Below are 60948 nucleotides of genomic sequence, written 5' to 3'. Positions count from 1 at the left end.
AGTGGAGAATTTGTTGCTCTCGTCCGGCTGATGATGACGCATGCACCTTCACAAGAGATTCGAGTCCAAACATATTACATTTATAAATATCGTCGAGTTCTAATTCCACAAGCCTTTAAAAACCTTTTTAATTCATTTGTCAAATGATAAATAGGAATTATACATGGGACACCAAAAATTAAAATGATAAGGAAATCAGTAAATTATTAAATATTTAGAAAATATGCATTTTATTATCATACAAACATTCTACGATATGCAATAATCATTTGTCTTTATTGCATATTTGCCACTGCATGATCTTCCCGCAATTTTGTTCACTTCTCCGAATCTTTGGCGGGTGTTAAGTTATACACGTTTAAGCATGTTCCTGTACATTAATTTCACCATCCCGTCCAGAATGGTGGAATTGCGAATCGTGCCCCTCCTACGTTGTATTTTCCAAAAACAGCCTGATGGCATTTGGCACTGCCCAAATCACAGGAAACAAGGCCCTTCTCACAGTTCGTATTCCCCTCGCAGCCATCGAGATAGTCCTTACATCGAGGGTTAGTCCGACACCATTCCAGACTTTCTGGAACTTGTCGGAAGCCGAAGTTCAAAGGCCCACCCCAGCCGCCTCCTTTACCTGGAGCAACAGGCGAGCTGAAAAAAATTTGCAAAAACACGTCTCAAAAATTTCGCTTACAATGAAACCTATTCCAAGCTACGCCAGGATTTTTAAGCGAGTTAAACTCCGTTTCACGAAAGATGATTTTACCGCGAAACGAAAAGAACACGGTATTCTCATGCTTCTTACGGTGGCAGTGAAATCATCCATCGAGTTTATATCCAACCAAAAAATCAATCACATGGTGCTTCCGTGTGCTTTGCATGGCCCCAAGAAAGAAAATACTTGGGACATAAATAGTTCCATTTTTTAGTAAATTTTCTGCTCCACCATTTGTGACCTTTGGCCAAAATTTTTTTTCCACAAATGCATAAGTGCCGTGTGATTCATAATTTTCATCCAGGTTTTTTTTATATAATTCACTAAAAATCCAGGTGTAGCTTGGAGTCTCCAAATTATTTGGAGTGGACGTTCATTAGAAAATCAGTTGGCAGTGAAATGCCATAACTTTTTTATTAGTAAAACGTACGGGGCAGCATATGAATTTAGGTCAGAAACATGTTATGTTTCTGACCACCAAAAATTCAACCACAAAAAATTACCCTGGTGAAAACTAGGTTTCATGCGTTTTACCGTACTTTAGCTTTAATATGTCACGTGACCGCGAGGGGGGGTAATGCATTAATCATCATTGGTCACCAAGTGGGGGAGGCGGTAAAAATTGTCCAAAAATCGATCACGTGATTTATAGACGCTCCCTAATCCGTCGCCTTATTGCGTCCGATTTGATCGGATCGGGTATATTGTCAAATAAAAAAACCGATCGGATAATTTTTTTTCAATTCTTAAAAACGCTTTTGGGTATTATAATAATAATAGGAAACTTACCATCCGCCGTATATGATGAAAGGCATCTGCCTAGATTTCCGGTTACTTTGAACATTTGCATTTTCGGATTTTAGCCCGATTGCTAAGGATTTATTTTAACGTTGCTAAGATAATTTTTTAACGTTCCTAAGAAAGTTTTTTAACGTTGCTAAAGAATTTTTTAACGTTGCTAACAAAATTTTTTAACGTTACGAAGGAAATTTTTTAACGTTACGTCATAACAGAAATCATAACAGAAATCATAACCGAAATCATAACCGTAATCATAACCGAAACGATAACCGAAATCATAACCGAAATGATAACCGAAACGATAACCGAAATCATAACCGAAATGATAACCAAAATCATAACCGAAATCATAACCGAAATCATAACCGAAATCATAACCGAAATCATAACCGAAATCATAACAGAAATCATAACCGTAATCATAACCGAAATGATAACCAAAATCATAACCGAAATCATAACCGAAATCATAACCTAAATCATAACAGAAATCATAACCGAAATCATAACAGAAATCATAACCGAAATCATAACCGTAACCATAACCTAAATCATAACCTAAATCATAACCTAAATCATAACCGAAATCATAACCTAAATCATAACCTAAATCATAACCGAAATCATAACCAAAATCATAACCAAAATCATAACCTAAATCATAACCTAAATCATAACCGTAATCATAACCGAAATCATAACCGTAACCATAACCGAAATCATAACCGAAATCACAACCGTAACCATAACCGAAATCATAACCGAAATCAGAAATCTTATCTGTGCTGTGATTGGTGGAGCCAGGAAGCCGACAACCAATCAGAATGCAGGAATGTCACGGAAAATTTCACGGGACGGACTTTTCGAAATTATAATATAGATTACAATTATTTCTAATATCAACTTAACCAATTTAACAAACAGAAATCAAGTTTAAATGCCGATAAGAAATTATTATCCACTTTTTACATATGGTTCCCGCGCTGTTACATATATATTATTCATTTTTATATTTATGTACAAGGCACATAAATATGTATATGCAGGATAATTCGATGCATTTACATATGCCACCTTATGGATTAAATGAATAAAAAAAATTTGAAAGTTATAGCATCTACGCTACTTTTTTGTAGCAGGTTTGCTTTTTCTCCTCATCAGATGCAAATAGCTCTCCACACCCTTAGCATGGGCAGATTGTGTCTATGTAAATGTCAGACCCATTAATTTTGTCGTAAGTTATTGGCACGAGTGTTCACACGCAAAAATGGGTATTTTAATCTGGTCGCACTAAAATAATGGTGGGACTTACGCACAAAATAATATAAATATAGATATGGATAGACAGTAATGTTAGTATTAGATAGGTATGTAGATATTACGCTTTAATTGAATCATGTTCAAGGTTCCATTTAATTAAAAAAATAAAATGTAGAACAACTCCCCTAGAAATTAATTCAGAAGGTTGACTAACAATGCGATGGCGTGAAGTGTAACCCTCCGAATTGACTGAAATTTCGAAATTACGTTGTGCATGTCAATACAACCAACGTTTCTTCAGGCAGATTGTGCGATGGTCAGAATTTGGCAAATTATTTTAGGGCAAAGTTGAAAAATATGCGAATTTTTTCACAGAAAGAGAATGGAAGTTGAGTTCGCTTTCTCCGCCTGGTAAAATTCGCCCGTTTTTCAACTTTGAACTCAAATATTTTGGCAAATTCTGACAATCGCAAAAACCGCCTCAAGAAACGTTGGTTGTATTGACATGGACCACGTAATTTCAAAATTTTAACCAAATCTAGGGGTTACACTTCACACCATCGCATTGTAAGTAGGTTTTACTAACTTTAAGGTCAATAAAATTTAATTATAGGCTTCATCCTGGGTAATATTTTACACATGCATGATCCTAACTGTCCCGATTGTCATCTATATTATAAGCTGGAAATGTTTGTCTGCAACGGAAGTGAAAGTAAATGTTCCGCAACGGAAGTGAAAGTGGAGAAAGTCAAGTTTCGAATGGCGCGAAAATTCAAAATAAATTCAAAATTTAAAAATTAAAAGTCAGATTTTGGGGGTTTTCTGATGGTGGTTATCTGGGAATGGTTGTCTGATGGTTATCTGGGAGTCGTTGTCTGATGGTTATCTGGGAGTGGTTGTCTGATGGTTATCTGGGAGTGGTTGTCTGATGGTTATCTGGGAGTGGTTGTCTGATGGTTATCTGGAGTGGTTGTCTGATGGTTATCTGGGAGTGGTTATCGTGGGAGTGGTTTCCTGATGGTGGTTATGTTGGTGGTTATGTAAAAATCAAGGGTGCTTATCTTATAGTTGACATATTTGTTGTCGTGACCACATTACTTTAAAGTAAAATAAAGTAAAGTAAAAGTGAAGTGGAAGTCAGTTACGAGTATGCTGAGTTGGCCACTTTACTTTAAACTAAAGTAAAGTAAAAGTGAGGTGGAAGTCAGTTACGAGTATGCTGGGTTGGCCACTTTACTTTAAACTAAAGTAAAGTAAAGTTAAAGTGTGGTGGAAGTCAGTTACGAGTATGCTGGGTTGGCCACTTTACTTTAAACTAAAGTAAAGTAAAGTGAAAGTGAAGTGGAAGTCAGTCACGGGTATGCTGGGTTGGCCACTTTACTTTAAACTAAAGTAAAGTAAAGTGAAAGTGAAGTGGAAGTCAGTTACGAGTATGCTGGGTTGGCCACTTTACTTTAAACTAAAGTAAAGTAAAGTGAAAGTGAAGTGGAAGTCAGTCACGGGTATGCTGGGTTGGCCACTTTACTTTAAACTAAAGTAAAGTAAAGTTAAAGTGAGGTGGAAGTCAGTTACGAGTATGCTGGGTTGGCCACTTTACTTTAAACTAAAGTAAAGTAAAGTGAAAGTGAAGTGGAAGTCAGTCACGGGTATGCTGGGTTGGCCACTTTAATTTAAAGTAAAGTAAAGTTAAAGTGAAGTGGAAGGTGGTAACGGGTTGGTCACTTTAAAGTAAAGTAAAGAGTGAAGTGTAACAGTTATGTATACCCGTGGCTGACTTCTAATTCACTTCCAGGGCACTTCGCAGTGAAGTAGCCAAGACAACCAGCTCAAGATACCTACCATGACACATTTAATTTTGTTTAATTCACTAATTTCCAGAGACATTTCATTTAGCTTATTTTGAATTTACGCGTCATTCGAAAGTATCTTTACTATCACTTTCGCTGAGGAACATTTACTTTTACTTCGTTGCCGGCAGACATTTGCAGCTAATAATTCTCGCTGGCCCGGCGGGAGACGGGCTTATTCGCTAGTACATACATATTACATTATTGAATTAATAGTTAATTAGCAAGTCGGTTACTCATTTATGCACAACACACTTTGCATAAATGAAATTCCTGCATAAATTAAACATGCATAAAAAAATCCCTCTCTCCACAAACTTCGATTGCCCTTCTAATAAGCTTGACGTTACTTGACAAGTATGAATACGTCTTCTTGACCCGTAAAAGGCGGGGATAAGCTTTACACAAGCGGAAAAATGAGACATATTTCTTTAAACTGGGTACACCAACGCTTGTAACTTTAAGACCGGCTAAGTAATCAGGCCATTTGATATTAAGTCTTCGTGTCCTCTTTTCCATGTTGAAATTTGCCTGCAGCCCGTCTAAAATTTCGCCAAAATTGTGCGCCAGGACGACCTGTTCGTAGTACCGGTTCACCGTCTGTTCCGAAACATATGTAGCTGCACTACGAACTGCGATTTCGTACGATTCAAGCGTGTCTGTGGGCTGAAATGGAATTTTGTTCGGTTTGTGCTGCATTTCTTGGGGTGAAAGGGTGCTGAAAGGGGACTTGAAATCCCGGATAAGTTCCTGAATGTAATAAAAAAACAAGGTATGTACAACCGGAGTTATCAACAGTGAGGAAATATATGTAAACGGTGTTGATTTAATTCGTCCCGCTGGTTTTATGGTAACCAAACACACACAAACAAACATTCATTCCGAGCACCCGGAGGAAGAGCATCTCTCCTCGCTCTTCTCTCCGGTCTTGTAAATTGCTTGAAGAAGGTTCCTGGCTACCTTTGAAAAGTCACGTTGTGTAACAACCAACTGTAGACTTTGTCGTGATTCCCCGACATTGTTACCCCCTAGGACCCCACTGTCCCCTGACCTCAACTAACCTAGGCCTTCCAAGTTGTGTCAAACATCATCTCACCTCATCATCGTCATCTACTTTGGATTCAGGACCAGCACCAGGTTAAGTTTTTAAGGTTTTAAGTTTCTAAATTAGACTTAAGTTAGCATTAATTTTTATTACTTTTAAATGGCTCCAACGTCATTAAAAAAAGTCAGTAGAAACTCTAAAGCTATATGTAAAAAATCAGTTAGTAACAAAAAATCCAAAAGCTCATGTGTTGTTTGCTTAAAGTCAGACCGCAGAAAATTAGGCTTATTCTGTAGCTCATGCGGATTATATTATCATAAGGTCTGTATTAATATTAATCATAGTGAATATTCATTCCTTATCGACTCGGATGAATTTAAATGTAGCTCATGTAAATTTTTAGATTTTACGCATTCATCTCGTGGTTTTCATATCTCAAACGACTGTAATGCATGTCTGAAAACTCATAAAACTAAGATAATAATCACGTGCATATTTTGTGGAAAGCAATACCACCGTGCTTGTATTATAAATCATACGACTACTGTTAAAAGAAATTAAAAGGGGAAGCTGGCAGTGTATGTCTTGCATTTTTCCGATTAGTCAAATTGAAGACAATGACCCGGACGACTTTTACACTGGAAATAGTTTGTCTGACCATATTAGTTTATCCATTCCCTATAATATTCCCAGCTTACCAAAAGGTCTTAAAATTATTCACTTAAATGTAAATGGTCTTTACAGTAAAATTGACCAACTTCAATATTTGCTTAATTACTTAGGAGCTGATATTTGTTTAATAGCAGAGACACATTTAAATTTGGACGAAGATTACCCTGGTCTTGATATTCCTGGATATCGGTTTGTAAGACAAGACAGGGAAAGATTTTGGGGAGGATTGCTTGTATTCTATAAAGAACAGCTCTCCATAACCGTACTTGACACTCCACCATTTACATACGAAACAGAATCTCTAGCCCTAGTTCTAAAACTCCCTTTCTCAAGTCCATTTCTTATCTCATGTATATATAGACGACCAGACAGTAAAAATCTGGCATGCTTTTTCCCAGAATTGAATCTCTTTTTGTCCAAAATCTCTGACTACTCGTCAATATATAAGGAATCGTACATATTTGAGGGTTTTAACATTGATCTCTTAGTTAAATCTTCAATTGGACAAAAATTGATTGGGGGATTACAAGAGTATGGGTATTGTCAACTAATAACTGAACCTACCCATCACACTAAAAATTCACATACACTCATTGATCACATTTACTCTAACTCAGTTGAATTCTCTTTAAAATCAGGAGTTTTCACTTCTGGTATCTCTAATCATGATATTATTTATTTAGTTAGAAAAAGGCAACGACAATTCTACCATGTAAAAACAATTCGTAGCCGAAATTTTAAACAATTCGATGGGGAAGCATTCTCCAAGGACATCCGAACTTTTCCTTGGCATAACTTTTTTCCCCTAAAGACAATTGACGATCAAGTAAACTTTGTTGAATCCTCACTTTCTTCCATTTTAAATTGTCATGCACCTTCGGTTACAAAAACTATTCGAGCCAAACGCTCGGCTTGGTTAAGTGAGGACGTTAAAAAGCAAATGCGTGCTCGTGATAATTTAAAGAGACAATTTAACCAATCTAAATGCCCAGTACTTTTCAAAAAGTACCAGGCACTGAGAAATGCAATAAACATTGCGTGTAGGAAAAATAAACAACGACATTTTCACGACCTTTTCAACAAATCTAACGAATCCAAAGACTTATGGTTTGCATACAAGCAACTCACAAGTACAAACTATAAGTCCACAAAAATTGACCAATTACAAGTGGACGACGAACTAACTAATTGTCCTAAAAAAATCTGTAAAGCCATTGCCGAATCTGTAATTATTAAACCGGAGACTTTGGACAACCTTGACATCCCTCAGTTACCTTCGTCTGAGGAAATTACTCCCATTTTTCCACTTGAAGTAAACAAAACCATTCGTAAAATGAAACCAAAAAAGTCCCCTGGCATATCTGACATCCCCACCCGCATTATAAAAAAATTCCCTGATGAACTTTCTCCCATACTTTCAGCTCTATTTAATAATAGTTTACACATGGGGAGGTTTCCATCTCAATGGAAAACAGCTTTAGTCACTCCACTCTTTAAAGTTGGGGGCACAAAAACGGATCCGAACCGTCCGATATCAGTTCTACCGTTTTTCAGTAAGGTTTATGAACACATATTAACATTTAGAATCACAACAATATGCACGAAAAAAAAACTTATTTCAGAATCACAATTTGGGTTCAGAAGTAAGCACTCTACGTTCCATGCACTAACTCATTTGACTCAAAAAATTTATGACACACTTGAAAAACGCAATTACACACTAGTTTTATATTTTGACTTGGTTCGTGCTTTTGATTCGATATCCCACAAGCTTTTAATTGATAAATTGCGTCACATTTATCATTTCCCAGAATACCTTATAGTCATAATTTCGGATTACCTGAAAAACAGACACATTAAAATTAAACTAGGGAACTTTATATCTGACTCTTTCCCTATATATGCATCTGTCCCCCAAGGGTCAAAAATTGGACCAATTCTATTTAATTTATATGTAAACGACGGCGTTGACCAACTTGAAGGTCACAAGGATGTATTTGCTGATGATATTTCGTCATTAGTGTCCCATAAAAACTTTGACACACTTCAAAAAATAGCAATTGAAAGGATTGAAATCCTGCATGCATGGTGTAACTTAAACTGCATGAAAATAAACTGGACTAAGTCCCATTTTATGATTTTTAGAAATAGTCGCACGAAAAAATACCCCATTTGGATTCAATAAAAACGGTAAATTTTGAAATAACCAGGGTCTCTGAATTTAAATATTTAGGGGTCTGGTTAGATGAGGAGTTAAGGTTCGACGTGCATGCAGATAAAATTATTAACAAAATTACACCTCGTATTCATTATCTGCTGAAACTCAAAAGGAAAATTCCTACCGATAAGTTTCATCTAATCTTCAACGCAATTGTAATGTCTTGTCTTGAATATGGTATTCAAATATGGGCTGGATCTTCCAGTACCACTTTAACACGCGTCCAAAAAGTCGTAAATAACTGTCTCAGATCTTGGGTTTCTCCACGTATTATTAACATAAATGTATTATATGAAATGTTAAATTTACTTAAGTTAGATGAGTACCCAAACTACTATCTTTCCCTTTTTGCTAAAAGTTTTACAAATGATTATAAAATATATATTCCTAAATTACTTCAAAATTTTGTTACTATTCATGGATCGGTTCATGAAACAAGGTCCACAAATTGTTTCGTTATTCCACCACACAAAACTGTGCTCTTTGAAAAAAGTGTTAAATATAGGTTAATAAAATTTTGGAATGAACTACCAAATGAAATTAAAGATGAAAAAAATCTTGATGTCTTCAAACTCAAGTTGACGGCGTATATTTTAAAAAGGAGATGTTAATCTTAAGCTTGAAATTAAATATACTACTAATTAAGTATTTAGTTAAATGTCAATGGTTGGAAATCAGCATGTTATCACGTTGTTACCTTTTGACAATAAAGACTTATTATTATTATAAACATATACGCAGACACAAACTTGCGAAAACGACAAAAGAACAGAGTTAAGGGCATGATTTGTATACATTGTGGAAAGACTATATTTTATAAAAAAAAATGATCTCAAAGTTCTCATCATTTTTGAGGGTCAAATATTTAAAGAGAAATTGGAACGAATTAAATCAAAACCCTTTATATTGATGTTAATTAGACAGTTTAAGTCAAAGTTATTGGGAGCAATGGGCCCACATTTGAGAAATTTGATATGGGGAAAATAAAAATAGTACATCGGAAAACAACAATTTTTAGACCACCCACTGGCCAACCCGTTCATAATTTTACTCGTGCCAAGCTGAAGACGGGTAAGGTACATACATGCGGCGCAAAACCGCCATCTCAAATTTTTGATTACGTAATGTATGCATGATCCCTCACAAGGCTTGTAGACTAATAGTCGACGACTATCGTATAGTGTTAGGTAAATAAGTACAAAACCATATTTTTCAAAACCGAATTTTAAAACAAGAAATATCTTTTCGACCAACTATGAACTTCAGAATAAACAGACAGACAAAATGACAATGATGGTCGATACGCCCACTTTTAATGAACTTAGGGTAAAATGCATACCTTCATCTTCTCACGAGTAACGTGACGATTTTCGACAATAGCAGGAGCTACCTGTGCACATTATCATGACGTAATCGTAAATTATCAATGTCGTAAGTTCTTATTTAACATTAAATCCATTTACCTTTGGGATTTCGTCTTTTTCTTTATCGTCATCTTCATCTTCACTACGATAGTCGTTAGCATCAGGCTAGAATTTAATATAAAGCACAAATAGGTACGTGGTGTGCATAAAATTTCTAAAGCATGAAAAATTAGCTAAAATTGAAGTAGAAAACTAATACGAAATTATTTGCTATCAAATTTACCTCAGTATCTTCAACTTTTAACCTTTTATGGTTTGGGACGAACGTGTCATCGGTGTCATCGTTTCCGTCATCAGTTGGCTCCACTTTTACGGAAAATTCTTCTTCGTCAATGCCTCGTTCGGTTAAAAATGCGTTCTCAAGGTGACCGATGTCATCTCGAAAGGTGGACAATTCTAGAATATGGGCAACATTCAGTAACAACGCAGAATGGAGGTCTCCCAGCGTATGTTGACTGGTTTTGACTATTAAATAAATAGTGTCAATCAGTCCCAAATCTAAATAATATAAAACTTGAAGAAGACTCAAATTCCTAATGGGAACGTTTGGTAGAGATATTTGCATCCGAAGAGGAGAAAAGGTCGACAAGTTTTACACTGTCCAAATTCCCTATGTGTTTTTTCCTCTTCAGATGCAAATAAGTATCCCTACCAAAAATTTGATTTTGATTTGAACAAATTTCATATTCAACAAATTACGATGGAATCACTGGCGGAAATAGGGGTACGCAGGGTACGTCCCACGTATCGGCCCCCGCCAGACGACGGCCCCCGGCCTTCGAAGGGTCGGGGCCGTACATATATTACAAAGTCGGAGGCCCGCCAGCCGACGTTGTAATATACGTACTACTCAAATTCTTTTAAAAATAAATACAATAATTTCCAGAGAAACTCAACTGTGTGATAACCACTGTGGGATGATAATAGAGCTGTGCATGGGCCCGATTTTTAAAAACCTACTCCGAGCAAATTTGCGGGGCCTTTTAAGATGGAATCTTGGTAGTTAATGGCAACACATTTGGGTGGAAAACACCCCCACCGGCCAGCCACTTGATCGATCATGCCCATCTACGAACTCATCCTTCATTTTTACCCGAAGATGAAGCATGCAAAATTTCAATTCGATAGCTTTTGTTTAACGGGAGTTATCCTGCCTAAAGACGGACGGACAGACGGACGGACATCTTGACAAATCTATAAGGCCATCTTAAAAGGCCTAAAACCCAGCCCGCCCAAAACCCTACTGGAAAAATCCCTAACCGCCCGGCCCGACTGGATTTTTCTGGGCAAAAAAACCCGGCCCGTCCAAAACCTTATAGGGTAGGGTCGGTTAGGGGTTTTTAGGGTAAAACCGACCCTATACACAGCTGTAGATAATAATGCTATAATATTATTAATGCTTCAGAAATATGGGACACGAGAATTGTTTTTTCTAAAATGCACCAAATAATTATTTTTCCATAAAATTGGCATGAAATAATTTCCACTAATCCCCAATTTTTATAACAACTATTCTCCCAAATTGTTTTTATAAAATGCTATAAAACAAACGAAATATTTTTAATTTTTACAATTTTCTGAAATTATGTATATATTTCTAATTTGTACAAACTTTTTATAATATGCAAATTGTTTAAATTACTGTGTTCAATTATTTTTAATTGTGCACATCCTGTTTCTAGATTCTCTGATTTTTGAAAATTTGTAATTTGTGTCAAAATTTGTTTTTAGAAATTATGAAAATTTCCCTTGGCATGGAGTAACGATTTTTTTTAATTACTTGTAAAAAATTTGAAATTGTGCAAATTATTTGAAATTTCAACATTTGGAAAATTATCTAAAATCCGACAATCGAATTTACATTAAGATCAGTTTTATACACTCGAATTCCGGTTTTGCGAAACAAATGGTTTTAGGCTTATCGCAAACACTTTTTTTTGCAAAACCTGGATTTAATAATTTATTAAATTAGTAAATTTTTAATTTTTTTAAAATTAAATGTTATATTAATGAAATGTTAATTGCTATATTAATATTAAATGTGCTACGACCACACACTATGTCGGAGCTAATAATTAATATTTCTCACTGTTGGGATAAGACTTTGTGGTTCTGAATTATCTTAGATATTGCTAACTTTGGAATCCCAAATTTATACACTTAACTGGCCCTGGCACACCCGCGACCCAGATGGAAGGAGATCCAGATGCAGAGCGAGAGAGAGATACGTGTTGCACTGGAGAATGCCAAGGAGGACCGTGGAGGAAAGTAAATCTTGCAAAATTTGTCCTGTCCCGGTTTTGGCGTGTTTGGAAAGTAATTGCTCTTCAGACATATCTAAGTATTTTATGGAAATATGAAATTCAAGCTTCAGAATTATTTCTTATGGGGAATGAAAATTACTGCGTCATATATGGAAATTTCCTTATTGTAAACTAGCGTATTAGCCCGTCTCTCGCCGGGCGCGAGGCAGAATTAAAAGCTGTGAATGTCTGTCGGCAAAGGACGTGAAAGTAAAGAAAGTCACGTGGCACGTAAATGATACGTAAATTCAACATAAATTAAATTCAGAAAATTAAATGTCTCATGGTAGTTGTCTTGGGTGGTTAACATTTAATTATTTAATCAGACTTTTAATTATTTTGTAGTTAGTTTTTTTTTAATTTTTGTGCCACTCGAAACTTAACTTTCTCCACTTTCACTTCCGTTTCGGAAAATTACTTTCACTTCCGTTGCAGACAAACATTTCCAGCTTATAATATAGATGACTTGGAATAATATCCTTACCTTGCAATCGTACTTATAATTTGACGTTATTGAAATTCCAACTAAATTAATAATACTACACACTCACAAAAAGGAAACTGCAAACTTTGCAACTGTAGAAAAAATCAAATTTGTTGTGGTTATTGAAATTCTTAAAATATTGAAACTTTCTAGCGTAAAACTAAATATACAAATACTTTGTAGGGTTAACGAAGGGTTCGTGGATTTCATTATTTTCCACGCATCGCTATTACAAAGGATTGTTGTCTTGTTAAATTTAGCCGGAATGGAATGCGACCCTTTCTCATGGCTGATTATTTTACCCATGCGGGGCCATGCATAAATTACGTAGCGCAAGAGGGGGGGGGGTGGGTGGCCTAAGGCTACAAAAATTATATAGTGCTTATGTTACGTAGGGGGGTAGGGGGAGTCTAGAAAATCTGGACTTTTGCCTTACCTATTTAATTTATGGATCGCCCCTTCTTAGACAAGGATATCGTCGTCACTTGTTTGACTATTGTTGAAATATGCATTATTTACAACTCTTCCCGCATCAATAGTTATATCCAGCCCGGGTAAAAATAAAACATGCTTCTTGTAGATAATAGCACACCCGTTCATATTTGCTGCTCGATTTATGTGTGATTTTAAACGTGGCTATTGAAAATCTGAATGAATCCGAAGGACAAGTAAATAATTGATTTACAGGAACTTTGCCTGTATCTATCAGACGAGCTAAATATTTACCTCCGCTGAAAAAACTGAACACGGTAAACCAATTTTTGTGTAAAAGTTATGAAACACGTATTGAATTTACATTTTGTGTAAAATTCTAAAGAAACTTGTCGTGTTAAGTAAATGCTGGATTATAATTTCATGTGAAGAACTGAAATCTCTCACTGCAGGTTACATTACATAAAAAAGTTAGTGCTGAAAACTTAATCGCAAGAACAGCAAGAACTAAGAACCTGTTTCAATAGGATCGGCTAAAATCGGTGGAAAAATTACAAATAAAGGTTTTCTTAAGCAAGAATTAAATTTGTGCCAATCTGAATGAAAATTTTCACGTATGGAGGTCAATTTTTCTTATTCGAGGCACAATCCTAATCAGACCTTCGGTACTTTGTACTAATCATCCCCTAAATTTAAATTCTTCCTTTTAATTTTTTTCTAATTTTCCTAAATTTGTGCCATGCTCCCAAACAAATAATCATTTCCAATTAAGTCACCACCATTTATAAACAAGCTCTCTATTTCACATATTTGCTAACTAAATATTAAACTTACATAGATGGATCACCACAAAAGGGAGGAATGTCCCAAATGTTGGAAAACGTTCAAGGATAAGATAATATTGACCCGGCACATGATAACACACGATTCCAACATTTCTGTGAAATGCAAGGTAAGCGTTTAGAATTTAATTAAGAAGTTTTAAAATTTCAAATAACCACAAACTCAAATATTTCTCGGCCCAGATTTGCGGGATTCGCAAAGATTCGCACGACCGCAACATTTGAAACGGCACATGGTAAGAAACCTGAGTGTGGGAAAATATCTATTTATGTATATCTAAAAGCATCGATACTCAGAATAGAGTAAACGTGTCAATCGACCAAAAATTACATGCAAACTCATAAAATCCTTTCCACGTTACTTGACTCCACCACATGGAGTACATTAGCCGAATGATTTTATTATTTGACACGAATTTATTTTATTTTGGCATTTACATTATTCATTTTCGTATGATTATTACGACGCCAAAATAAAAATAACTGGTAGCAAACAAACGTACCTGTCAGACTTAGGAAATTCGTGGTTTCTGTAAATTTCGTATTAGTGGAAATTGTGATAGATTGAAACCATCAGAGCGCTTACAAGGGACACTCACGACCTGTCGTTTGAGTCCAGGGTACCCACTATGTTTTTTAGAATCTACTAGGACCCCACATGAAGGATTCATTCATATTTCCGTGTAAAACTCATATTTGGCGACGTGGCGTGGCGCCAAATTCGTCAAATTTGATGGTTTTTCATTTTAAAACCGCCATAAGTTTTGAAATCCTGGACGGATTTTCAAAATTTTTGGCAAAAATCATGACAAGGAGTTCAAATTTCGTATTCTATGAAATTTTTTCCAAAATTATCGCTTTTAACTTTTCGCAAAATTTCGAAATTTCGGATTCGTCGAAAAAATGCTAAAAATATCTCAAAAATTAAAATTTTTGTATTTTTATTTTTTTCTCTAAAATTTCGACTTTTCTGATCATTTTAAGCATAAACTTTTAAAAATCCGACATAAACTGCAAAAGTTATGGGGGTTTGAAATTGGTCGAAAATGCAAATTTTTAAGTTTAGCGATACGCCATTGGGCCAAATATGAGTTTTACACGGAAATATGAATGAATCCTTCATCAGGGGTCCTAGTAGATTCTAAAAAACATAGTGGGCACCCTGGACTCAAACGACAGGTCGTGAGTGTCCCTTGTTAGATGCTCATACGCTTTTAATATCAGGATTTTTGTACATGTTTGCCTTGCAGAAGTCGCATCTTGAAAAATCTGCTCGAGAAAGTTTCACGTGTCGCGATTGTCCCGCCGCTTTCTTGACTGCACGTGGATTACAGCAACACATTCGGAGTTATCATGAAGACCGGAGGGATTATCTGTGCCCACATTGTCTCCAGAGATTCGGAACTCGGGGCGAAATGAAGCGTCACGTGGAGGCGCGACATCCCACGGGCAAGGAGGCGATCCATTCTTGCGACCAGTGCGAGTACACGACTCACACGAAGCATTATTTCATGAAACACATGCGCCGACACGTGGCTAGAAACCAAAGCAAAGCATGCTACTTTTGCGGAAAGGTTTTCATTCAATTTCGTTTTCTGGACAAACACTATGGAATTCATACGCTAGAAAAGTGAGAATGAATCATGTTTCTGGGTTTAATTAGAGTTGTTAATCTGCATAAGTATGTATATATGTAATTCATGTATTGGTATTTAGATATTGGGGATAGAACTATTCAATCATTGATCGTTACATAGATTAAATTCTAAAAAATAAATTTTTTATTCGTTATTAATTATTAATTCCTGCTGCATTATTTTATGAATTTTACCTAAAATTCGCCTAATCATGTGCATGGATTGATCAGTATAACTCATTAATCTTACACTTTAGACTTTTACAAAATCAACAATCCTTACGCATAGCCCCTTAAGAAAAGATAATACGTAATGTAAAAATCGTAGCTTAATCCCAAAAAGGCGCTTCTGGTGAATTTGACATTTTTAGAAGACGACGGAGCTCTCCATCAGGGAAAAATGCCCCGTGAGGACTGGAGGCATCAAATTCTGCGTGGCCCTCCGACCTGCTAGTTTTCACGACCCGGGCAGCCCGAATTGTATGGTCACACGCATGAAATCGGTCTCCTACCCGGAACACGTGCTGGAACATGGCAAGGTTCGGAAACATGCGGGTGAATCTTGTAACTTGGACGGAATCGCAATCCTCCGTTGTTAAGGAGACGCTCAAAATCTTGATTTGCAGGATTTCCAGGCTTTTCCCATTTTCGTCACAGTTTGAGATTAGATACTCCCAAAATTCGGGGACGACCAGAGAGCTAACCAGGATTTGGAGCTGGGTCACCAATGGCGTGGAAAGTTTGAGTCGATTGCCCTGCAATTTATTAGTTGAGCCAATTTAGATCTCCGTTATAAAGGGTGGTGATTTATTTCGTCCCGATTTATCCTGTCAATAATTGAAAATTTGCGTATCAGACGTGGTGAAAACTGTGTGTTAAGTTTTTTATAAGAGACATATTGCCAGTTAATTAATCATTCGTTTAATTATTTTCCTTTGACGTTAATTTACATACGCAAATTTGTGTCATACTAAAAAAAACAATCGGGACGAGTTAAATTAACACCCTTTACATACATAAATTTGGTCATTATCATATTTACATATTTACCAAGAATAAGTTCTTGAGAGAAAACACATCCAACATTTCCAGAGCAAATCCCTCAATTTCATTCGGCCTTTGTCGAATGGTAGAAGTTAACCTTAAGGAAAAGTCGGGGCAGATCGATCTTCTGTTCGAGAAGGGCCCGTTCCTCTCGGTTAAACCAAATCAGGTCCAGTAACTCACAGATTCGCAGATTCGGAATGATGCCGCAACATCTGCCCTACTTGGCGGACAGTGTCGTCATTCTTTTGGTAGATTCGGACCAGGAGGAATTTCAAAGGTCTGGGGAAAGCCGCGAATGCACGGACCATTTCCTCCGTGACGAGGTAATCGGCCCGAATTCCTTGCAAATTTGGGCAAGGGTGTGCTCCTTTAGGTGGTGAAGGGGCAGTCAAACATTTCGATTCTTTGGTGAGGTCTTCATCTACCATGAAAAGTCCGAACCATCCTTCAAAGTCGAGAAATTGGAGGGATGGAAATAACTGGATTAGATAAGCGTAAGACGCAGACTGCAAGGATTTGACTCCGTCCCCCTGTTACAATTGTTAAGCGATAGTTAGATAAAATAGTCACGTGCGTTACTTTACAAAATGGGAGAAACCTGGTTGGTAGAGTCGTATTGGTTTGTTTCTAACAATGGAGGTCTCCCAACGTATGCTCACAGATTTTGACCAAACTAGCGCCAATCGATCGGAAATATAATGAGTATGAGATTTGCAAAATGGAACTATCCGTCAATGCGCAAGTTTGGCCAAGATATTTGCATTCAAGGCAGGAAAAATGTGCATAAAATTTGGAAAATGGAAAACTTGCCAGCCTTGGGGGTGCATTTTCCCATCTTTTTATGCAAATGTCTCCGTTAAACTTGAACATTGGAAGACAGTTCCATTTGCAAAATTCATACTAATTGAATTTGTGATCGATTGACACTAGTTTCGTCCTAATTTGTGAACATACGTTGGGAGACTCCTATTGTAAGTGACAAAATTTAAAAAAAACGAAGGTTTGTACTAGGAAAAACCCACTTTAGGTTAAAGTATAGGAAGTTGTATGTATCCAAAATCTATGAAATTGGTGTGATTAGAGATATTTGAATTTAAACAAAAACCGTGGAACCGGAGTAAGGTGAGATTACAAAATCTATGAGTTAGGGAGCTTTTAAATGGGTACATTTATTTATAACTTACATCATCTACCCGATGCACTCTTAGTCCCAGCGTGGTTATTCCGGACGGGATGTCACCCTTCGAAACGGACTGGACCCCTTCGTCCGTAAAATTCACGATGTCGAAGCAAAATCTCCTCAGATTCTGCATATGGCATAGAACTCCACCAAGTAATTTGGCATCGGCTTCATCCCTTAACATGATTTCGAGTCGCAATTCCACAACCAAGGGTCCAACTGAAGGGGTGATTTGGAACGATGAAACCAACCCTTGACCGATTTCGGGGTCATTCCGTTGCTCGTAGTGTTCCTTAAAGTGTATACATATTTATTTAGTGTTGTAAATGGCTTAAAAAGGCTAAAATGCCAACTTGTGCAAATTTGACTATTTAAACATTTTTTTACCCTTAAGTATTTTGGATAAAATTGTACCAATTTCCATTGAACATACATTCATATAGAAGATGTGGAGTAATAAGAATGCATAAGCCACGTTGAAAAGCCAGAACCAATAATAGAGGACGGCGTGGTTTTCGACCCCTCCCACCCAGCGCCAGCCAATCAGAAATTTTTTAAATTAAATAATATTAATTATGTGTTGGTTTAATTTTCAACTTAATCAGTCCAACTTAAGCAAAAATGCAGTAAATTGTACAGGTTGGACGCCAAAATCGAAACAAATGTATATTTGTGATTCTTTAAGAAGCTGAAAAAACTGAGAGGTTATGGTGAAAAAGCGTGAAAACCTCGCCGTCGTCTCTTATTGGCTCTCAACGTGGCTTACTCATCCTTATGGAGTTAAACCTTCTAGGTCTCCTTTAGGAGGCTTATCTACTTTTCTCTGACCAATTTCAAGCAATTGCGAAATTTTAACTTTTTAATTTTTAGACAGAGCCTTTAGGTAACGAGCTGTAATCAGATTTCTACCAATCCGGCCCAAAATCGGCTAATTCAATTTTTGTGTTTCGCCGTAATGTACCTATACCACTGCACTTCAATAAAATTCAATTTTGCACAAGTCTGTGACCATTTATTCGTAGTGTATGCATATAAAACCATTTCCTTCATTCACATCTCATCGATAAGCCTACCTTCATGAGTGTTTCATAGTTGTCGGGATCCTCTGGGCGGGATTGGTACCCAGCGCCGTAGCGACGGTGGAGAGACATGGAGAGGTACTCTCCAGGCCGTACGGCCCTTCGGGCCGTACGGCGTCCATCGGTTGTACACTAGATAAAAAGACCATCCATATCTAACTATTCCGCAATTCGACTCAAGCATTCATTATTCTTCCCTCAAGAGTTCAGTGGCATTATATAACTTTATAGAATATCGCCGTTGCAAATTCCGAAACAGAAGTAATATTACTGCTGTAAAAGATTGGAAATAGGGCAATATGTAACAAATACCGACATTTTAAATAATTTATTGGGTTTAAGATGGTCTAAGAAAGCTTGGGCTTTTATAAAAATTGTATAATATGCATTTCATACATTTTAAATTTGCTATGATTACCAGATCATGTAGGGGAAGGGCCACCCGAGAAGGCTCCAACCAATACATAAAAAGGGAAACAACCTTTATCATAACTTGCTCGCATATTTTTATTTTTATCGTTTTTATGGGATTCTTTTAATATGCATCATTAGTGGCTAATCATGTCCTACATATGTAAGTTGCCACCGATGACATGCCAGGCAACTTGAATTCAAATAAAAACAACCATTAAAAATGTCCCGTTTGTTAGCTGCAACATTGTAATTTGTATTTCAGGTAATGTAAAGCATTTGTTGAGTTAGGAATTCAAATTTAATTGAAATGCTACAATCACAACAAAGTTGTGACATTTTCGTTTTTGCACCAAATTTAGCATTTCAGTGATTCATACATATGGATGTAAGTATGTAATGGAAACTATTTTCATGACTCCAGTGCTTGGCTAAATACTTTTCCACTGCCTGTTTGGGAAGGACGGTGTGAGATGCAGCAAGTCAATTATCGATCATAAGAAATAGTCTCAGATTGGACGACTCAGTTTTGGAATGGTGGAAAATCACTCCATTCTATCGCATGTTTCTTGCAATAAATCTAATTTTGTAATTGTAGTTGTTTTTGCAATAATTACTATAATTAAATTAGACCATTAATTAAATTTAAAATGGGTCGACCGAAGGAGGAAAATTTCAAACCAGTAGCTGTAAGAAAGGAGGACAGTGGAGCAGAAAAAATCAGGAAACGGAAACTTAAAGAAGAAGAAAATGGACGACTGTCTTCTTCAATGGCAAAATTCACTAAAAAATGTCTCCCTATATCAACTTCCATGTCAATTACGGATTCAGGTAATTTTTAGCAGTGCACAAAACACAAATTTATGTATGTAAATGATGTTGATTTTCGTTAGTTATATTGGAAAATCAAGGGTTAAATTAATTTAATGTGCCTACTACGCTACAATTTTAATTATCCTTTGTAGTTTATATGTATTTTAGGGTAAATTTGATTTATAAATATGTACATATTGTCTCCTGTTTGTAGGCGTAAGCTCGTCGGCTGAATTACCTCTTGACAATTTGGAACAACCGGACAATGTGAAGTCATCCACTGAGAAAACTGATGATTTGTCGTTAGAAGAAATTGCATGCTCGGAAATAACTTCAAATCCTAACAATAATGGTAACCATTGCATATAATATCTTCATGTCTAGGACATAGGAACTACTAATTTATTTGATTTCCTTTAGATGCAAAACAATCCGAAATACCGACCGAAATATTATTTGACTCCGCCGATCCCAGTACTTGGCCACATCCACTTTCCGCAATTCAGAAGGACATACTTCTTAAGAGTAGAAGGTCACTACTTGTCGGGCCCCGATTTCGATCTCCTTTGGATATGTTGTAATACTATATGAGTGTAGAAAAAGTGAAGGAGGGTTAGACTCCATGAGCCCATTTACGCCCGCCACACCCCCTCAAAGGCGCCCAAACCCCCGGAGTTGCCGCACTAAATTCATCGCCAAAAATCGAGTTTTGGTCAGATTTTCAAAAAAATTACATTTTTGTGATCCCAGATAGTTGCTCTATCATATCCAATAGCAAACTCAACTTTTTTGGAATTTCGAATTTTTTCAATACCTACCCTTAGAAAATCTTCGAAAATATTGAAAATTTCAAAAAAGTTGAGTTTGCTATTGGATATGATAGAGCAACTATCTGGGATCACAAAAATGTAAATTTTTTGAAAATCTGACCAAAACTCGATTTTTGGCGATGATTTTAGTGCGGCAACTCTGGGGGTTTGGGCGCCTTTGAGGGGGTGTGGCGGGCGTAAATGGGCTCATGGAGTCTAACCCTCCTTCACTTTTTCTACACACATGTAGTACTACAACATATCTAAAGGAGATCGAAATCGGGGCCCGACAAGTAGTGACCTTCTACTCATTAGTGGGCTTCCTATCCAAAAGCGATTACAAATGTACCCAAAAAACGGACAAGTCAGTTTCAATGATAATCATTATTTCAAGACTAACATTTCTGACAACAGCATTAACTCTGCAAGGGACTGGCTTATGTATAGTGAGAGTACAAACAGTTTATTTTGCTACCCGTGCTGCTTATTTTCATCGAGCCAGAATTCTCTAAACTCGTCATCGACATTTGTGAAACATGGTATTAATGTTGTTGGATTCAATGATTTTGCCCCTCAATCCCGTGGTATTCAAGCACACGAAGAATCCCAGCACCATTTTCAAGCAGTGATACTATGGAAAACATACAGAAAACTTGCAGATTCAAATAAGCAAATTTCAAGAAGCTTGCAAGCCCAATCTGCCATGGAAATTGGATTTTGGAAAGAAGTCTTAAATTACTTGATGCCATAATTTTCCTATCCAAAAATAACCTTGCCCTGCGTGGAACAACAACAGATATTAACAGTAAAGATTGTGGCAATTTCCTCTCACTCGTGAAATTATTGAGCAAGTACCATCCTCCATTAGCACTACATATTGAAAGATTGAAGAAGGGGAAAACTAATTACATGTCACCTCAAATTCAAAATGAATTTATTGACCTCTCAGCAAAACTTGTACGAACGAAAATTTTGGAGAAAATCAAGGAAAGAAAATATTTCTCGATAATGTTTGACTCAACGCCGGACACGTCTCACAAGGAGCAAATTAGCCAAATAATTCGATCGGTTTCCTTTAATGAAGATGGGTGCAAAATCGAGGAAGATTTTATTGACTTCATCAACTTTGACGGAAAAACTGGAATTCTACTTGCTGAGATGATTCTAAATAAGCTTAAATCTGATAATCTTGAAATTCAAAATTGCCGTGGACAGGGCTACGACAATGGAGCCAATATGAGTGGAAAATATCGGGGCGTCCAGGCCAGAATTCACGAAATTAACCCACTTGCAAGTTTTATCCCTTGTGCTGCACATTCCCTTAACCTTGTTGGACAGCACGCTGCTAGTAGTTTTCTTGCCGGGAAACTGATTCTGGGGCAGATTCAAAATCTATTCACATTTTTCTCAGCTTCCACATCCCGATGGGCAACATTAAAAAAGCATGTCAAAAAATCGCTGAAGGGTCAGTCAACAACCCGTTGGGCAGCCAGAGCTATCGCAGTGTCCACACTTTTAGATGAGTTCAAAGGAGTTATAATTGCTCTGGAGGAATTAATCAACTCAGACGAGTCAAATATTCAAACGGTAGCTGACGCTAGTTCCAATTTGACTCAAATTTGTACGTTCAAATTTATATTGGGACTGAATATCTGGGCATCGATTCTTTCGCGAATTAATGAGGCTAACATTGCAATACAATCAGAAACTACTTCATTGGATCAGGCCACAAAACACATCGCAGGCGTTGTTGCTTATCTAGAAGAATTCAAACTAACGGGATTTGAATCATCCGTTTCGAAGTCAGAAATAATAGCTGAAGAAAATGGAATAAATCAAGATTCTGGATTTGATTACAGAAAAAATCGTGGCAATAAACCAGCTAGGTTCCGAATCGAGGAGAGTTAGTCACTTCAACAACCAAGTAACCTTGAGAAATTTAAGATTGATTTCTTTAACAATATACTCGACAAGACCTCTGAGGAATTTCAGACTAGATTTAAAACTATGGCAGAAACTTTGCACGATTTTAATTTTTTATGGGGAGATCGATTAGCTAACGACGGAACGGAACAAAAATTAAAATGTACAAAGGATCTTGCAATGAAATATGAAATAGACTTGGATATTACGGGTTTCGAAAATGAAATTAAACATCTAAAGTCAGCTATTGAACCATTCTTGGATCCCAAAGACAAGAAATTAGGTTCTACAACTCCGCTAGAGATTTTAAATATTCTAACGTGCAATGGGCTACAACCACTTTTTATTAATTGTCGCACTGCACTTCGGATTTTCCTGACCCTCCCAGTGACTGTGGCGTCCAACGAACGATCGTTTTCGAAGTTGAAGATAATTAAAAATTATTCAAGATCATCGATGGGCCAAACACGACTCAGCAATTTGGCCATATTATCAATTGAAAAAGAATATACAGAAAAAATTTCGTTCGAACAAGTAATCCATGACTTTGCGGTGACAAAATGCAGAAAAGTTAACATTAATCCATAAATTTTGTATTTCAAAATTTATAATTAACACCTGGGTTTTGTTAAATTACAAGCATTAGTTGTGCATAACACGTAAATTAGTATAATTAATTTTAAAATACTTTGTATTTGAAGGAAAACCTGTGCTAAAAACCGGTGTAGCTTAATTTCAACTGAAAACTGAAATAAAAAATTATGTATGAAAACCCTAATTTAATTTTTTTCATGCGCTACATTAGGCCGTACCGCGACAAAGCTCTCCAGGCCGGACGAAACGTCGCTACGGGCCTGTTGGTACCAAGGGGATGGAAGTGGGGAAATAAAAAAGGTGCAGGAAAAACGATGGGTCCTTAGGAATGGGAATAATTCTTCCGTTTTTTGGAATCCATGAGAAGTTTGGAGATCAATTTTGACCTCGGGGAACATACGGCCAGCTTCATACGCCCAAAATGGACAAACGAGGCAACACATTTTCAAGGAGGACAGGGTAAGGAAGGAAAATACGCGTTCCAGCAGCTAGAAAGGAGAAAGAGTGAATTACATAAATATGTATGTGGGTTGCAAATTTCTGGGGAAGTTGCAAAATTATGAAAAATCGTTTAAAAAAAAAAGTTTTCCAACTAGATGAAGCACCTTCAATTATAGAATGGTATTATTATCAACTCTTTTGCATAAATGACAAAAATGCATTAAAATTATTTGCAATTTTCACGTCATTTCTGAGTAATTTAAAACCTACAGTGCAGCTTTGCTTAGCCCGAGCCAGGGTGGGTACAACTAGAATTTGTTTACCAATCTTTACGCCAAAATTCAGCTTAATTGAGTGATTTTGCAAAATCAGTATGGGTCACCCCACCGGGTTCCTCTGGGTCAAAATTTTCAAAATTGTACATCATAAACTCCCATTATAAGCTGCTATCGACTTCCATACCAAATTTCAGCTTAATTGGACGATTTTGAAAAATCAGTTTGAGTGACCCCATAGGGTCCCTCCAGATAAAAATTTTCGCAAATTCACTTCATATCTTTTCATTAGAAGCCATTAGTTACATATTTACCAAATTTCAGCTTTCTACAACAATTTTGAAAATTTGATGCATAATAACCCCACCACCCATATGGCCCCCACCGGCCAACCACTTGACCGATTCGGCTCATCTTCGAACTTGATTTGTCTTTTGGGTAGATATAGATGTGGTAAAAATTTCAAGTCGATCGGTTGAGTTTGAAGAGAGTTATCGCGAAGACAGACGGACGGACGGACAGACAGACAGACATAACGGGTACATAAGCCCTTGCTCGGGCTAAAAATGCAAAAAATAAACACTTTCAAATTAAGTAGACGCGTAAAAGTTAAAGATAACCACCTCACACCTCTCCATTGTAGGTGCCTTTACTATTCAAAAAGGGAACCTTCTTGTTAAGGATGTACCGGACAAAAACTTTTAAAATAAATAATAATGAATAAATATGTAACGGAGTAATTTACGTATTTTGCCAACCTGGTGATTGTATAGGACTTGATGCTCGGCGAGCGTATCCTCCACATGATCGTCTTCGGTTTCCTTGGCGTCGGGCATGGAATTTAGTGCCAAACTTTTGAATCCTCTCTCACCCTCCTTCTTTAATTGCTGAGGATTAATTTGTATTGAACTGGTAAAGGTAAAAATAAGTGCATAAGCGAATGAATGTTCGCTTTCACAAATATGTATGTACGCGATTTTTTCAACACAAGACACAGACTGGCAGCTGGATTGGATCAATAGGGAATTTTCCGGGAAGTATTGTCAGAGAAAGTTAGACAGTCAGTTATGCGTGTACATATGTACTAAAAGAGAAAGCCCAAAAACCCGGATTCTTTAGGAGATGTTTTGTTCTATCTGCTCCTGTACAAGTAAATATGTACACTTGAAATGAAATGGTTAAGGTTTTAGATATCCTCGGTAGTTAATTATTTAGCGTTTATTCAGGATCTAACAAGTTCATTTGTGCATATATATGTCAATATTTATGTATTATTTTTTAATTCGGTCATTTTTGTTTCTCAATGAGAAACAAAAGTGCTAAGGATTTTGAAATGAGTGCTGTAATTTTTCATTGCACAATTTATCAAGATGACACGCCAAGAAACAAAAGTCATCCCGATTTAAATTTTTTAATACATATGTATACAAATCCATAATCTATATTATAAGCTGGAAATGTCTCTTGGCAACGGAGGTGAAAGTAATTTTCCGTGACGGAATTTTCCGTGACGGAAGTGAAAGTGGAGAAAGCTAAGTTTCAAATGGCGCGAAAATTCAAATTAAATTCTTTATTTAAAAACATAAATTACCTAGATAACCAGTCTGACAACCACCCCCAGATAATCACTGTCTGACAACCACCTCCAGATAACCACTGTTTGACAACCACCCCCAGATAACCACTGTCTGACAACCACCTCCAGATAACCCTGTCTAACAACCACCCCCAGATAACCACTCTCTGAAAACCACCCCCAGATAACCACTGTCGTACAACCACCCCCAGATAACCACTGTCTGAAAACCACCCCCAGATAACCAGTGTTTGACAACCACCCCCAGATAACCACTCTCTGAAAACCACCCCCAGATAACCACTGTCTGACAACCACCCCCAGATAACCACTGTTTGACAACCACCCCCAGATAACCACTGTTTGACAACCACCCCAGATAACCACTGTTTGACAACCACCTCCAGATAACCACTACAAATCTATGAAGTGAGCACATGTGCTCACTTCACAGATTTGTGCAAATGGTGACGAGACAAAAGTGTGAAGTGATCACCTGTGATCTCTTCACACTTTTTGACGGTGGTGACGAGACACAAAGGTGTGAAGTGATCACAGGTGATCAGTTCACACTTTTGTGTGAACTGGTGACGAGACACAGTGTGATTTTGCTTAAAAATTAAAATTTCAAAAATTTTAATTTAAAACCAAATTATTTTTCATTTACAACCCCACACACATAAACACTGTCTGACAACCCCCAGATAACCACCCATGATAACCACTCTCAGATAACAGCCAGTGCAGTGCATACCACTGCACTAACAGTTCCGTGCAGTGTTCACATGTTTGCACTGCACAAGATTGTCGTTTCATGTCAAGCGCTGTTTGTGCAGTATGCACATGTTTGCGCTACATCGGCGTGTCACGATGCACTGTTTGCGCAGTCGCTCTGTGTCGCCCCATGTCGCCCCGGGGTTGATATACGCATAGACCAAGTACCCACAATTCACCACGAGAGACATTTAATTCATTCTAAAACACGAACTACGAATTTGTTTTTTGTTTACTACTGTTTGTCCAAGAATGGAGTCTATCCCTTCAACTTCTGCATCTCGAATGCGGAAGCACAGAGCATCGCTATCGGTTGAAGATCTGGAAAAACGAAGAGCAGCAGATCGATTACGAAAATCCCGTAAAAAAGACGAGGCCAACCGTCAGGTGATTCTGACAACTAACCAATTGGATCATATTGGCAACGGTAAAACGGTGTTAAAATAATTTATTTATAGTTTGCATTATGCAATTCATTAAAGTGTAGCTACATTGATTACAGATATCGAGATTGTAGATGCCCATGAAACTTCTACTTCGGATGTAGAAATTATCTCTGCCGACGAAGAAACTTCTAATGGTACGCGCTAAAGAATTGCACCCGTTAATTAATTTGACATTTATTGTTTTTGTGTTATGTGCTTGCAGACGTCGAAGTAGAAAATTCGCCTCGAATGCCGTTGTCATCAACTGAACGGTCCAGGATTCACAGAGCAGGTGCGTCGGCAGTTGTAATAGAACAAAGACGCAGGTCGGAAAGGATAAGAGGCCAACAAAATCGTGGAGCAGAGACTGAAGAAGAAAAAGCGGTAAGAAGAGCGAAGGATGCTGAGCGGCATAGACATGTTCGCTTACGCCAGGAAAATGCAGACCCACCAGAAATACAATCTTTGGATACCTTGAACGAAATTTCGATTGACGAGCATTACTGTGGGCAAATGAGTTTAATTTGCGCATCTTGCAGCTCTAGAAATTTTCGTGCCGAAGTTACTTCGAATGACACTTCTTTTACCAAGTGTTGTCAAAAAGGGAAAGTCGGCTTACCCCCAGTCAAAACAACTGACTTCCTGGAAACTTTAATGAAAGGCGAGCATGAGAAAAGTAAAAACTTGAGCACCATGGAGTATATTCGATCATTCAACAGCTCCCTTGCTTTTGCATCCGTCGGTGCTAATATAGCAAGTCCACCTGGTCATGGCCCGTACTGTTTCAGGATTCATGGCCAAATTTACCATCGTGCTGGTACTCTACATCCTGAAGAAGGCCAACCACGAAAGTTTGCTCAGCTTTATATACTGGATTCGGGTTTTGCTGCTGAACAGCGTTTGTCCCTAAGCGAAAATTCAAAGTGCTCCCACGACTTAATGAAAGAGTTAAGTAGTTTCATGGCTGCAAGTAATGCAAGGGCAACGAAAATGCTCTATGAAGTTGAGATTGAGGCAGAGGAGGAGGCCAGGCGACAAAACCAACCAAAAAGCATTCTCTTCATGGCCATCGTCCAGACAAAGGAAAGCGATATCAGACGTTATAATGCTCCAAGAGCCAATGAAGTAGCAATCATATTCCAAGGTGATGATGGTGAGCCTCCACTTGATCGAGATCTATTAATTCACCTGAGAAAAGATCACTCCAACCTTCAGCCCCATCCACAAGGAGGATTAGTGTCTTAGACCCCCTATTGGACGCTATGACGTATCCTCTTCTGCATCCATTCGGAGATCCAGGTTGGTCGCCTGAGCTGAAGCACATCAGCGGCAACAATAAAAGAGTGTCTCAAATGGAATACTACGGCTATCGTTTCGCTGTCCGGAATTCATTCAATCCATTTCTAAGCGCTGGGAAGCTTATGCAGCAATATTTCGTGGACGCTTATGTCAAGACAGAAGGAAATCGTCTCAATTTTATCAAGATGAATCAGTCGAAGCTGAGAGCGGAAACGTACAAATGTCTTGCTGATTATCTCCAATCAAATGCGGGTGGTATTTACCCGGGGAAGGCTATCATTTTACCATCATCGTTTCAAGGCAGTCCAAGAAATATGCAGCAACATTATCAAGATGCAATGGCCATTGTTCGAAGATATGGGAAACCCGACCTCTTTGTTACCATGACTTGCAATCCGAAATGGAAGGAGATTCAGGAAAATTTGGAACCCAATCAAAGGGCAGAAAACCGCCCGGACTTGGTTTCTCGAGTGTTCCATATCAAATTGAGTGAGCTGTTAGATGATATCGGAAAGCGCCATGCTCTTGGGAAGCAAAAGGCAAAAATTCACGTCATCGAATTTCAAAAACGAGGCCTTCCCCACGCTCACATTTTAATAATTTTGAGGCATGAGGATAAACCATCGACTGATGATAAAATTGACAAGTTAGTGTGCGCGGAAATTCCAGATCCAGTGTGTCATCCAAAACTTCATGCTATGGTTACCCACCATATGATTCACGGCCCTTGCGGGAGCCACAATATGCGCAGCCCATGCATGGACGGTGAGAGCTGTACCAAGGACTTTCCGAAGAACTTTTCGCCCGAAACAATCGCCAGTATTGGAGGCTACCTGAGATACAGAAGAAGGGAAAATGGGGTCACCGCAACGGTGGGACAAAAAACCATCAACAACCAATGGGTCGTCCCTTATAATCCTTCTCTGCTGCTTAAATACAACTGCCACATCAACATAGAAGTTTGTGCTACAATTAAAAGTGTAAAATATTTATTCAAGTACGTGTACAAAGGGCATGACTGTGCAAATGTTGAGATTCGTGAGAATGCTAATCAACACGATGAAGTGAAGTCCTTTCTTGATGCTAGATATGTCAGTCCTCCAGAAGCTGCGTGGCGGTTGTTCGGGTACCGAATGCACCAGCAAACACACACGGTTTGCAGACTGCAAGTCCATCTCCCTAACGAGCAGATGATTGTTTTTCAAAAAGACAGTATATCATCAGCTGTTAGGAACGCCGCAGCTACAGACACAACTCTCACAGCTTGGTTTAAGTTGAATCAGGTTGACGCGGATGCAAGAAATTTCTTCTATTTTGAAATCCCGGAGCATTATATCTTTGAAAACTTGGCGACCCAGGACGTGAATGCAATTAAAAAGAAAATCTGGAGAAAAAGGAGGAACCGCCGTGGTGAAAAAACCATCGGCCGAATGTATACGGTCAGCTTCTCAGAAACCGAGCGTTATTGCCTACGAATGCTTCTCCGCCACAAGAAAGGTGTTACGTCATTTGAGGATTTAAGAACAATCAATGGAACCATCCACAATAACTTTCAACAAGCTGCTGCTGCTATGGGATTATTAGATAGTGACGAAATATGGGAAGACCCCTTGGACGATGCGGTGATACCTGGAATGCCATATCAATTGCGCCAGTTGTTTGCCCTAATATGCATTTTTGCCTGCCCAATGAATATTGTTTCTCTTTGGGAAAAGTATAAAGTCTCATTGATGGAAGACTTTTCTCACCGCCACAGCCATCCAGAAGACTGTCAGCATTGTATGAACTTGGCTCTTCGTGACATCCAAGAGACCCTTGCGATTCATGGAAAATTCTGTAATGACTTTGGCCTCCCGAAACCAAGACCAGTCGGCTTAGGGGCACCCATCACCTTTAATCCTTTGGAGCAAGAGTTGCTTGGGTTGGAAATGTCCCGTAACTTAAATGCTGAACAACTCGCGGCCTTCAAGTTAATTTGTGACTCCATAGTTGACCCTGCAGAGAAATCTAAGTGCTATTTTATTGATGGGCCCGGTGGGAGTGGAAAAACTGATTTGTATAAGACTTTGATCAGCACATTGCGAGGGGACAACAAGATCGTTCTTTTAACAGCTTCCACTGGCATTGCTGCGAATCTCTTACCAAATGGGCGAACTTATCACTCTCAATACAAACTGCCTGTCCCATTGGTAGAAAATTCTGTATCATCAATGCGCCTTACCTCTGCTGATGCTAGACAAATAAAAGCAGCAGATTTGTTAATTTGGGACGAGTCGACCATGGCTCCCAAGTACGCATTATCAGGTATAGATCGCCTTCTTAAAGAAATCACGAAGAAGGATATTCCTTTCGGTGGAAAAGTCTTGCTGGTTGGTGGCGATTTTCGACAAACACTTCCAGTGGTGCTCAAAGGATCAAGATCAGCAATTGTCGAAAGTTCCATTAAATTCAGCAATCACTGGGATAAATTTGCTAAGCTGACCTTGGTCCAGAATGGTAGGTCCGTTGACCCCGAATATAGCGAATGGCTGCTGAAGTTGGGAAATGGCGAGCTGCTAAACTCGGACAATCTTCCCGACGATTTTGTGGAAATTCCTCCGGCAATGATTGCTGACAAGTCCATCGTCCAAGAAATCTTTGGTGAAAAACTAGGGACTTTTGAGGACGTCATGAATGTGTCCAACCGTGCAATACTGTGTCCCAAAAATGAGGATGCCCATAAGATCAATCGGGAAGTTTTGGATATCCTAGAAGGCGAGGAAGCGTCATATCTAAGTGTGGACTCCATTGAAGATGGGACAGAACAAGACGCCGTTTTTTATCCGACGGAATTTTTGAATGGCCTCCACCCTTCAGGCATGCCACCTCATATCTTACGACTCAAGGTTGGTGCTGTAATCATGTTATTGAGGAATCTAAACACCAAGCGTGGGCTATGCAATGGCACTCGCCTCATTGTAACAAAACTGCAAGTGAACTTAATCACTGCCCAAGTCTTAACTGGTTCTGCCGCCGGCCAATCAGTATTTATCCCAAGGATTCAACTAGCCCCTATAAACCCTGAAATACCGTTTGTCCTCCGACGGCGGCAATTTCCTGTGAATCTTGCATTTGCTGTGACCATCAACAAGTCTCAAGGCCAGACAATGGATTTGGTTGGAATTTATTTACCCGAACCCGTTTTTAGCCATGGCCAACTTTACGTCGCTTTTTCAAGAGTTCGTCGTTCCTGTGACGTGAAAGTTGTAATTGTGGATGGCGTAAAACAAGGGAAGTTAGTTAGAGGTGTTGACAAAGTATTTACCAGAAATGTTGTTGATAAGGAGGTGTTAGGTTAGATATTTAGTTATTATTCCATTTCTGTAGTGTTTTAATGAATTGACTCAAACAATAAACCGGACAATTTACGAATTTCAATTTTCAAAATTCATACATAATATTGTGACGCATTCTTTATTGCCCCGCATAAACAGCATAGCATGAAAATTTGTTTGAAGATTTCTTTTTAATCTTTAATTTTCGAAGTGCTGTAAATTTATTTCACTTCCGTCGACATCAGAGCGTTTCAGAATAAAAAATTCATTGCGTGGTTAAACGCTTGCCCGGCGGGAGACGGGCTTATACGCTAGTGCTTATCATATGTAAGTTTAGACCTTCCTTCATTTAAAAATTCTCCAAAAATGGAAACACATTATTGATTTCAATATAGGTTTATTAATTGATTTCAAATTTAATTCGTGTGTATATTCTTATTCAAAATATGTAGTTGGCGACATGAAGTTACAAATGTGTATATTTAAGTAACATTTAAATATATTACATGTTAGGTAAGATAAGATATGAAATTGCTTAAAATATACTTTCATATTTACCTAATAAGTAGAATGAATACATATAATTACATTTTTAGCATAAATCTATTCAGACCAACTTTTGTATAAATATTTAATTAGTATCCAAAGCTAATAAGACGAAATAACCAAACCAAGAATATAAATTTAACCTCATGTTCGCCATGATGACTAATCAAATTTAACACCTTGTGATAGCCAATTCTAATCCAACCAATTAAGAATTTATACTATGACGACTACATAACTTCATTATTTCAGTAGTTGTATATTATTTAATTCATTATGAAAAATAACTAAATTTAATTACCAAACTTAATTACACACTAAATCAATTTGATTAAAACCCACTCAAGGTGGTTGTGTAAAATTTATACTATGAAAGTTAAAATTTATCCAAGGCTGTAGAATTTGGGTAAATTTTACCTTTATCGTGTAAATTATACAAAGCCAGTTATATCATCGCAAAATAACAAATTCTCTGTCAAAACTTCGTAGAAATTATAGTGTTTTTCTACATGTTTTTTGCTTTTTGAAAAAATATTAAAATAGCAAGTTTACTAACGGATTTCTCGAAGTTGATTCATGTTGTCATTATGCAAAATTTAAATTAATTTTGTTAATTAATTTAAATAAAAATTTAATTTAAATTATGTCTATTTAAATTGGTCTTTTAATGTCATAATTAAGGTTTATTACAACATAAAAGGTTTACACATAAAAAAGTTTAATTTTGTTATGAATCGTGCATTTTTGTAGTCATTAAACACCAAGGTATGTACATAGATAAAGCATGTATGAATATTTGGAGTCAATTAAAAGGCTTACTCTAATTGATGTGGCGGCAAATTTGAAACATTAAAGGTGATTTTGCCTGATTGGGACATCTAAATTATTAGGCTTAATTAATTATTACAACTAAAACTGGCGTATTGCCCAAAAACCAACTTATTAGTCGAACTTCTTTTGGTTTAACTTTCATTTTGCGTTTCATACATACATGTGTTTATATATTTAGTTTTCGTACCACACTATCTGCTCTTTGTGTTTAGTTACTTGATTTTTAGTGCTGGTTTGAAGCACATTTTGAAGAAATAGGTCTCCATGTGCATTGTTGTAGAAAAGGGGGATGCGAGCGCCCAAGGGGCGAGCTTCTTGGTGCGCCATCTTTCTTTTCGCGATTAAGTATTTTGGCAAGATCGGGGCTTCGTCCTGCCATTCATTGATAAATTTTGAGAGTTGGCTGGTTGATACGAAGTGGGAAATATCCGGCTAAATATTGAAGCTTGCTTTGGATTATGTATGGTTTTTGGGATGAATGCACTAACATGTATTTATTTGCTGCTCATTATCTTTATGTACTAATTATCGAGTGTTCATAAATATCCGGTGGAAAATCCCTCTTTAATGATTAGTTTCTAACTACGTCCTCTCATTATAAATGTGGGGGAAGTTATTCTTCCAACCCAACCTTCTATGTCGAATGGTCAAAGCTTTAGTAACTCCATTCCCCTCACATCTAGCAGTCACTAGCAAAAGCCCATTTGCATCAAGTGCCATTGTGACATCCACCCTTTGAAATTTACCTGTCGTTGGGATACCAGCGAGAATAAATTTCCCCAGTAAACTATTATTTACTGCGTTCATATCTTCACCCTCATAAATGCTAACTTCCACTTCTGTCTTTTTATTACCTAAAGCCATATAACTTTTAGTGTTTTCATTCGGATATTTAGAATTCTTCGGAAATACGATGGAGAAAACACCATTAAGTTTAATCCCAATCGACATTGGAGTGACATCATGTATCGTGGTCCTGACTGATTCGTAGCCGTGGCTGGCGCCTGCTCTGATGGCCGCCCCTATTACAACTGCTTCGTCAGGATTCAGCCTCCCGTTCAACGGCTTTCCATCAAAAAAATCTTGCAGCATTCTTTGAATCTTTGGTATCCGAGTACTGCCACCAATAAGAACAACATCGTCAATGTCAGATTTTGTCAAATTTCCGTCCATTAAAGCTCTCCCGACAAAGCTGATGCATCTCCTAAACAAAGTAGCATTCATAGCGTTGAATTCGTCCACTGTAACTTTGACGTTTAAGTCAAGGCTTGTTGTACCCTGCACTATGAGACCATCCAGTGCGACCATTGTAGAGGAACATACAGATAAGGCAATTTTTGTTTTTTCACATTCATTACGTAGTCTTCGTAATCGACGATTGTATTGTTCTTTAACAGGTGGATCGGTGGAATACATTCCATCGAAAAAGTCCACGTTTGGGTTTGTTGCATTGAATTTAGTCATACAATAGTCCATCAATTTGGTATCGATATCTTTCCCTCCGAAGTGATTATCTCCTCCAGTTACAAGCACAGTAACGTCAGATTCATGGATCGAAATTATGGACACATCAAGTGTTCCACCACCAAAGTCAAAGATCAGTATTTTCTTTTCCTCTCCTAGAGTGATGTCTCGACTATATGCTACTGCAGCTGCGGTAGGTTCGGTCAAAAGTTCTATAACGTTTAATCCAGCTGCAATTCCGGCATCCTTCGTAGCTTGTTTTTGTGCGTCTTTAAAATACGCGGGGACCGTGATAACAGCACTAGTGACTGTCTTGCCTAATTTTGCTTCTGCATCTTCCTTCAGCTTAGTAAGTAACTTGGCTGATATTGTGTCCGGTGCATAGACATTTCCATCAACTTCTACTACTGCTGTCCCTGAGGTGTCGCTAGCGACTGTGAAAGGCCAGCCTTTCATGTCTTCTTGAACATTGGGGTCGTTATATGATCTTCCAACGAGGCGTTTTGCATCAAAGATAGTAGAACTTGGGTAAATTAAAGCCTGACTTTTTGCTACTTCCCCAACAACGTCTTCGGCCCCAAGTCTAATGTAACACGGCGTAGTTGGACTATTCTGTGAATTGTTTAATACTCTAACTTTTCCGTCCGGCTCGCAAATGGCAACAGAGGAATAAGAGGTTCCCAAATCAATCCCAATGGCGACTTGTTGTGCTGGTGGCTGCATGGAATTGGTATTCTTCCGGAAGTCTGCAAAAGGCGTGAGCTCCACTTTCATCATTTCTTTGACCAATGTCGTCACTGGGACCGTTTTCTTGTCTTCGAATGACTTGATTAGATCCATCCCTTTGTCCAAAGTTCCATTCTGCCTGCTTAAGAAATTGCAAAGTTAAATTTCAAGTGGTTTTTTTTCCTGCTATCGCCCCCTCAAACATTTTTTTAAATTTTTAATTTTGACAATTGCAGAGGTCAATATATAGATACCAGGGCTGTTCAATTACCAGTGGAAGTAATTAATTCTTAATTACTCCGTCTGCGAAAATTGGAATTACACTCTTAGAAATCCAGTATTAAAATAATACCAGGTGGTATTCATATATGACTCTACCAACGTGGTATTGATAAATAATACCGTGTGGTAATAACCCGGTATTAAAGTTTTACAATATCGGTATCAAATTTTTACTCACCGGTATAATTTTAATACCAAGCGGTAGCAACTTTAATACCGAGAAATCAATACCTGCGTGACTATACCGGATTTCTAACAGTGTAAGTACTAATTACAAATACTTCTTTGTCCAGTAATTGGACTTAATTATCAATTACAATTACTTTGCAAGCATGTAATTGATTTTCAATTACCAATTACTTATTAGTAATTGGAAGTCAATTACTTAATTACTAATTACTTAATATTCATACTTGAAATTCATTAAACGCTATTTAAAGGTTAACTTTCGACCAAAAATTCATTTCCGAATAGGATAAAACTTTTATAAATATCTCGGTACAACAAACAGTTCATCTATATGATTCAAAAGTTTAAAATTGCTGTGGATCTTTACTCCAGATAGATAATGGCTTTTCTTCCCACAATTACGACACTAAAATTCTTAATCCTTACATTTCAATCTATTGTATTTTACCTGACCCTGACTAACGAGATTGTTTAGGTAATTTTTGCAGTCCATGGAATTTTTGCAGCTAGTTGAAACAATTCTAATATAAAATTGTAATAAGCTTGAAGTCCAAAAGCTGAATGGGAATAATGACCAAAGTGTTCGCAACAAAAGATATTTACATAATTCGAGTTCTCGGGAGAGGTAGACTTGTCGTATTTCATTCTAAATTAAGTAATTGATCAAAGTAATTGAGTATTCAATTACTAATTACTACTTGGCCAGGTAATTAAGTACTTCCAATTTTAATTACTCCAGGTCCTCCAAGTACTAAAGTACTTAATTACTTTGACAAATACCAGAGTAATTGAAACCAATTACCAATTACTAATTACTTCAAGCTCGGTAATTATATCCCGTTTACTCGAAGATTGGTCTTTTCCTTTTAACACGTTAAGTTAGAGCAGGTCTGGATGAGTTATTTACCCATCCTCCCCCCAAGCAGCCCATATAGCACAGCGGTCTTCGCGGCAAGCCTCCAAGTTTTGGGTTCGTGGGTTCGAACCCCGGTCGGGGCATTTATCCTTGTTTGCATTTTTCTTGTTTTTGTAGACCGTTTTTTTTATTGGGGGTTTCATAACTTTGACGTATGATGACCTGGTGACTGTGTGCACCGAAGCCGAATTATCCTAATATTTTACATCAGTTAATTTTATTTTGGCGTTCGAATTATTAAATTTGGATAGTTGAATGATTTTCACGCCAAGCTAAAATAAAGTGGTGTTAAATAATAGGATAAGTCGGCTGATTCGGGTAATATAATCGAAGTGAATTAGCCGAGTCATCCGAAGTATCCTATTATTTAATACCACTTTATTTTAGCTTGGCGTGAAAATCATTCAACTATCCAAATTTAATAATTCGAACGCCAGAATAAAATGAACTGATGTAAAATATTAGGATAATTCGGCTTCGGTGCACACAGTCACCAGGTCATCATACGTCAAAGTTATGAAACCCCCAATAAAAAAAACGGTCGACAAAAACAAGAAAAATGCAAACAAGGATAAATGCCCCGACCGGGGTTCGAAAGCACGAACCCAAAAATTGGAGGCTTGCCGCAAAGACCACTGTGCTATATGGGCTGCTTGGGGGGAGGATGGGTAAATAACTCCTCCAGACCTGCTCTAACTTAACGTGTTAAAAGGAAAAGACCAATCTTTGAGTAAACGGGATATAAGTAAGTAAGGTTGCCGCGGGTAGTTGCACTACCCGGCCGGGTACTACCCGGCCAATATTTACCAATTACCCGAACCCGGCCGGGTACCCGCCCCGGCTTTCCCATAAATCATGCGAGCTATAGTATAGTTTTAACAAAAAATGATTGCGACGATCTTCTTATTAACTAATGGAAGGGCAATTAATGTAACAATTTAAGTTTAGTGCGAATTTGAGATGATTTAGTTTACAAAATTTATAAAGGAAACAGTCAGCATGGCATAATTATTGTCTGCATGATCTTCTTCAATTTTTGATACATGTATTTCAGTTCTTTAACCGTAGAGTCTACAGCGTTTCCCAATTATAGGATACGCTGATTCTTGATATCCTGACATTTCAACCCCAAATCAAGCTTGCTTTTAAGGAAGTCTTTGGTTCTACTATTAAAGCTCTACAACATATCAAAAATAGTGGAAAAGTCAGAAAATTGTACCGACGAGAATTTTGTCTAATCCTTTATGATAGTAATACAAATATTTTAAGGAGACTTCGACAAATTAATTATTTAAACGGAGAAATGGTATAAAAATACAAAAATATGCCCAGAAAACGTAATAAATAAAATTGAAATTACCCGGTCGGGTAATTCTTAATACCCGGCTCAGCCGGGTACCCGGCATTTTTTCGCAAAATGGCCGGGTAGCAGGGTAGCAGGGTACCCGACCCGGTACCCGCGGCAACCTTATAAGTAAGTAATTAAGTACAAAAGTAATTAAGTACCACAGCCCTGATAGATACAATGAAAGGCAAAAATGTTTACTAAAAAATGCGCTCTGCAAGGACACCCTTATCTCAACTTTTACACGTATGTACATATCCCTTCATTGTGAGCCAAGCAATAGTCGCATTGACATGATATCTGGGTATTTGCTATACAAATAACATTATCCAAGGCGTGCATACATATTTTTACGAGACGCAGATCCGCGACGCCTTTGACCATAAACTTGAAATATAATGACGAATAAATTGACATCATAATCGATTGGAGAATTTTAATTTTTGAAAAAGTTAAAATTTAAGGTCAAAAATGTCACGTTTCGGCTTCTTACTAGAATTCACCTTAGACAAGATTATTGGGATAATAAGTACCCGACTTTCACGTCAGCTCGACTTTTGTTTGGCTGATAATGAGGAGATATGTTTAAAAGTTCACACTTGCTAGTTTGTGGTTCGCCGAACCACTAGCGGTTCGGAAGTCCCGAACCGACCCGAACCCCCAGCCGAACCTGGTTCGGTTAGTGGTTCGGTTCGGGGATTTTTTCTTATTTTACTGGTTCGGTTCGGTTCGGTTCGGGAAATTAAAAAAAATTATGGTTCGGTTCGGTTCGATTTCCCAAACTAGCAAGTGTGTAAAAGTTCCAACAAGTCCCAAACAGGCATCTTTGACGAGTGATTTTTTTGGTAACAATTCTTCGCATTTTATTTACCCATGGCACTAAAACTAAAAATTATCAAAATAAAAATACAACTGTTTGAGGTGTTCTACCGGAGAAAAAGTCATCTCAATAAATAATTCGGTTCGAATAAAGCAGACATCTTACATTGAGTCCTGGTCTATTAAGCTGTCGGTGACCTCCTTCATACTCTTCAGCCTATCTTCAACCTTACGTTTCGTCATTTGAATAATTAATAGGGCGACGTCTGGAAAAGCGGCATTATTTTTAACTAAATCCTCTTCTTTATCGTTCACGAGGCGATCAAAAAAGGGTCTCCTATGGCCGAATGGAATCAGTTGGACAACCTCCCAAATCACGAGTCCCAAGGAAAACAAGTCAGCTTGTTTGTCGTATTTTTTCGTAAAGGCCTCTGGCGCCATGTAGTCCCTGGTCCCAACCCCACTTGTCAAATTACTGGTTTTGCTCTCGGTCGTATCAATATTTCGACAATGACCAAAATCTCCTATTTTAACCGGTAGTACGAATCCCGCCTTGCAGAACATTACATTTTCTGGTTTAAAGTCGCGGTGAATAATTTCGTTATCGTGTAAATATTCCAAACCGGACGCAAGATTTTTTATGATGGTGGATTGAACTGTAATAAGTTGGCTGTTATCAGGATGTGCTAAATTTAGCCAGCTTCGTAAGTTTTCGCCACATAATTCCATTTGAATTCGAATTACGAAAATTTCTTTGTCTCGTCTTGCTTTGCCGATAAATGTATCCTTAAGTGCTTGTTGTCCTTTGGTGGGCAGACTTTTATCCGGGAATATGGTTTCTAGTTGGGCCAGGGAAAAGTTACCTTCGTCGACTGACAGCGTTTTCACAATGTTGGCGTGGTCTGCAAGTCGTAAGGAAATGGTACACTCACGAGAAATTTGGGTCATACTTTTAGTATCTTCAGGTTCGTTAGATGGAAATATAAACTTCACGGCTGTGGCGGTCTGTGATATGTCGACGGCTTTCATGACGAGGCCAAATGTGCCATGACCCAGGCAGGTTTGATAAAACGATATCTTGTTCTTAGGCGGTGAAGATGAAGAAGCCATATTAGGGATAAGAACAAACCCAAAAGGAAATATTGTGAATAATGCAGTGAAGCAGTAACTTGAGTAGGTCGGAGAGTCAAATAAATGATGCTTAAGTGGCAGTCATATTATCCGGACCACGTAAGAGCAGGACAGAGAGCAGACAAATGTGCAGTAGAAACCGCTTACCGCCCGTAAGAAATACATGGGAGGAGGTTGGCGGTGGTGCACCACAGGCCTCCAATGTATTTCTTACGGGCGGTAAGCGGTTTCTACTGCACATTTGTCAGATTTTGTGCTGGTCTTATGAGGACCGAATAATACCATACCAAATTTATAAACGGGCTGATACCAAAACCCCTGAGATAAGGGAGATAACTCAATATGTTGGGGTTAGACTCGCAGAGAATTTGCTGAACGAGTCCAGTGCAGATAAGTAAGGGTTTGATTATAAGCTTACTTCATCCAATTTAAGTTGGATATGCATGTACATATATATGTAAATGTGTACGTGTGTGTGCATTTACACAAGAGAATTTGATCAGTTTGTTGAATATTTTAGATATGGTATACATACATACGTAAGTGAGGACCCCGTCTCATTTTGCAATAGCCAATCAAGCCCGGATGCAAACGAATGTGTATAAAACATACTGTTCAAAAATATGTACGTTAATACGTGAGTAATCTATATACCTAATTTTCACTACGGGTCACCCGTATTTAAATAGTTAAATGCATATTTAAACAAATGCATAATGTTTATCTGATAAACATCAAAAATATTTTTGATTTATGTAAATACAGGTTATTAATTTATTTAAAATTTAAATCATTCTCAAATTTTTATTCATAATATGTAGTTGATGTGATGACATGAAGGTATGTATATATTTAAGTACCATTTAAATATATTGCATAATATTAGGTAAGATAAGATATTAAATTGTTGACGTGTGGACGTTCAAATTTAATAATTAGAATAAATACATAATTATAAATATAATTAAAGTTTTAGCCTAATTCAATTCAGACAAATTTACAAATTTTTACATTTTTTTTAAACTATTTAATTATTATCCAAACTCCATTATACATATAACGCAACCAAGAATATGAATTAAACCTCATGTTGCTCTATGGTGAAAGTGCATATTTCAAACTCAAACCTAATGAATAGTCATTGATAATTATGTAAACATGTATAACCTGACTAATTAAGGATTTATACTATGATAGACAATTTCATTATATGAAATTGTGTACATCATTTCATTTATAATGATAAATAAATGAGTTTGATTAATTATGTAGTTACGTACTCTCTAATTACTCGATTAAAACCTACTCAAAAGTTGAGTAAAATATACAGTGAAACAACTTGTGTAAGCTTCATCCTATTAAAATTAATCCAAAGTTGTAGAATGTTCAGTAAATTTTACAGAGGACGTTGTGTCATTGCAAATTTTACTCAACTTTATTTAGAGTGTAATAATAAGTTAAATTACCAGATTATCCTCAAAATTACGTCAAATGTAATTTACCCTCACCACCGACCAAATGCAGGATAAAGATTGGTACATACAACATGGACGCACAATATGTAGGCGTCACAGAAGATGCTTTAGTCATTAATGTTTCGACAATATGTCACAATGTGGTAGGTTTGTATTGGCATCCTATCCACGTTTGACAGTAAAACGTTTTAAGTCAGTCAGAAGGATTTTGCCCTAAATTACTAATTTATTTACTATAATCCTCCCAACCCTTTGTATACTCTGTACGCCTCGCTTCACGGTAATCCTCGTCAAAAATACATACTTGACGGGATACTTGATCTAGCGTGGCTGCATCTGCCGTACTTCACTCGAATGCATGACGTAGGAACCCAGTATGCGCTGCCTAATCACCCCATTAATGGGTACATATATGAGGACTTTGTCCAAGCTTTTCTGCTTGTCATATACATCTAACTGTACTCGGCCGTCCAAAAATTCATGATTGCTGATTAGACTGCGGTCACCGCGGTCTAATAAGACTGGATACGGGTCGACCGGTGTCCCGCAGAGGGAGCAATTCACGCGGAGAAACGTTAAGCAGTGCCTCAAGCTGGGCATCGTTTTAAATTTCAATTAGATCAGGGGCACATGGGTAATCAACATTGTCAGATCATGCACGAATTAATGCACCACATGCTTCCGTCAGTATCGATACCCTCTGAACAAAAAGGAGCAAATTCCAGCGTGGAAAATTTCACACCTACCACGGTCAAATGTTCCACCCACCACCAGACTAACTTCACCCCCATCAAGCGATCCGTTAGCTACATAGATACACGGATCGATTATCCCTTAACTTTGACGGATTCGCCTTTATCAATTGTTAATTATATTAGTCGCCAACATCGCCGCTTTTTACGGCTTACTTTTCGTCCTGCCTCATTGGAAAAAGATGCAGTTAATATTGTTTTAAAACAATTACCAGAAAATTCTCGCCCTCCGTTGTTGAGCGTTTTTCCTTTTAATATTGAACCCACAACGTTTCTTGCTTTATTAACCGTAATGACTCAAGCCATCAGTGAACAATTGGAGGTAGATTTACATGGTCGGACCTGCAGGAGTGGGAACGGCGGTCGAACCAGGTGTAACATTACGACGACCTCCCCTGTTCCCCTGATGGATGACGAAGATAATATTATTTCCTGAATTTTTTTAAATTCTCATTAATTCATTAAAGAGAAATTCTTGCCCATAAAATTACTACGTATATGAATTGATATTTTATATCCATAACTTTTCGTAATACATTTTCAAAATATATTTAACAACTAATTTTGTCTCTTATTAATTAATTAGCACAAAACAATTGTTATCGTATGGTATTACCACAACCATTATAAATCAGTAATATTTCAAAATTTTGATGGAACTCTTGTCTCATTCAAAATTTGTAATTTTTGTTTACATCGGTCACAAATAGGCCAGGATTTAACAGAGGTTAGCTTCTATTAAATCCAAAATTATTAACCCCATATTTGGCCTTTTGGCACTTCCACTAAAAAGTAGGTACCTAACATTATTTGTAACCTGTTGACGATATTTTAACAGTTTCAACTTAAATATAGTCACTTCTAGGGTTGCCGCGGGTAGCGAAAATGCTACCCGTTACCCGACCCGTTACCTGCAGCACAACTACCCGTACCCGCACGGGTACCCGTGCGGGTACCCGTTGCCCGTTACCCATTATGAGAATTAAGTGAAAAACTAAACAACTTCCTAAATAAATTTTATTTAATCAATTATTTGCTTATTTGGGTTATTCAGTAGTTTGAGATAGCGCTGTGCAAGTAACGAATGCCGTAATTTGCTAGATTTCATTCGATTTTTCTGAAACCAAACTTTTTGGTTTACAATGGAACATTTTTCAAGCTATACCGGAATTTCTTAGCGAATTATATAAAACAATCAAGCCAAAAATTAGGAATTATCGCTTATCTTTCCGTTGAATAACACCGTTTAAAGAAAACTATTGGGGGATTGGAAGTCTACCATGTTGTCGTCCAGTCAAGGAAAAAAGATGCAAACATTTACTTAAAAATTGAACTTTGCCGCCAATACTTTGTCGCAAAGTAGACATTGAACGGATAGTATCACGCGATAGTATCACGCGATTCCTAATTTTTGGCTTGACTTTTTGATATATTCATTAGACAATCTTGGTGTAGCTTGGAAAAAGGTTCACTTTTTAGTTTGATTTTTTAAAATTTTGATTTAAATGAAGTTTCCATTGAAAAAAATCATCTACGAATAAAACTTTTGGCTTTAATCGGATTGAGATGATTTTTCATCACAACAAATTAAAATATCATCAGTCTTACATAAATACACACAAATACAACACAAATTAGTTCTTATATTTTAGAGCTGGCAGATTATGCTTGAGAAACAATAATTTTTCCGCATTTCCGGGACTTGAAAAACATTTGAGGTTGTCATTGGCTTCCAAAAAGACACCCTCACCATAAACGCTAGTTGCTTGCAAATGGCGAATGACAAATTATGAAATAAATAAACCGTTACAACGCATGTAACCAAGGGGTGAAAGGAGTGTCATACGTCAATGTGAATATCAAATTGTCTTATTTGTGTCAAATTTAACAGTTGATAACCCTTATGTGACCTTTTTATGACCTCTCAGGTCAAAATGGAGGTCACCAATGAATTCGGGGTTAAATTTCAGTTGAAATTGAAATAGATATGTCCTATGACCTTTACATGACCTCTGAGGTCAAAATGGAGGTCACCATTGAATTTGACATTGAAAAATAGTTAAAAATGACGTGTCACATGTCAAAACTGACAAGTGACACTTTTTCGTCACTTTTCGTCACTGTGACGATGTCATCGTCACAGGTGACGTCCAACCGCAAAATGAGCTGAATTTTCGAATTCCTCATTGAAAAATAGTTAAAAATGATGTGTCACATGTCAAAACTGACACGTGACACTTTTTCGTCACTTTTCGTCACTGTGACGACGTCATCGCCACAGGTGACGATGTCACAGTGTCCATCTTCGAACTCGTCCTGTCCATTGACGTTAGGAGTTTACGTTCAAAATTTCAAGTGTCTATGTCTTTTCGTTCAAAAGTTATCGGAGCTACGGACAGACAGACGGACGGACGGACGGACGGACAGACAGACGGACATAACGATCTTATAAAGGGCTTTCACCCCTTAATAATAAATTGACGCTTTGTTGGTAAATGGACTAATTTGCTGTTAACTTTCTTTGTGAACTGGATTATGTGGAAAATTAAATAAAAACTGAACTACCCGTTACCCGTGCGGTTAGTTCCAGCTACCCGCAGATAACGGGTACCCGCAAGAATCGTGCGGGTATGCGGGTAACGGGTACCCGACCCGTTACCCGCGGCAACCCTAGTCACTTCATATTTTTGGAACATACAACAAAAATTTGGTACCCACAAATTTGTCACAATACCCGAAATTACGCATCATAATAATGACGTAATTGAGAACTCCACACACACCACTGAGCTGTCGTGTGCAAATAATATTATTAGCCAACTTCCACCCGGATAAAAAGAGCAACACGGGCAGTTGGAGAGAGATTGTATGGGAGATCAGGAGGAGAGAACAGCGACGACTGAGTCGGATAATTAAGGCTTAGCTTGTAAACTAGCTTTAGATAGGTTTAGATTAAAAGTAGTCTATTTGGTGAAAGCATTGAATAAATGAATTGACTAAATAGACAAACCAGTGTTACAAAGTGAACCTTATTACCCAGACCCTAAAGGTCTGCAACACAAGTGGTGCCTCTTCGGTTTTCCAGCGACCACCCCACACTTAGTTAATACATATTTCAGTCTAAAATAAATAACAAAAATTCAACTCGTTGTTGCTCTCCCACCACCACCGCAACTTGTGCAATTATTTCGTCGCATCGTTCTGCCAACTTACCGACTTTCGACTACCATAAGTGTACAAGTGCCAACGTCAATAATTTGTTGGATCGTTCTGCAAAAATTCGCATGTTCGGACAACACCAAGTGTAGAAGTGTCACAGTGACAATAATCATCACCGAATTTTTCTCGTCCCCCTGTGACAGGATTACGTTGCTGAGGATCGACTCCTAATAATTGGTCAGAGTGTTATAAAATTTTTATCCAATGGCTACTCTTTTGCATTTGTTACACCTTAACCAGCCTATTTTATCTGAATCTCCGTTATCCATTTTAGCATTTAGATATTTTCCAACAATTCACCTGCTATCGTCAGAATTGCATAACCTCAGCGGATTTGGAGGCTCAAGCTGTAATGATAATTTTAGAACAACTAACTGCTTTGCAACCACACCCCTTCTTACATTTTTTACCTCTTAGCGAAACTCCCCTAACTTTTCTTGAGCTACTTACTCGAGTCTATATATCTCACGCCGATAGCTTTCCTGTTTTTTTTTCGTCAGCATGATGTTAATAATGCAGGGTTCGCCCGGATTTTCATCCCAGAAATTTTTGTTTTCATTTAATAACTAGGGTTTGTTATGCTATCCAAAACGTGCATGCAGGTCTAAATCATAAATAATTCTCCCTCCTCTCAAATAATTGGACCATTTATTCCATTCAAATTACCAAAACTGGTTCGGTTTGCGTCATGGTAATACCTACTTGTTTTCTTTCACAACCGTCTTGACTAATATTTGCTATTTTGAGCTTCACCAAAAATTTTGGCTCGAGTAACAAATTGTCCTTGGCTACTCGAGTGGTAAAAATTTTTTATTTCCCTTATGTCCCATTTTGGGCACGTCATCTTTTAATCGTTTGCAGAGTTTGGTTTTCGCGTACCTAGTTGAAATTCTCACCCGGCGGTGGCTGCGCTATTTGGGGTGCAAAATTTCAGGGCCTGCAAATTTGTTTGGCAGGTGTTCAAATCAGTGCTTAGTTATCTTCTAATTTAAAAAGAAAATAAAAATATTTCTGACTTCTTCTAACCATATCAGGACATCGGGCATTTTGCCAGGTTTAAAATAATATTGATGCAGTAGTTACGGCACTGTGACTTCTTATAAATACAACTTTAGTAGAGTTTTACCCTCTTTCCGCGACCCCGGACTTCTTCATCTCTGCTCTTGAGCTCCAACCATAAGAACTCTTCACATCACACTTCTGGCCTAAAACCAGGCTGATGATGTATGAACATAATTTTTTGTGTCACCCTTAATGTTAACTTTGGGGTATAAATTTTTTGGGAATTTTTGACCCCACTCCGAACCCTTTAGCTTCAAAATTGACGGAGTTCCAATTTTTATTTCATGCCCGGCAAGGGTAATTGTCCAAAAGCTTCCCTTTGTCTCATATGCATAGTTTACATACACGGTGCTGTTATATCCACGTCTCATCCACGTCATTGGACAATATGCATGTCCGACTCGTCAGACACAACTTGTACCAACTTTCACTCATTTTAGGGGAATTCGTTCGCAAACCAAAGGGAAAAAATTAGTGCATTCAATTCAGGATCCTCTTTTGATCGAAAGACAACTTCAGCGTCCTAGTCGATTGGCTTCTGGCCTTCGCTCCCTTTTTTGAATAGCCACTCCCACTACCAGCAGCGAGCCTATTCAGGTTTGGGTGGGTGTAGTCTCTTCGCCGGTTGAAAGGATGAGACTTCTGCTTTCCTCCGAGAAATGGTGCAAATAATGTGTGCACAACAAATGACGATCTCTTTAATGCAACGCCAATTTATTGTCACAATTTAACTCACTAATTATTACACCAATTGTCCACTATTAGGACCACTGTCTCAGCAGTAAGTCTGCTCTGTTCCTATTCTAAACTACGACTCTTTTCTACCTCTTGTTAACCTTTACTCAAATCCAAGGTTAATTGTTCATTGCCTTTCTTTCTCTTGCCAACTCACCACCAACGCGAATCAAAAATAGTGGGGCGACTTAAGACACAAAAAAGAGAGATTTTCATGCATGAAAAGCTTATATTACGCAAAACCCTTCAAGGGTGGTTTTCTGTGCCCACCGCGGGTAATCCAAGTGAGTCAAGTACCAGTTGGTCATCAGGTCAGTCCAACGAATTATTTCCTTCATTAAAAACTAGCCTTCCTCCCATTACCGACCCACTACTCCCTACAGGGGAAGTACATAGCCCTGTACCGCCAATTCGAAAAGGTCGACGGAAATTAACTTTGGGTCCTTCAGTTCAGCCTTCCGCCCCACCAGAGTGGGTAAATCCACCTGAATATTCGACATTACCCACCTCTCGGGATTTTTCTTCTTCTGTGGCGCATCCTTTTCAATTTCAAGTACCCACTTTTTCCCGGAACAATTCTGTAGAATTTACATCTAAACCACTCCCTTCAAAGAAAAAACAACCTTTCTTAGTTACACTTCCAGAAGAGGTTTTATTTAACCCAGAGGAGGAAGAGGCTTTCCTTAACCCTGCGGAGGAAGAGGCTCCTCAACCTGTAGCCAATCCTGCACCTTATTTCCCCTTTTGTCCTGACATTCATTTTAAAGTAATAGAAATCAAGTCAACCGATCTTGCTGAGCCTCCACAGCTTGTCGAAACTGAACAAGTGATTAAACGCGAGTTTATCTTCAATACACCTTTACGAACTCCATCTTCATCTCGACGACAAATTACAGGCAGCAAAGGTTCGGTTAAAAAGGAAGTTAAGGTAGACCCAAGCCCTGCAGACTCGCCGGTCAGTCGGCCTGAAAGTAGTCGGCCTGTTCATCGGCCATCACTTGGTTTATTTGAGCAAGCCTTCAAGACCCTTAAGGAGCATACTTGGTGGAAACCACCTCCTGTTACTAGCACAGTAGTCCAACCCGCTTCTCCAATTACTTGGCATACTCCGACATCTTCAAAGGCCTCAGGCACTAAGTCCACTTCAAAGGCATCAGGCTTTAAGTCCCCTTCAAAGGCGTCAGGCTCTACGTCCCCTTCTAAGGCAACAACTCCCCCACCGCGTCCGCCTACTCCACCACCGCGTCCACTTACACCACCCCCACTCATAGTATCAAAAATTTTTGCTAAAAAGAAACGTACTACTATAGCCATTCCAGCCACAATGACCAACCCTACACACTACCTTCCACCATTTTCCCAAATTGATGTGCAGTTTGATGGTCGTACATCAATCAAGGAGTTCCTCCAAAGATACGAACTGTTAGCTATTTCGTACGGCTGGTCCGAGGCGGACAAATTAAGATTTTTCCCGTAATACCTTCGTGACGGGGCGAAGGCGTGGTATGACATGTATCGCCACGCACAGGCTAAACTTTTAACAAAAACCTACATGGATGTCGACTTAGTATGGGCCAATCTCAAAACTGAGATAGAAGCTGCCTACGCTATAACTGAAACACAGGAAAACATAGCATTGCGGCTCAAAGAGGTCACTTATCAGAAGTGTGGATCCGCCCTTAGCTATGTATATGCAGTTTTATCCCTGTTACAAAGAATGGATGCTGGAATGACCGTAGAAAAGCGAATTAAGTATCTACTAAAGGGTCTACCCCCTGACCTTGCGGTAAAAGTTTATGACCAACGGCCGAAGACCGATATGGAGGTAAAAGATATCCTCCTCCACCATGAAAAATTTCTGGCGATGTATCCCCAAAAATCAAATCAACTTCAAAAAGATGTAGCCGGTTCAAATTGGCCAGAATTAGAAAACACATTAAAGAATCTACAACTCCAATCGGAAAATACCTACATGGCAAAGTCAAACCCTACTGACTTTTCACCAAACCGAAATGGTTCGTTCATGACACCCAACCGAAGCGGTTATTTCAATACACCCAACCGTAGCGGTTTTGATTCACCAAACCCTACTGGTTACTTCAATTAACCCAGCCGGAGTGGTTATACACCAAACCGAAATGGTCAAAACACATCACCAAACCCAAATGGTTACCAAAATACCCCAAATTCATACAACCCACAATTGGCTATCAATGCATACTCAGCTTCTCATGAACCTTCGACGGGAGGAGAAGGAACTGGTAGGTATTTCACTCGACGGGGAGATAAACCATATTCAATCCCTAACCCAAATGTCATAACCGCTAACCCTGATGGTGATCAGTCACTGTTTAAATTCATCAGGCAATATCGCGATGAACAAGGCAGGCCAATATGCTGGCGATGTGGCGAAAATGGTCACGATAAATTAGATTGTCCTCAACGAAAACGATTAATGGCAAGGGCAAAGAATCTGATGGGCACTCAAAGTGGCAAGCCCCAGGAAAACTAGGTCTACCCATGGTAAACGAGGATACCATGGGTCCTTTAACTGAACACCTCGGTTATTATAATTTAGCTACTATAGATCCCTTCTTAGCCTTTATTAAGCTAAAAATTAAAATAAAAAATTCACCTGACTTAGAAATTTCTACATTAATCGACACTGGAAGCTCCATTTCAGTTTGTTCACCTGAAATGGCAACGAGATTTAAAATCATGCCCTGCAACTCTTTTAAAATAATAGGAGTAACAGGAGCTAACACCATAAATCAATTTATCCGAATCGAAATTCAATTATCAAATAAGATTATTACTCATAAGGTTTTTCTGGCCCCAAATTTGACCAGATCCTTAATTCTAGGGAATGATCTACTACATATTCAGAAATGTTTAATAAACAAAAGGAAGTCAAGATATGCACACAAAGTTTTCTTCTCTACTTATCTGAAAACGAACTAGCTAGTGATAAAATCACAACAAATGAATTAAATCATATAAATTTAACAGACAATGAGGAAATGGAAATCCCTGAAATTCCAGTTGTTGTCACAGAAACAATTATTTTAAACTCTCCTGGATATGCATCTCTTCCAGTGACTGTAGACTTACAACAAATATTTCAACCTTCTTCAAATTTTGTTTTGAATGGGATCCAAACTTCTTAAACGCACACAGTGTTTACGGCCCCGGATTTGTAGTTAAACCAGAAGAACTAACAAATATAATTTTGACATCTTTGGGTCCTCCAGTAACTCCAGTTTAATAAAAACACACGAGTTGGTTATCTTTCTCCAGCTCAAGAAATATTCTACTTTGAACCAAATCATTCACACTCACCTTTAAAACACAATAATAGACCAAGTCATATGACTCAAGCACAACTTGATCAAATAAAATTAGCCTCAGATCTTGATCCAGCACAAATCACAGAACTTAAAAACTTAATCTCGGAATACGCTGATATTTTTTGCTGGGACAGTGTGAATCTGTCCGACTTGGGGCGTTACAACGGACCGTTTGAAAAAGACTCCGATGGGGTTCGTTTGTTTGTTAAAGATCATAGCCCTATTTTTCAAAAACATTATAATATGTCAATGTTTGAACGCAAATTTCTTCAGAAACATATGCACAAACATAACCAAGAATGGGGTTATTATTTACCCAGTGTTATATTTGCCATAAATAAAGCAATTAACGAATCCACCAAATTATCCCCTTATTTTTTATTAATGGGAAGACATCCCCGATTGCCTGGCGAATTAGGACTTTCACTTCCGAATTTCCCAGATACTTATTTAGATGATCTTAATAGAGCACGAGAAGCAGTGCGTAATCAATTATTATTGGCTCAAGAATCCTCACGAGCATCCTTTGAAAAACGTCATAAGATTCAAACTTTCAATCCAGGCGATTTTGTAATGTTGTTCTATCCCAATTTACATAAGGATCAATCGAAAAAACTATCACCCCAATTTAGAGGCCCGTATCGAATTTTAGAAAAGAAAACTGATCAAAACTATAGAATAGCACAGCTTGAACCCCCCTTCGCTACAGATATTGTCCATCTTAAAAGATTACGATCAATCTCAGCGCGATATGAACATTTATCTACTTACGATCCAGCACAATTTCAGAATCAATTTTTACAAGAATCAATTCCGAACTCTTCTAAATTGAAAGAAGTAATTTTACAAAATAATGATCAAGTGACTGCTACAACTCGTTCAGGTCGAGCTATTAAACTCCCTAAACGGTTTCAAAATGCTGGAGGATCTTAATTTTCTTCGTCTTTATAAAAATTTAACCCACAATTAATCGCTCTTTTCTTTTAGTTATGACATTATTCTACATTTTCCTCATAATATTGGTTGGAGCTCATGGGGAGGAACTACCCGCCAGGGTCCATGTCCTTTCCGGGGTCTTCACCAAACCCGTTCCAGATACTGTAATCACCTATGAAGATACAACTTCAATCCTCTTTAAGGTAAAATTCGATTTTACCCCGCCACAGAATTACTTTATCCAAGATTTAAGAGACCACTGTCCTCCGGATTTCGGCCGGGGCTCGTTGAGTCCTATTTGTATGATGGGACCTTACGTAACCGGAAATTTTCAAGCCGTTACTAACCGTTTAAATTTAATGTGCCAATCCTTAACGGCACTAAAACCAATTATTCCGCACATGGAAACAATTTCCACAGTAATTTCCAAGAATAAACGTTACCCTGAGTATCATCCCGTTCAAATTAACCCGGTTTTAACGGAAGATTTAGATTTAAGTCAGGAAACTAAGAACGAATTTATCACGACTCAAACCACTACTACTCCAAAACCTTTGGTTCAGGGAGATCCTTCTGACCCCCGGACCCGTTTTCAAATAGAGCACGACGAGTTGGTTCGCCGAACTCTCATGCAAACTAGACCCCCACTCAATCAAATGCAAATCCATATCCCTCCTCCTACCACGGCTTTACCACCACCACCAACTTTGACCAGGAGGTTGCCAGATTTCGAAATTCTGAGGGTTTCTCACGTCAGGGAAGAAGTATAATGTGGGAGAATTTCCATAATACTAACAATACTCGAACCAAGCGTCAGGCTGCTCTGGCAGCATTGGCGGTAGGATGGGTAAGTGCCCAACTGTATAATTATATTGACCCTCCGTCTGCTGCCACCGACTTCTCAAAACAATACGATCACTTGCAGAATAGCATCGACATAAATTCTCGAAATGCTATTCGGCTTGCTAATACAATAACCAATCAAAATCACATGATAGGTTCGGGGTTCTTAAATATTTCGTCATATTTGGGAACCCGAATCAAACAAAATAATAAGATAGAGGACATGCAAAAAAGCATGCAAGAAGGTGCTTTACGGAGTTTTCTTTTCCAGGCTCGTATGTCAGAAGATATTTATCGATCTTTAGAATTGTTTCAGTATGCGAGTATCCAATCGGCCTGCATGACTGGTCGTTTGTCGCTACAAGCCGTAGACTATGTTACCCTTAATCAGGAACTATTAACGTTAAGAACCATATTAAACAAAAATAATATGACGCTAGTCATCCCTCAAGAAAGGCTATCCTCATATTACCATTATGAACTCACACGATGCTCGTTTAAGCCAGAACAAGGAATTATAGAGATTCAGTTAAATATACCTATTAAACCATTACATGAGCAGGTGGATATTACCGAAATTTTTAGTATTCCCTTTTTCCATAAAACAGATTTGGGAGAACCCCAAATATGTTTTGTGCAGCATAGTCATGACTTCGTAATACTTAAGAATGATATGCCTTTTCCCATCAGTATGGCCGACACCAGCCACTGTAGAATTTCTGATGGTATTTGTCAGTACTTTTCCTTAGCAACGCGAGCTACAAGTCATGCTGGGTGCGTCAAGGCCTTGTTGGCTCCGCAGGGTACTCGTTTTGATGTGCTACATCAAGCTTGTCCATTTAGTTGTAGATTAACAAACTCAGCTGAAGTTCTGGTTACCAAATTAGGTTGGCACAATTCGTTGTTTCGCTATGCCATTACGCAACCTCCTCTAAATTCAGAAATTATTTGTAACAATAACTCCACCCTACGGAATTTTGAACTACTTCAACCCAATACTACCTCACCCTACGGTGTAATTATAGTGGAAATCCCTTGTAGTTGTTACATAAATTTAAATGACAAGCATTCAACGGTCGTACCACCTTTTCCTTGTCTTAATGGACAAACAGATAAGAACACTTTCAAAACCCCTCAACTAAATCTAATTATCCCCAGTCGCTGGAGCAAGATAAATGTCGCCGAACTTACCAAAGCTAATAATTATAATCAGAAATTATACCTCACCGAGGGATATTCAAATTTATCAGATATTTATAATGAAAAATGGTTTGAAAAGGACATTGTTCTTAATCTTACTCAACCAGGGGTCCGAGATTTTAACTCGTTTCAACAATATGTTTTGGACTATCACCACTTATTCAATCCTGCCATTATCACCGTTTGGATGGGATTTTTATCCCTCTTCGCTATTTTTCTTTATTACAAAACCTGGAAATTATCACAACAACTATTTGCTTTTGCCATGTTTATTCCCGGTGCAAAAGCTGAAAACTTGTCCATTATACAACATAATGTGGTGCTCTTTGTAATCACCATTATAATCTTGATTTCCTTGATTCTGTTCCTTATTTTTCTGTGTTGTGGATTATACTGTAAACAACGAACGTCAACCCAATCATTATCTTATCCACGAGGAATAGAAGGCGAGTTTCAAACTTTTCATATCTCCACCCCGGAAACGCCTCCATCATTAGATCCAAAGGATATCTTCGCCGGATACATCACTGTTCGTTAAAAGTCCCTTGGATCGTTTCAAATATTTCTGAATCTTTTAATTATGTTGTCAATTCGGATCGTTTTTAATTTGTCCACTCTACACGCAACTCTAAATATAAGGAGTAAATGAGTTATGACTGTCTCTAATCTAAAATTTTGTCTTTATGTGCTGAACCAACTGCGGGATCTGGAGCTCTTGGGTCTCATCTTCGGGCCGATTTGCTGCTTCAAGCGGGCGGAGCGTCACACGTCGTCACACATAATACACGACGTCACAAGTCAGCGCATGAACCCTTCACGTCACGACCTCCCTCTACATGTGAAAACAGCAAAATCAGGCCAAAATGGGACTCAAACTTCAGCTAGAATAATATAATAATTTATATAATATATAAATAAAGGGTGTTAATAAAGTCCGATCCCATGCATTTTTTGGAGCGTGGTTGTTACAAATTCAGCTGGAACGTTTGAACCAGTGAAGTTATTTATTTCAAATTTTTACCATGGGAGGAACAACTAAACGTGTAAGTCATGAGCATCTTAGAGTTGAGATACAAACATTGCATCAGCAGGGGCTTAAACCTACAGAAATTGTGCAAAAATTGGGCTGCAGCCGCAGAACTGTTTGGAAATGGAAGAATAAAAATTTTGTCCACGACAAAAAGCGACCAGGGCGACCCAGAAAGGTGTCACCTACCACAAAAAGAATGATTAAAAACAGACTTTGCAAGAAAACCGGTAGTTCATTACGTAATTGAGCAAGGGAGTTAAATGACTCAAAACGCTATAAAGAGAAGAAGAAGCAAATTAACTGTGTGACCGTGCAAAAATTTGTGAAAACTACGAAGTGGGGTCACACAGCTTACAAACTAACCAAAAAAACCTCTCATGTCACAAAAATATATCGATGACCGTCTGAAATTTGAAGAACTCCTTCAGAAAAGTGCCCATTTGAGTGAAAAAAGACTTGGTGAAGAATTGCGCAGTCACATCCTTTGGACTGACGAATCTATTATTGAACTATATCCAAAATTGAACCAACAAAATGTTCGTTACAGGACAGAAAACAAATCGGATGTACCATCAAGAGCGATCCCAAAATTCGGGCTTAAAGTTATGGTAGCGGGTGGATTTTGTGCACGTTGCGTGACCCCTCTACATATCATACCAAAAGGCCAATCAGTCAATGCAAAGCATTATATGGAAAAAATATTACCTATCTATTTCGATAGCATGGGGAACAAGGAAATATTTCCGAATGAAAGAAAAATAGTTTTCATGCAGGATGGTGCTACAGCCCATACAGCAAAAGCGAGTTTGAGTCTCATCAAGACGCAAGTTTCAACGGTCTGGAGCAAGGGGGTGTGGCCCGGAAACAGCCCAGATTTGAATCCCCTGGAGAACCTGTGGTCCATACTTAAGGAAAATGTATACAAAGAACCACAACCCCGGACGAGGGAAGAGCTAGTAAAAAAAGTTCAAGATGTATGGAATTCGATTCCCACAGACACATTGGAAAAATTAGCACAGAGCCTTAAACAAAGAGTTGAGGGCATGGTTAAAGTAAATGGTAACAAGACCAAATACTAAGGTAAATATGTCGAACATTTTTTGTAAGTATCACGGGTAGTTTTTTTTATACTAGCCTTCACTTTTTTACAGGAAAAATGGGATCGGACTTTATTAACACCCTGTACATAGAGATTTAGAAATAATACACCCAATTCGATATAATAAAAATAAAAATACAACATAAATCATAAAATTATTCAAATTAAATTTAGTAAGATCTAATATTAAGAAATTATTATTAAATAATAAAATAAATTTATTAAAATATAATAGTTATTATTAATTATTTAATTATTTAATTATTTAAGTAACTTCAACAATAAAATTAGTGAGAACTAAAAACTCAAAATGTAGAAATCAACTTTACAAACAAATCTAATCAAAAATCAAAATTGTAAATTACTTTTAACACATAATAAGTAAGTCCATTTTTTGAAATTAATTATAGATAGTTATTATGAACGAAAACCGAAATTACGAACGAAAAACGAAAACGAAATAATTAGGATAGAAATATAAGTAGTATTTAATTAATTAAGGATTAATAGATATAAGTTTTAGGTTACGAATTTACTAGTTGTTAAGAAATAAGATTAACTGCCAAATAAGATACAACCATCCTTGAACCCGCTTACATTGGGTCAATGTTCTCCAAGGAGGCGGAATGTCACAATACCCGAAATTACGCATCATAATAATGACGTAATTGAGAACTCCACACACACCACTGAGCTGTCGTGTGCAAATAATATTATTAGCCAACTTCCACCCGGATAAAAAGAGCAACACGGGCAGTTGGAGAGAGATTGTATGGGAGATCAGGAGGAGAGAACAGCGACGACTGAGTCGGATAATTAAGGCTTAGCTTGTAAACTAGCTTTAGATAGGTTTAGATTAAAAGTAGTCTATTTGGTGAAAGAATTGAATAAATGAATTGACTAAATAGACAAACCAGTGTTACAAAGTGAACCTTATTACCCAGACCCTAAAGGTCTGTAACAAATTTCTATTATTACTGCTAACTTATGTACGCCATCTTTTGGGCATAGTCTCAGCTACTCCCAAATTGTCTTATTTTCCTCCTTGGCTATTTTTAACGTCAATTAGATCATCCTTTAAATTTCCTTTTCCATTACCAACATATATGGGCGGTTGGATTTTTGCCATGTGGAAATTCACGCGTCAGTCAGCCAGTGCCTGGCAACACATTAATTCCCAAGATGAGGTACGTTAATTTAAGAATTAGCCGTAACAGAAGTGGTGCCTTACCCTAATTTTGGTTTTCAACCTATTTCTCTGTAAATATCTTATTGAATACAATAATTTGCAGCAACTTCAGCTTACAATTGCTCTTGAAGGCTTGATAGTTGGGTTTCACATCGGATTTTTGGAAGTGATAGCATGGAGGGGAAAGGGTGGATGGAGAATTATTATAGTTTTATTAGCAGAAGATAAGATGTTTTTGATAAAATTTGTATCCAGAAGATACTTACATTATTGCGTACAGAATGGATATTCGCATCCATAAATATTTTTGTTGGGATCAATGAGGATTATTGTTTCCCATCTAGCTCAAAAATGTTCTGCATAATTATTTTATTAATCCAATAAAATGTCCGATCGAAGTTTTTCGAGTGCTAAGAATCAAAATGATTTTTCCATGCATTCCATGGTGTAAACTTCCTCAAGGAAGTAGGCAATTAAACATATTTTGCTCTCCATTTCGTTACTCAAGCATGTCACTGTAGCTTCCCACTATTCCTAGCGAGTTTACATAGTGGTTATGGAACTAGAGGTAAATTTAGTTGGTGAACGGAGAAGAATGAATTGAATGGAATGAATTATCTTTGCTGATAAGTTTTAAGTGAATGATGATTGAATAGTGATTAAAGTTAAAAAATAAGATATTGTAGGCGAGAAACTAAATGTGATCTCCGTTACTCAGATCTTTTGACCGTTAGATTTGTTACAATTAAATCCAACAATTTTTTAGTGTGTAAATGGCTTCGTGGTACACACTTATTTATAAATTGTTACATGTGCTGTGTATTTTTTCGGTCGCAGTTTACCATTATGTTTAACTAAATGCGTATCAATTCATAAGAAATGGAAGCACCTGTCGTTACTAAAGACTGATTAGTGCCGTAATTTCGCATCTTGCTGCTATGCTTGGCAAGCATAGCCTGTAATAATTTTTAATTATCAAAGAACTTAGGTAAAAAGCGATTGAAAAATTATGACTTTTTCCCTAGTATTTAAGAGACGGCGCCAAAAATTAGTGCGAAATGCAAATGTAGGGCCAAATGTAGGGCCAAGGCCAAAGATGCTGGCAAAACTTGTACCGATGTAGTGTTAGGTTGGGCTGACCTGGATGGTGCATATGATATTACCGAGAGACAGTGCCCGTGCGACCCCAAATATTTACCAGGGCAAAGTATATTTGAGCGCCCCAAATTTTTCTCATATTTTTGTCATATTTTTGTCATATTTCTCTCACATTTTCCTCCTATTTTTCTCATATGGTTCATATATTTTATGCAAATACTTTTTCCGAGGCGTAAAAAGCTGTAGTTTTAAAATCGTCCAAGAACTAATAATTCAATTTTTTAACTAGCACAGTTAGAGAAATCAAAATGTAGGTCTTTTACATTTAAAATTCAGATGCACACGGGACCAATTTGGCAATGCTTATTTTACTGGTGAAAAATAAGCATTGCCATTTTTTGCCTACCAGATTTCGCTAATTTGAGCCTAATACTTTCATTTTAAATTGCTTCCTGGCCAAAACATGTGGCTTCTTAAATTTTGGAACTTTTCCAATTTGAAAATTTCGAAAAATGTTGATTGGTTACTTGACTCTGGTATTGGAAATCCGTCCGCAATATTTTTTGGAAATTTAAAAATTCACCGGAGTTTGCTTTTAGAGATTTCATAAACTTACAAAAAAATCTTTAATTTAAAATTTCGTCAAAGTTGAATTTTCATTAATAAAAAAATTCGATTCCTTCTATAGAAACATGTTTTCGAACTTTTTAACACGCAGTAAAATTCGAATAGTTCAAGATTTTTGAAAGCCCCGAGGTTTTGCCTGGAAAACCTTTTAAAATTCGCACCTCGATAAGATAAAATTCATCCAATGCAAATATGAATTTTACATTTTAAAAATTCTCATTGTGACTAATTGTGAGTGGGAAAAAGAATTTGAATTTTCGCACACGTGCTTTCGCAGAAAGGTGTCGAAAGTATTTCTATATTAAACTCGAAGGCAAATTTCGAAAAGAACCGGGGCTTTTCTAAAACCCACTACTCCAGGGCTAATAAATTTAATTTATTCAAGAGTCTAGAATTTGAGAACACCTCCTAATGTTAATGGTATCAAAAAGTCACACATGAAAATGTTCACAATTCCATGCTGAGTCCGAACATTTAATTATCACTGATTAATATTAAAATAATAGTTTAAAGAAGTTTATTTCAATTTGCCTCAAAACGTACAAAAATCCCACAAATGCAAAATCTGGAATAAGCTATGGAGGTATGTATTCAGAGATTTGATAACAAGAACCACATAAATCTAAGCCACAAAAACCAGTGATGGCTTACTCAATGGCAACTGAAAAATATCACTTATTGCTGAAGAGAATATTCAAAAGATGAATTTTACATCCGCCAGGTCCAAAAATTTATTTATTACGCTTATAAATTGCTAAGAAAATACTAATAAATTACTTAGCATCATATCATATAATTGCTGGCGCCCCTCGCGGCCCCGGGCAACCGCCCGGCTTGCCCGCCCCTCTCACGGGCCCTGCGGCGAGATACATGAAACTATCATAAAACAAAATCGAAATGCAACATGTCAAAAATGTGGTTCGGCAGCTAGTTATACTCTTTTGCCAATTTTATCACAGCTTCAATTAGTGTAGACAGGGGAATCAAATATATCTCCTCAAGGTGCTTCCCCAGGATTTGGCTGCCAAGGTCTACGAGTATTTAGTGCCTGAAGACGGATACTGATGTCAAAACATCATTTTACATGCTGAAAAGTTTATGGCCATGTCTCATGAAACTAAAACATACAAAGAGCTCCATGAACCCTTTCTGGGCCTCGGTGTTATGCAGAAAGGTCTCAAATAATCTGAATTATTTTTCCAAACCACTAAATGATTTTCATCAAGACATTACCAATTATCCCAATGTACCAAAAATCTACAACGTAATAAATTATTGATGAACACCTATCATACGATTCGTATGATATTCGATACATCGTATGATACGATGTATCGACCCCTTTACGAACTATCATCTATTCCTGGATACAGGTCCGTATATTTCAAAATTCACCCGTAACATAAGTGGTGCCGAAAAAATCGTGTCTAACCTACACGTCCTTCCCTCCATGGGTAAATTCCGAGAATAATCCTATGCAGCATCTTGAGCTTACATTCGCTCTTTAAGTTTGCATGTTGGGTAGAATTCCAAGTGAGGTTTACCTGAGAATATACGTAGTAGCATTCAACCTAGTGTCGGGTCAACGCGTCCATAAGAAACTCAGGAAACAAACAAAATCAACACTACTACCGGACTGAATAATAACCAAAGTGTTTTACTTTCTTAGAACATCCAACATCATCCGTACGGTATCGACCAAAGGGAACCTTATTAAATTGCATCATAGAGGTCCCAACACATCTGTCAATGCACAAATTACTGGAAAAATCATATATAGAACCTTGAGCTTACAATTTACATACAGCTGGAGGTTTAATTGTTGGGTTTCATAGCGTGAAATTGACACTTAATTTTGTCGTGTAAAGAGATTTCTCTGTCACCAAAATAACTATCTTGGTTTGGAAGCCAAGAATCATGAGAATAAAACAAGACAGCATCGAAAAAAAGAACTCTCTCCATCCATCCGAGAATCAGGAAAGAAGAAGAAAGGTAGGTTCGGTTTAGCATGTAATCTAGTTTTTAGATAGGGTAAATTAAAAGAAGTCTATTGGAACGAAGTGAATAAATGAACCTAAAATTATCAAGCAAAATAGACAACTTGGTTGCAGAAAACATTATTATATCACCAAAATAATGTAACACAAGTGGTTCCTCTTCGGTTTAGTGTTTCTAGCGGAAGGGGGGTAAAGTCCCACTACTACCCCCACTTTTCATCACATAATTCAGTCTTCAAAAAAAATCATAAAAATCGTAATTGCTCTCCAAAAGTTGAACATTTTACCAAACACTTTGAAAGTTCTCCCGTGATGCCAGTAATAGGAAAATTAATTTTTTTAACCTCCTGCAAAAACTTTGCCCGACTACAGTACGAGCATAAAGTTCTTTGGACACCTTTGGACACGGATTTGGATTATTTTTCAACGCACTAGTGTTTAATTTAAAATTCGAAAT

The 60948-nt window shown here is 37.7% G+C and overlaps 6 protein-coding genes across 8 annotated transcripts; 3 read left to right on the top strand and 3 right to left on the bottom strand.

The window, feature by feature from the left end:
* Positions 1–4749: 4749 nt before the first annotated feature.
* Positions 4750–10541, bottom strand: LOC118437037. Its single transcript, XM_035855805.1, has 4 exons — positions 10200–10541; positions 10016–10081; positions 9892–9942; positions 4750–5367 (listed from the first exon to the last, which is right to left on the bottom strand). The coding sequence occupies exons 1-4, from the start codon at positions 10539–10541 to the stop codon at positions 4900–4902; spliced, it is 927 nt and encodes a 308-aa protein (XP_035711698.1). The 3' UTR covers positions 4750–4899.
* Positions 10542–15790: 5249 nt separating this feature from the next.
* Positions 15791–25242, bottom strand: LOC118436939. 2 transcript variants are annotated; one of them, XM_035855650.1, is made up of 5 exons: positions 25004–25242; positions 18974–19111; positions 17905–18192; positions 16724–17250; positions 15791–16428 (listed from the first exon to the last, which is right to left on the bottom strand). In XM_035855650.1, exons 1-4 carry the CDS (start codon positions 25079–25081, stop codon positions 16897–16899), a joined length of 858 nt encoding a protein of 285 aa, XP_035711543.1. In that variant the 5' UTR covers positions 25082–25242; the 3' UTR covers positions 15791–16428; positions 16724–16896. The 2 variants fall into 2 exon arrangements, with proteins under 2 accessions (XP_035711543.1, XP_035711544.1); XM_035855651.1 differs by lacking the exon at positions 25004–25242 and adding an exon at positions 19398–20762.
* A 1605-nt stretch (positions 25243–26847) lies between these two features.
* LOC110855116 lies at positions 26848–28265 on the top strand. The gene is made up of 3 exons (XM_022103535.1): positions 26848–27022; positions 27098–27175; positions 27244–28265. The coding sequence occupies exons 1-3, from the start codon at positions 26848–26850 to the stop codon at positions 28263–28265; spliced, it is 1275 nt and encodes a 424-aa protein (XP_021959227.1).
* A 17-nt stretch (positions 28266–28282) lies between these two features.
* On the top strand, positions 28283–31657 carry LOC110855114. The gene has a single exon (XM_022103534.1). It carries the CDS (start codon positions 28283–28285, stop codon positions 31655–31657), a length of 3375 nt encoding a protein of 1124 aa, XP_021959226.1.
* Positions 31658–32825: 1168 nt separating this feature from the next.
* Positions 32826–40102, bottom strand: LOC118437026 (heat shock 70 kDa protein-like). Of its 2 annotated transcripts, none has more exons than XM_035855780.1 (2): positions 38918–40102; positions 32826–35342 (listed from the first exon to the last, which is right to left on the bottom strand). In XM_035855780.1, exons 1-2 carry the CDS (start codon positions 39859–39861, stop codon positions 33593–33595), a joined length of 2694 nt encoding a protein of 897 aa, XP_035711673.1. In that variant the 5' UTR covers positions 39862–40102; the 3' UTR covers positions 32826–33592. The 2 variants fall into 2 exon arrangements, with proteins under 2 accessions (XP_035711673.1, XP_035711674.1); XM_035855781.1 differs by having other exon boundaries at positions 32826–35339.
* Positions 40103–47339: 7237 nt separating this feature from the next.
* Positions 47340–48602, top strand: LOC110855113 (SH3-containing GRB2-like protein 3-interacting protein 1). Its single transcript, XM_022103533.1, has one exon. It carries the CDS (start codon positions 47340–47342, stop codon positions 48600–48602), a length of 1263 nt encoding a protein of 420 aa, XP_021959225.1.
* The last annotated feature ends 12346 nt before the right edge of the window (positions 48603–60948 follow it).

The sequence above is a fragment of the Folsomia candida genome, unplaced genomic scaffold, assembly GCF_002217175.1.
Source record: "Folsomia candida strain VU population unplaced genomic scaffold, ASM221717v1 Fcan01_Sc011, whole genome shotgun sequence".
Lineage (NCBI taxonomy): Eukaryota > Metazoa > Arthropoda > Collembola > Entomobryomorpha > Isotomidae > Folsomia > Folsomia candida.
Note: the sequence above shows the minus strand (reverse complement) of the source record. Positions and strands in the feature narration are given on the sequence as shown.

What these genes read in the sequence shown, in the direction of transcription:
- LOC110855113 (XM_022103533.1), top strand. Translation starts at nt 47,340, where the DNA reads ATGCATGAAAAGCTTATATTACGCAAAACCCTTCAAGGGTGGTTTTCT.
- LOC118437037 (XM_035855805.1), bottom strand. Translation starts at nt 10,541, where the DNA reads ATGCAAATATCTCTACCAAACGTTCCCATTAGGAATTTGAGTCTTCTT. An exon ending in TAAAAGTTGAAGATACTGAG is followed by an intron (nt 10,082 to 10,199) that starts GTAAATTTGATA and finishes ATTAAATTCTAG; the next exon opens with CCTGATGCTAACGACTATCG. An exon ending in TTACTCGTGAGAAGATGAAG is followed by an intron (nt 5,368 to 9,891) that starts GTATGCATTTTA and finishes TATTACATTCAG; the next exon opens with GAACTTATCCGGGATTTCAA.
- LOC118437026 (XM_035855780.1), bottom strand. Translation starts at nt 39,861, where the DNA reads ATGGCTTCTTCATCTTCACCGCCTAAGAACAAGATATCGTTTTATCAA. An exon ending in TTAATAGACCAGGACTCAAT is followed by an intron (nt 35,343 to 38,917) that starts GTAAGATGTCTG and finishes CAATTTCTTAAG; the next exon opens with CAGGCAGAATGGAACTTTGG.
- LOC110855116 (XM_022103535.1), top strand. Translation starts at nt 26,848, where the DNA reads ATGGAGTCTATCCCTTCAACTTCTGCATCTCGAATGCGGAAGCACAGA. An exon ending in ATTGGATCATATTGGCAACG is followed by an intron (nt 27,023 to 27,097) that starts GTAAAACGGTGT and finishes CATTGATTACAG; the next exon opens with ATATCGAGATTGTAGATGCC. An exon ending in CGACGAAGAAACTTCTAATG is followed by an intron (nt 27,176 to 27,243) that starts GTACGCGCTAAA and finishes ATGTGCTTGCAG; the next exon opens with ACGTCGAAGTAGAAAATTCG.
- LOC110855114 (XM_022103534.1), top strand. Translation starts at nt 28,283, where the DNA reads ATGACGTATCCTCTTCTGCATCCATTCGGAGATCCAGGTTGGTCGCCT.
- LOC118436939 (XM_035855650.1), bottom strand. Translation starts at nt 25,081, where the DNA reads ATGCCCGACGCCAAGGAAACCGAAGACGATCATGTGGAGGATACGCTC. An exon ending in AAGTCCTATACAATCACCAG is followed by an intron (nt 19,112 to 25,003) that starts GTTGGCAAAATA and finishes CTTTTTATCTAG; the next exon opens with TGTACAACCGATGGACGCCG. An exon ending in ACTATGAAACACTCATGAAG is followed by an intron (nt 18,193 to 18,973) that starts GTAGGCTTATCG and finishes ATACACTTTAAG; the next exon opens with GAACACTACGAGCAACGGAA.